The sequence below is a fragment of the Ylistrum balloti genome, unplaced genomic scaffold, assembly GCF_031769215.1.
Source record: "Ylistrum balloti isolate Yb309-2 unplaced genomic scaffold, AGI_CSIRO_Ybal_v1 Utg369888, whole genome shotgun sequence".
Classification (NCBI taxonomy): Eukaryota; Metazoa; Mollusca; class Bivalvia; order Pectinida; family Pectinidae; genus Ylistrum; species Ylistrum balloti.
The window spans coordinates 1110169-1170024 of NW_026782022.1; the positions used below are offsets into that span (position 1 = coordinate 1110169).

General features: G+C 34.1%; 1 protein-coding gene across 1 annotated transcript; it reads left to right on the plus strand.

Annotated features, from left to right (window-relative positions):
• The first annotated feature begins 1163 nt into the window (after positions 1-1163).
• LOC132546417 (integrin alpha-9-like) lies at positions 1164-47146 on the plus strand. The gene is made up of 22 exons (XM_060210130.1): positions 1164-1345; positions 15499-15633; positions 17385-17439; positions 18591-18785; positions 19649-19706; positions 20996-21168; positions 21505-21567; positions 21951-22115; positions 22561-22666; positions 24596-24781; positions 27273-27458; positions 28374-28528; positions 31686-31838; positions 32229-32689; positions 33023-33200; positions 35621-35641; positions 40164-40328; positions 42800-42919; positions 43310-43420; positions 45745-45864; positions 46374-47063; positions 47120-47146. The coding sequence occupies exons 1-21, from the start codon at positions 1164-1166 to the stop codon at positions 46581-46583; spliced, it is 3198 nt and encodes a 1065-aa protein (XP_060066113.1). The 3' UTR covers positions 46584-47063; positions 47120-47146.
• Positions 47147-59856: the final 12710 nt, after the last annotated feature.

The window sequence follows — 59856 nt, forward strand, 5'->3', positions numbered from 1 at the left end:
GTACATATAATACAGAGATGCCAACTTTTAGTAGGTGCCTTGTCTTATATACATTTAGAGGTGTCCACTATAACAGGTACCTGTATTATAAAGAGGTGTCCACTATAACAGGTGTCCTGTATTATATAGAGGTGTCCACTATAACAGGTGTCCTGTATTATATAGAGGTGTCCACTATAACAGGTGTCCTGTATTATATAGAGGTGTCCACTATAACAGGTACCTGTATTATATAGAGGTGTCCACTATAACAGGTGTCCTGTATATAGAGATGTCAGACAGGGATTGATTGCCAGATAAATATGATATTATATATTGTTACCTGAAGTAAATAGCTTAATACTGACAATTTTATCATTTAATACACCTGAAGTGCTATCCTGCCTGTGCAATGATAGTACATGGGAAGGTCAAGCTGTTGTAGGAGAATGTGAAGATATAACACTAAAACAAAACGTTGCTGTCTTATTAGGTCACTACCGCAATCCAACACTGTAAATTTAAATAGAAAAAATGCCTTTGTCATTGTTCATTTCAGTGCTGATATGACTTCAGAAGGGAACGGCTATTGTACAATTCACTTCAGTTTAGGAAAAAATGTTCAGGATAAAAAGTGTCCTTATGCCCCAGTTATGAAATGAATACAGGTGTGAGTTGGCTTATGCAAACAGGCAGAAAGAAGGAATGCAAATTTGGTGTATGGGGGGAAAAAAACTAATATCAAATACCTTACTATGAAAATTTTATGTACATGATTCATAAAAGTTCTTCAGCTATTACAAGTGTTAAAATAAAATTCACAAGAACATTAAACTCTCTGTCCTAGCCAGCGTTAAGACATTGAAATAATAACAGAACAGACAGGTTTTGTATGTAGAGCTGTAAGAGAGATTGAATGTTTCAAGATTATTCTCTCTAAAATCATTATCAGGTAAGAAGTACACAACAACTTATGTCCATTTTTTGGTTTTAGTATTTATTTCCTAAAGATATAAATCAGTATTAGTACAAATTTGGTAATTTGTAATATGTTGGGTATTGATGTAGTCATTATCAAATAATTTCTGTTTTTATATTTTTCCAGGTTTACACCATTGATTCGTGAATTTTACAAAAACCTGACTGTGCTATAGAAGGGACAGCAGATAGTGTGCGATATAAACATGATATTCCACAGCATTCTCATCATGATTTTATCTACAGTTTTTATATTATTTGTGGTTAAAGTTACTAAAACCAACAGTTTAAATTTGGATGTTGGAAAAGCACATATATTTTCTGGACCAAAGGACAGTTTCTTTGGATATTCTGTGGCCTTTGTTAAGAATGGAGAAAATGAGAAATGGTGAGTAAAATTTATCATTCTAGTGTTGTATACCCTGGTCCTTCTGTCATGTTTTGATTTATTTAAAAATTGTAAAATTTATTATTTTACAATAAATGTGAAACTGTTTATAGATGTATAAATATTGATTACTATTGTTGAACCTTTTCAAGTCCAATTGGGATTGGAATTGGTCCCTGGTCTGATCTAGGTGAGGAATACATTAGATCTACACTACTTGACCATGCATCCACATATGTATAAAACTTAGCATTGGTGGTAGAATTGTAAGCAGACATTTAATTGCGCTTTTTAGCTTGAAGTTAACTTGACACAAAGGTCAAAATGAGCTTATGGCAAAGTGCAAAGTCGATCATCCATTAATTTATTTCCTGTAAGTCTTTATAAGTCACAAACAAACCTTGTGAATTTTGACCAATTCTGTCAGAACCATCCTTGAGGAAAGGGAAGTCCGTTTGACTTTTTGCTGTGGACTGGGTCTTAAAGGGCCTGAAGGGTTGGGCTCAAAAGGGAAAATTCAGCAAATTCTTTAAAACCTTCTTCAGTAGGAATGACTTCATTTTTTTACCAAATTAGGTCTGAGGCATACAGAAACAGAGAATGCAAATCCCTTTCCTTTTAGAATAAAAGTATTGTGACTAAATTTGGTCAGAAACATCAATAGATCAATTGGTTAACAGGATTCAGTTTTGATGGAACCAAATGTCTGAACCCCTTAGGAAAGAGAGGTAAACTTTCTGTTTGGGTTTAAAGCAATTCTAACGAAACCAAACCAGGCGAGCAATACATGCCCTAATGGCCTTTTGTTATGAAAATCACAGATATAGAACTGCATTGACATATAACATAAGATACCCTTAATTTGTGAATATCACATGTTTTGTAGTATAACAGGCTGTCTTGAGTCAGTTTCATACACCATTTAGATATAGAATACCCTGTCAATTGTGTAAACATGGATCTTCCTGTTAATGATTGGTCATTATCAGATGGCAATATCCAGCAGAGATAAGGACTTACGAGTCGAGGGCTGAAGCAACAACTGGATACAGGAAAATGTCAATCCAGCTAGGGTGCCATTCAGCTTGTCATTCTAGAATCAGCCAAGTGATGGCTGAGTCATCTCAAGTGTCCTAGTCATTGATGCTGTTTTGTGTGAAGTCATCAAACAATTAGATGTCAATATCATCATTTTCTAAGTTATTTTCACAAATTGAATGTTTTGTACATTATATTACATTGGTCACAGCAGCTTGGGGTTGTCACTCTTAAATTGCAGAATAGGTGTGGCAGTTACACATGTTGGTGTTGAAAATATCATAGTCTTTATGATGTCATCAGTATGTATGTGTAACATAAGATATCTACAATAATGCATTGATAGTCTTCTAATCTTTACAATGATCAGCTTTATAACATTAACATCAATCTGATATATTGTTGTATATTTGTTTTTATTTTACATGTAGTTTTATAATTTGATAAGCTTCTAAGTAAAAATATTTTCCTGGATTTCTATGCATATGAAATTCAGTATATGAGGAAAAATGAGCTTTAATCTTCCTTATGACATTTATCTATAAAAATCGTTTTCACTATGCACTCATCAAAACAATTATGTTTATCATATTTACTGTAATAAAACTCCTCATTTGACATACCACTAGTTTTTATATTCATAGTAGTTTGGGTTACTATAGAAAGAGTGGTTCCCAGCAAAATAGGTGACTGGGAGACTGTACCTAAACAGGTGGGGAGACTGATGATCTGTACCTAAACAGGTGGGGAGACTGGTGATCTATACCTAAACAGGTGGGGAGACTGATGATCTGTACCTAAACAGGTGGGGAGACTGATGATCTGTACCTAAACAGGTGGGGAGACTGATGATCTGTACCTAAACAGGTGGGGAGACTGATGATCTGTACCTAAACAGGTAAACAGGTGGGGAGACTGATGATCTGTACCTAAACAGGTGGGGAGACTGATGATCTGTACCTAAACAGGTGGGGAGACTGATGGTCTGTACCTAAACAGGTGGGGAGACTGATGATCTGTACCTAAACAGGTGGGGAGACTGATGATCTGTACCTAAACAGGTGGGGAGACTGATGATCTGTACCTAAACAGGTGGGGAGACTGATGATCTGTACCTAAACAGGTGGGGAGACTGATGATCTGTACCTAAACAGGTGGGGAGACTGATGATCTGTACCTAAACAGGTGGGGAGACTGATGATAAACTGGGGAGTACCTAAACAGGTGGGGAGACTGATGATCTGTACCTAAACAGGTGGGGAGACTGATGATCTGTACCTAAACAGGTGGGGAGGAGTACCTAAACAGGTGGGGAGACTGATGATCTGTACCTAAACAGGTGGGGAGACTGATGATCTGTACCTAAACAGGTGGGGAGACTGATGATCTGTACCTAAACAGGTGGGGAGACTGATGATCTGTACCTAAACAGGTGGGGAGACTGATGGTCTGTACCTAAACAGGTGGGGAGACTGATGGTCTGTACCTAAACAGGTGGGGAGACTGATGGTCTGTACCTAAACAGGTGGGGAGACTGATGATCTGTACCTAAACAGGTGGGGAGACTGATGATCTGTACCTAAACAGGTGGGGAGAGGAGTACCTAAACAGGTGGGGAGACTGATGATGTACCTAAACAGGTACCTACCTAAACAGGTGGGGAGACTGATGATCTGTACCTAAACAGGTGGGGAGGGAGTACCTAAACAGGTGGGGAGACTGATGATCTGTACCTAAACAGGTGGGGAGACTGATGTACCTAAACTCTGTACCTAAACAGGTGGGGAGAGATGATCTGTACCTAAACAGGTGGGGAGACTGATGATCTGTACCTAAACAGGTGGGGAGACTGATGATCTGTACCTAAACAGGTGGGGAGACTGATGATCTGTACCTAAACAGGTGGGGAGACTGATGGTCTGTACCTAAACAGGTGGGGAGACTGATGATCTGTACCTAAACAGGTGGGGAGACTGATGATCTGTACCTAAACAGGTGGGGAGACCTAATCTCACAATGGGACCAGTAGTCTGAACCTAAACATCCTGCGAGACTTACTATCCACCTTTTTATTAATGCAGTGTATGCCCCACTACTATATATCTTTATTAACACAATCTATGCACCACTGTTTTCTGTACTTGGCGTTTGCCTCTTTGACTAACATGAACATATATAAATGCTCAACAAAGTAGATAGACAGCATTAAAAAAATACAATGTCTATCTGAAGACAAAATAATAAAAAAAAGGCAGAGGTTATTCTGATAACTTGATACCAAATAAACTGATGATATCTAAATATCACATTAGATAAAACATGTTGGTATTTCTTTTTGTGAAATTATCTTATCATTTTACATTCTTTTATCCGTCTTAGCCGTTTGGTTACCCTGGTGACCACTGAGGGTGAATATCAGTTTGATCAGAATCAGAAAAAGTTACGATATATTGTAAGCTGTGATCTAGCAATGCACCTATATATTTATAGTACTTTCCCCGGTAGGTGGTGTCTGGAAATGTTCAAAGGCTGTGAGTTCTTTATCTGCTTCATACAAACCTCTGTCAGCTTAACTATTCTTCAGTTAATTTCTAAGTTAGTATACTTAAAATATGTCCGTATTCTTACATCGCAGGGTTTCTTTTATTTTCTTAGAAGACAGAAACACATTTTTTGAATTTTGAATCAAATAATGTTTTTGGTTAGTGTATTTCCTCGATATATATAACAATGTAAGTTGACTTTACTGTTGGTTTGGAACTCTTATCCTCCCATTCATCCGATAACCTGTAATTATTTCCAGTAAGTATTGTCAATTGCCCCATGAAGTATTCCAGTGTACCTGTCTCTGGTTACCACCCTCTCAAGCCAACTAGAGGATGCAGGTCGTTCCTGCTAAATACAATCCATTATATCATTTATTACAGCTATCCTATCTCTGACTGAATTTACAAATAATATACTATATTTAGCCATAGCTGGTGTACTTTTATCTTTCAAAGAATTTATACTTTTGATAAAAGGTTTGTAAAATTAGCAATTAAGCTGACAAATAGACACAAATGTACACAATACATTTTAATGGATTTATCACCCACTTGCTATTAGTCTACATTTAACCTAGGCTGGTTCTGTCTGTAACTTGATGCTTCATATTTATAGGCGTTGTTGTAACTCTGTCTGTGACAATAGATGGAGGATAAGGGGAGTAAGTAGGCAGGTAAAGGGACGACTACAGTGGATGGGGTCTTTCTGTTGAGGGTAGGAATTTTTTGTGTGGGATATCGTTTTAAGGGATGGAAACTTGCCATACAAGTCCCACCACACACACCTCTTTGCTAACTTCCGTCCAACTTCCACACAGCACCATTTAATACTTTCAAGTCATAGGTCATGCTAGAGAAGTCCAATCTGGGATACAAGACTGTGATCTCCTCATATTTTTTTGCAGACTGTTAACTCCTCAGTCATTCAATCCAGACACTCTTTTGTATGGCTGTCTAACTTATATACATGTATATCCCAGTCATAGCAGTGTGCTGGTTTAATCAATATACCAGTCTATAAAATTCCAATCTTTAAATGAAATAAAGGATTAGAAATTGTTTTGTAAGTAAAAATGATAATGGTGGATGTGTCTCGTAAATAAAAAAAAACTGTTGATCTCTTAAAGGTTTTAAGCCCTTTTCTATAACCGTCACGAAAAGTTTCCACAGATTATAACTTTGTCACTTTCATCGCCTGAAGTTATTTTCTAACTTAATGTATCAGAGTTAAATCCCCAGAAAACTTCAATTGTTCTGCTGTATTAAGAATTCGGTCTTATTGATCTTACTTCTCAGGTAGTTCACACCTGGACATGGTTGAGTGACTCTGACTAGATGTCATTGTTTCTCCTACATTACGTTACTAATTCAGAATTTTTTTATTTATGGAAGGAAAAACATACATTGGTCTACGGTCATATGCCCTCCAGCCTTAGCTTTGTTACAGACTGTTGGGTTGTTTTTTGCCCAAAGGAATGTGATTGTGAGACAATTTTAGTACCTTGGAATTGATACATGCAGTACCATTTTACCCCTGGGTGGTGATAGAAACTTTTTTAACCTGGAATTAAAACAGAAATCAATTGAGATAATTGGTCTATTCTTCAAATAAATCGTTGATAAGCTCTATTTGCCTATATTTCTTCTGAAAGCAAAAACTAGAACAAAGAAAGGTTTATTGGTTTATCAGGTCAGAGATTTTGTTGAAGCTGGAAGGAATTTAGTGGGATCCTGGAGGACTGGGTGAACAGTGCACACACATAAACTTTTCTGTAGTGGAATGTTAACTTTCTTAGTGTTGGTAGTTCTCAGGTCTGGGGTCTTTTAACTCCACTACCTGACAGAATGTTTACAAGTGCCATTACATAATATTACTCTCACCAGCCACCACAAAATTTTGAACTGTAAGTCAGGCGTACTGAACATATTAGTGCAGTAGAATTTTGATATCAATGAGATATTTGGAGACTTTACAATTTCATAGAATTGTTAATAAATATATACATGGTAAAACGAGTGAAAATTTGGGTTGCTCCAGGCAAAAAATGCCTCATTTTAAAGGCAAAATTTGAATGTATACCCAATTATAATGTGTATAATTTTTTCCCTAAAGCCAAAGAATATTTTTCTTCCAATTTGAAAAAAAAAATAAAATTAATTTTTCTGCAGGCTGATAGGAAACACACTTGGTTTGAAAATGTACATGTATATCTTGATATCAGAATTATCTAGTTATTTTATATTTGAATTTCACATTGTTATTCAAGCAAAGTGAAATGAAAAGTGTCATTTTTCCACAGATACATGGTATGAGATAAGCAAGTTTAAATTACATTAGCCAGTCTGTCATGTCTAGTTAAGAGTTTGTTTACCCTTGTAATGATGGGAAGCTTAAGGTTAACCCATTCCAAATTAAACCATCATTCAAAACAATGAAACGAGTATGCATTACTTGACGAAATGTAATCCTACAACAGGGCACAGTAATAAGGTAATGTCTGATATGACCATTGCTGTACAAAATAATTACCATCAAATGCTTTTTGTAATTTAAAAATGTTGACTCTGAGTTAAGTGGAGTATGTTGACCCAAGAGCAGTACTGTTGTTAATTTCTTCAGTCTATCTGTAAATCTACAATCTTAAAAGTCATTTTACATTTTAATTTGAATCTTATTGTAATTTGAGAATTGGCATTAAAAATAAGCGATGTGCAAAAAGTGTTTTAATTAGTATTCAAAGTAACAGGTGAAAAGTTTTCAAATGAATTATTTTTGATTTATTAACAGTGTGCTATTTTTTGTTTATATAATTGATATCAGGGAATACATTTTACTATTTACTGTTTTCAGCTTTTTTTTACCTTATTTTATTAAATAATTAAATGTGTGCTGTGTCCTAGAATTTTCTATATTCACAAGTTCAGTAGAACAGGAATCAGAACCCAGTATACTGACATTTTATAATTAGTTGTGCTGCCCTAATTAAACATACATATGCATGCATACATTTCAAGGAATGCTAGTAGAATGGCTGCTGAAGGTGATACAAGTAATCAGTTTAAGCTCTATCTGTACAAACTAGCATCCCAAACTTCTGTTAAAAAAAAACATGGAAGGCGAAATGTGTTCTTAGATAGTAAAGGTTGCTTCAAATGAACATGTAATTCTGTTATATGCCATGTATAACCTAATGAATGTATCGTCTCTCCTAGGAAAAGGTTGGAGTGCATGTTTGATTATGAGCAGATGTGCTTAACAGATTTATATGGCAATAAGACCATGCAAGGCAGTTAGCCAAACCCATATCACTATGTATTATAAAACCATTTATTAACAATACCAATACTGTTCCTTTCTCCAGTAATATTTGCCTGCCCCTTACCTTGTGTAAGGTGCTCAGATTAACTAGCTTTTTACAGGGTAAATATGGTATAAGGTTGAAAATAATATTCTTGTCAATGTCGTGTTGGCTAGACATTTTTCAGTTTTTAATAATTGCCCAGTCATAACTGTATGGAGTCCCACCCTATCCTCCCCTTGCCTTCTCTGCCTGGCTGCCCCTCTTTTGAACTTCATATAGGTTTTCAAGGAAGGGAGATCATTCTTTGTTTCTGTTGTAATGGCTCATGGGACTGTAGGGAGGGCAGGATTTTTTTAATCTTTTGTTTTTGGAAAACAGAAAAAGGGTACAGGCACTGTACTTGCATACTAAAGTTATGGTAATTGTTACTGAAATGAAAAATTGTTTTAACAAATATGTGGACGAGAACTTAATTTTGTGATTTGTCATTGCTGTTATCTTGTTTTTCAGTTATCTCTAAATTTTAATGACTGTGGAGAAACAGGTCCTTATTCTGACTGTATTAATGTTTTTTGTAAACAATAGCCATTATTGAGGAAACAAATAAACCCTCTGTTGTATATGTGAGTTCCTACCGTTTAGGTAATCTAGTGAAAGTACACAGGCCTCGATAAACTAAATATAATTATCTTTAGCAATTTTGAAAAATTCATGCTTCCAGAAATATTATCATTTTGTGCTGCAAGGAATTTAATAGAGGATCATTTAATTCCAAACGTGAATAATAATTAAAGCAGTTTTAGTTCAGTATGAAACACTACATAACTGATGAATCTGGATACAGGTCCTTGTTAAGTGTAATTGGAATGTCTACAATGTGCACTTCTTAAGACTCCAGGATGCGGGTGATGGAAGTACACACTTGCACAGTTTCCTGCCATGCACACATAAAAGATTTGAAACTAATTGAAAATTTTGAAAAGCAGACATGTATTTTTTTACAAAATGCATGAAACTTAAGAAATGTATCTACTTTCATAATTCATTCAGAAGAAAAAATGTTCTGCACTGTTAAGTTATTACCTCATATTGATTCAAAGGCCCTGGGAACCAATACTTCACAGTATGTTAAAAATCGAAGGGACAGGCTTATCACAGGACAACGAAATACTGTAGTAGTGATTTGAAATTTTATTGAATAGCATTTCATTGAAGCCACACAACTTACGGTTAGATAAATATGGTATTTGTTATATGATAATTTACTCTTACATGGAATGAATGTATCAGTGTAGTTAGTTTTCAGAGGAGGTGCTGAAATGGAAAAGCACATGGGTCTTGTCAGGTTGGCCAGTTTGTGAGGAGTAGAAAGATTCATATATTTCATTCCAGTTTTTATCACACTGTATAGGGTGTGGTGCTCAAGGATATATCTTACAGAAGGGCTAGTTTATTCCTGGGACAAGAATTATTAATGTTAGATCCTCCTCCAGAGATGAATGTCCCTGATACAACGATTTTAGATTTACTTTCCATCAAGGACATACAGTTTGCAGGAATGGAGGAAAACTTCGTAGTAACAGAGTATTTGATTTACATGAGTTTGAATGCTTGGTGTGAGATTTAGAGTAGACTGACTGATTGCTTTGATGAATGGGATCTTCAGTTATATGAGCTCAAGATAAGATTCAACTCTAATACTGTTTCTAGGAGACAATCTCTGATACATGTGTATCTCTACTGGTACATATGTATCTCTTCTGGTACATGTGTATCTCTACTGATACATATGTATCTCTTCTGGTACATATGTATCTCTTCTGGTACATATGTATCTCTTCTGGTACATGTGTATCTCTACTGATACATATGTATCTCTTCTGGTACATATGTATCTCTTCTGGTACATGTGTATCTCTACTGATACATATGTATCTCTTCTGGTACATATGTATCTCTTCTGGTACATATGTATCTCTTCTGGTACATGTGTATCTCTACTGATACATGTGTATCTCTTCTGGTACATATGTATCTCTTCTGGTACATGTGTATCTCTACTGATACATGTGTATCTCTTCTGATACATGTGTATCTCTACTGATACATGTGTATTTCTTCTGATACATGTGTATCTCTACTGATACATGTGTATCTCTTCTGATACATGTGTATCTCTTCTGGTACATGTGTATCTCTTCTGATACATGTGTATCTCTTCTGATACATGTGTGTCCCTATTGATACATATGTATCTCTACTGATACATATGTATCTCTTCTGGTACATATGTATCTCTTCTGGTACATGTGTATCTCTACTGATACATGTGTATCTCTTCTGGTACATGTGTATCTCTACTGATACATATGTATCTCTACTGATACATGTGTATCTCTTCTGGTACATGTGTATCTCTACTGATACATGTGTATTTCTTCTGATACATGTGTATCTCTTCTGGTACATGTGTATCTCTACTGATACATGTGTATCTCTTCTGATACATGTGTATCTCTATTGATACATATGTATCTCTTCTGGTACATGTGTATCTCTTCTGGTACATGTGTATCTCTTCTGGTACATGTGTATCTCTACTGATACATGTGTATCTTTTTCTGGTACATGTGTATCTCTTCTGATACATCAAGTATCAAGCACCTGTCTATACAGGTCACCTATACAAAAATATTAAATACCTAGCTGTAAAGGCTACCTACTTATCAAATACCTGTCTATACAGGTCACCTATACAAAATTATCAAATACCTAGCTATAAAGGTCAACTGTTTATAATACTTATCTATAAAGACCACCTCTGTATCAGATATATATCTATAAAGACCACCTCTGTATCAGATATCTATCTATAAAGGTCACCTCTGTATCAGATATCTATCAATAAAGACCACCTCTGTATCAGATGTCTATCTATAAAGGTCACGTCTGCATCAGATATCTATCTATAAAGGTCACCTCTGTATCGGATATCTATCTATAAAGGTCACCTCTGTATCAGATATCTATCTATAAAGGTCACCTCTGTATCAGATTCCATCTATAAAGACCACCTCTGTATCAGATATCTATCTATAAAGGTCACCTCTGTATCAGATATCTATCTATAAAGGTCACCTCTGTATCAGATATCTATCTATAAAGACCACCTCTGTATCGGATATCTATCTATAAAGACCACCTCTGTATCAGATATCTATCTATAAAGACCACCTCTGTATCAGATATCTATCTATAAAGACCACCTCTGTATCAGATATCTATCTATAAAGACCACCTCTGTATCACATACCTATCTATAAAGACCACCTCTGTATCAGATACTTTTCTATAAAGACCACCTCTGTATCAGATATCTATCTATAAAGGTCACGTCTGTATCAGATATCTATCTATAAAGACCACCTCTGTATCAGATGCCTGTCTATAAAGACCACCTCTGTATCAGATACCTATCTATAAAGACCACCTCTGTATCAGATATCTATCTATAAAGACCACCTGTTTTTGTCAGTTATGGTTGTTGACAGCTGTTATACCAGGATTTCTAATCCTGAGTGTGGATTTCCTTTCACCATAGTGCAGTATAAACTTCCGTAGTCATCATTTAGTGTCTCTCCTTTGTGCATTATAAAATATAACTGACTGAACTACAGGTCATTTTACTATTATCATCTAAAGTAATACTGGGGTCATAACTATAAAGTAATACTGGGGTCATAACTATAAAGTAATACTGGGGTCATAACTATAAAGTAATACTGAGCAGGGGTTGAAATTAATTGTTTTAGGCACTAGCAAACCATTGCTAGTGCCTAAAATTTCCACTAGCAAAAATGATGAACAAACTGGCAATTTTTTGGTGAATAGGTTTGACTTTTATTTACTGTTATATTGAGTTTTTCAGGAACTGAGTGATATTGGAAAAGTTATCCAAGACATTGGATAAGAATGGCTGATTGCTACCTGTATCAACATTTTAAATCTATATAATTTTGAATTTATCAGTTTTCTTTTTTTCATGTATGAGCTACATCTAATCTGACTGTCATATGATCAGATCCATTTATAAATGTAACTGTACCCAAATTTATATTATTTAAAAAATTGTTCACATTAACGATCATTTCAATAAATTATTATCAAGACAACTATCTTCCATGTTCTCGCCAGTCATTGCGCCATACTGTATTAACAACATCGTTCCTAGATGATTTGTTGTATCCTAGAATAATATTCAATTCTTTTTCTCATTTCCGTACCGTTTTTAACGTGGCTGTATGTGCACGTTGTTGTGGCGGTGATTTTATATCAGCAGCGTCAGGAGAAAATAGTGATTAGGTATAGTTCATTTCCACTCGCAAAATTTTGCTAGTTCATTATTTTCCAGCTAGCAATTACCAGATTTTAGCTGGAATTTTGCTAGTTGCATATAGTTAATTTCGAACCCTGCTGAGGTCATAACCCTAAAGTAATACTGAGGTCATAACCCTAAAGTAATACTGAGGTCATAACTATAAAGTAATACTGGGATCATAACCCTAAAGTAATACTGAGGTCATAACTATAAAGTAATACTGGGATCATAACCCTAAAGTAATACTGAGGTCATAACTATAAAGTAATACTGAGGTCATCACTATAAAGTAATACTGAGGTCATAACTATAAAGTAATACTGAGGTCATAACTATAAAGTAATACTGAGGTCATAACCCTAAAGTAATACTGAGGTCATAACTATAAAGTAATACTGGGATCATAACCCTAAAGTAATACTGAGGTCATAACTATAAAGTAATACTGAGGTCATAACCCTAAAGTAATACTGAGGTCATAACTATAAAGTAATACTGAGGTCATCACTATAAAGTAATACTGAGGTCATAACTATAAAGTAATACTGGGGTCATAACCCTAAAGTAATACTGAGGTCATAACTATAAAGTAATACTGAGGTCATAACTATAAAGTAATACTGAGGTCATAACCCTAAAGAAATATTGAGGTCATAACCCTAAAGTAATACTGAGGTCATAACCCTAAAGTAATACTGAGGTCATAACCCTAAAGTAATACTGGGTCATAACTATAAAGTAATACTGGGGTCACAATTACAAAGTAATACTGAGGTCATAGCTATAAAGTAATACTGGGGTCATAACTATAAAGTAATACTTAGGTCATTACTATAAAGTAATATCGGGGTCATAATTACAAAGTAATACTGAGGTCATAACCCTAAAGTAATACTGGGGTCATAACTATAAAGTAATACTGAGGTCATAACTTTAAAGTAATACTGGGTCATAACTATAAAGTAATACTGGGGTCATAACTATAAAGTAATACTGAGGTCATAACTATAAAGTAATACTGGGGTCATAACTATAAAGTAATACTGAGGTCATAACCCTAAAGTAATACTGGGGTCATAACTATAAAGTAATACTGAGGTCATAATTACAAAGTAATACTGAGGTCATAACCCTAAAGTAATACTGGGGTCATAACCCTAAAGTAATACTGAGGTCATAATTACAAAGTAATACTGAGGTCATAACCCTAAAGTAATACTGAGGTCATAATTACAAAGTAATACTGAGGTCATAACTATAAAGTAAAAGGTGGGTAATAACTATAAAGTAATACTGAGGTCATAACTTTAAAGTAATAGGTGGGTCATAACTATAAAGTAATACTGGGGTCATAACTATAAAGTAATACTGAGGTCATAACTATAAAGTAATACTGAGGTCATAACTACAAAGTAATACTGGGGTCATAACCCTAAAGTAATACTGAGGTCATAATTACAAAGTAATACTGAGGTCATAATAACAAAGTAATACTGAGGTCATAACTATAAAGTAATACTGAGGTCATAACTATAAAGTAATACTGAGGTCATAACTATAAAGTAATACTGAGGTCATAATAACAAAGTAATACTGAGGTCATAACTATAAAGTAATACTGAGGTCATAACTACAAAGTAATACTGAGGTCATAACTATAAAGTAATACTGGGGTCATAACTATAAAGTAATACTGAGGTCATAACCCTAAAGTAATACTGGGGTCATAACTATAAAGTAATACTGAGGTCATAACTATAAAGTAATACTGAGGTCATAACCCTAAAGTAATACTGGGGTCATAACTCTGTAGTAAAACTGGTGTATTCCTTTAATCATCAGACCACCTTAAGCAGTCTGAAAACTGCTGCAAAAGACATTTTTCTTGGATTACAGTGTTCTTATTGTACAGTAGCTGAGCTGCAGTAATTATTCAATATATATTTAATAGTATTTTTCTGTGTGTCATTAACTTTTCATGCTTTTTGTGCCCCCAAATAAAAAAATCTGGGACATACTGTTATTGTGCTGTTTCTTTGTCTTTCTGCTTGTCTGTTATCACCTTTCACATTGCCCATAACTAGTTCACTGTTAAGAGTTAGGGCTTCCATATTTGGCTTGCATGTTCCTTGTGAGAACAGCTTTCCTGTGGTACCATAATTTTTTACCATATGATCTTGAAGGAGACCTTTGATCTACATTTGTAATGAATTAAAACAAATCATTACCAGAACGACGACATCAATGTTCCACAAGGTGTCCACGCAGTTAGCCCATGCCTTACACAGTACGGTTTTTATGTCCCATAATTTCATTGAAACCGGGTCATAGTGTTTCATAACCACATGTTGTTCAAGAGTTTTTTCTGTGAAACTGTCCTGGAATATTATTGCATCAATTATTTTCAGCAGGTTACTGCCATTTATGTAAGTGTAGTGAGACAGAACTAATCTTCCATAAATATTACATACATATAAAGGCTTATGATTCTTGATGGGTAAACTAAATCTCCATGGGACATCAGCAAATTATGTCAGCATTATGTAGCACTACTCTTCATATACTCCAAGACTTCTGTGAGTGAACAATTCAAGTCTATTTCAAAGTCAAGGTCTCCTTGTAGAAGCTAGTGGCTACCTCTCTGAACAACATACAGGAGGCCCGCGGACATACACTCCAGGGTAAAGCATCTTACACAAGTACACAACCACAACAGCAGTACATTGATCTACTTCTTAGCTTTCAGAGAAACACAAACCATCACTGGTAACAGCATTGAACGTTGCACTCTAGTACCCAATTATGTTGATCTGGCCCAAGTTAATATCCAGTGGAAAATATTCTTAACACAGGCATGCTAGTTACTGAAACACTTTGCCTACTTTGCAGGATTTTGATTGGTGCCCCTCGAGCCAATGATTCGTCATACCCTGGGTTATCGAAGCCTGGAGGACTATACAAATGTCAGAAGGATCTACAGCCATCCTGTGAAATGATTTCTAATATCAACATAGGTATGTACGAGTGTCAATAGATACAAACACTATCATACAAATTATAGTACTTTAATGATCTTTACAGAGGTTCTTAACAGGTTTCTCATGAAACAGGTCTAAGAAATTTTCATTTTTTTAAGCCATGGCAAACAAAAGTCAAAAGTTCAGGATATAAAATGTCATATGAAATAAAAACCAGTTTGAGATAGTTTTTATCACACAACTCCCAAATTACATTTTGAAAAGTTAAAGTGGAGGACAAAATCAGATTGAAGCAGCCATTTTGTTGCACATTTTAAAGTCATCTGAACAGAATGGTCAAGAGGACCTAAGCCATCATGCTTCATCTGTCATGCGCCATCCGCCGTGCATCATGCATTAACTTTTTCTTTAGAACCCTACTCCTCCTTTATACTTTTAGGCCCATTTTGCCTCTTTCATAAACAGGTCTCTATATTCAGATGACCCTTAAGACCCATGGGCCTCTTGTTTATTTATGGTGTAATGTCACTGTTCATATTATGACATCACAATTGATTTCAGACTGGTGTTCCAGATTATATTAAACTAGTGACATATACACAACATTATTTCATGGAGGAATTCATTTTATAACTGGCAGATAGTGATACTTTTTTTTTTTTACAAATTATTCATTCAATCCAGAAAGTTGATTCCACCCCTAAAGACCTGAGGGTGGGGCCCCACAAGAGAATTGACCAATACTTTGCTTAATGCTTGAATGGATTTCTTTCAAATTTTCTCTGTAACGTCAGTAGGGGTTGGCAAATAATTCTCAAATTCAGATAGTTGATTTGACCCGTGGGGACTTGGGGATGGGGCCCCAAAGGGGTTTCCAGAAGCTTCTCTTTCTTAATGCATGGGTAGATTTCATCCCAGTTTCACCTGAAATATTATTGCAGGTGTGTTATCATTTCTTGGGATTCAAAAAGTTGATTCGACCCCTAGGGACCAGGGGCTGGGCAGGTCCCTAAATGGGAAAGTTGGTCAAAATTTTACTGCTTCTTAATGCCTAGGTAGATTTCAACCAGATTTGGCCCAAGATATTATTATGGTGTGGCAATGATATCAAACATGCTTGAAGTGATCCTGATATTGTCCTGATCAACTTTTTATTTTTGCGCTTTGGTCAAAAATCCAACATAACTCATCTAGAACAAATAGTCTGAACTACTTTTCTAGTTTTATTCACACCATTGAGGAAATGAGTTTGATCTTTTAAAGAAAGGAAAGTGATGATTTGTTGTTACTTTTCAATCTGATCAAAACTTCAACATGGTAACCACAAGAGTTATTTTGTAACATGGTGGTTCAACTGTTTTTCATTCACAGAACTTACCATTTATGAGTTTCCAATACTTTTAAGGAATGTTCAAAATTTGAATTCATCAGATTTGTCAGACAACTATCTGCAAATTCTGTGGTTTGTCCATCCATTCGTCAAATGTCAGTTGACAGTTAAGGCTCATGGCCGTCTTGTTTACATTCATCAAGTAATAAGCCCATGCCTGTTTACAACCATATATTACTGCCTAGAAAAAAGATACTGTGACTCTGTAATAAGCCCATCCCTTGAGTTTGAGTCAGTAAGAAGCAATATGTTGTCCCTCTGTACTTATTGTACTTGTTGTTTTATAACAACTAATGCTTTACTATAATAATCACATAATGTTTTAATATTTTTATCTTAAATGTATGATTTTTATAGAAGTAAAAACTTAATATATAATGCAAATATTTTCTTTTCTTTTCAGAAAGCGTATCTGATAACTGGATGGGCGGGTCACTGGATGTTGGACAACAATTTATACTGGTAGGTCTTCAGGTCTCAAGATCTGTTGTGTTTTATTAGTTTTTCATTAGGTCCCTGTGTCTGTCATGTTTTATCTATTTTTCATCAGATCCCTCTGTCTGTCATGTTTTATCTATTTTTCATCAGGTCCCTGTGTCTGTCATGTTTTATCTGTTTTTCATCAGATCCCTGTGTCTGTCATGTTTTATCTATTTTTCATCAGGTCCCTCTGTCTGTCATGTTTTATCTATTTTTCATCAGGTCCCTCTGTCTGTCATGTTTTATCTATTTTTCATCAGGTCCCTGTGTCTGTCATGTTTTATCTGTTTTTCATCAGGTCCCTGTGTCTGTCATGTTTTATCTATTTTTCATCAGGTCGCTGTGTCTGTCATGTTTTATCTATTTTTCATCAGGTCCCTCTGTCTGTTGTGTTTTATCTGTTTTTCATCAGGTCCCTCTGTCTGTCATGTTTTATCTATTTTTCATCAGGTCCCTGTGTCTGTCATGTTTTATCTATTTTTCATCAGGTCCCTGTGTCTGTCATGTTTTATCTATTTTTCATCAGGTCCCTGTGTCTGTCATGTTTTATCTGTTTTTCATCAGGTCCCTGTGTCTGTCATGTTTTATCTATTTTTCATCAGGTCCCTGTGTCTGTCATGTTTTATCTGTTTTTCATCAGGTCCCTGTGTCTGTCATGTTTTATCTATTTTTCATCAGGTCCCTGTGTCTGTCATGTTTTATCTGTTTTTCATCAGGTCCCTGTGTCTGTCATGTTTTATCTGTTTTTCATCAGGTCCCTGTGTCTGTCATGTTTTATCTATTTTTCATCAGGTCCCTCTATTTTTCATCAGGTCCCTGTGTCTGTCATGTTTTATCTATTTTTCATCAGATCCCTCTGTCTGTTGTGTTTGATCTATTTTTCATCGGGTCTCTGTGTCTAGTGTTTAGAGGTCATCGCCCATACCAAACTTTCACAATTGTATCCTTGACAGGCCATCTGCATATTGTTCAATGAGGCAGCAACCAATTACTGCAAGGGGATACATATATAACATAACACATAGTCCACTACTACAACCTCAGGTCAAATATTTCTATAACATCATATTTATTATAAAACTGGAACATTTTATGTGACAAAATATTCAGAATTTCTGAATACTTGTTTACAGGTGTGTGGTCACCGATGGACGAGATCATATGATGAAAATTTTAGCATGAATGGAATTTGTGTTGAAATGGGACGAGATTTTGATGAGTCAAGGACTCGAAAATACCTAGATGATCCTGATAAGCAAGTTGATGTCAACGATAAACTTATTTATCGTATTGGGGCTATGGGCATGTCCTGTGCGTACGCACCCACGGTAAGTCTGTAGAATCAAACAGAAAAGCATGTCAGTATCTGTATCCTGTCTTACTTGGTGACAGTCACAAATTTATCAGTTCAATTACCATGCCACACCATGACTCAAGGATTAGGGAGACAGGTTTATATGTGAACAAAACCATATCATTTATTGGCCTTTCTAATGCCACTTCAAGAAGAGCCCATGAAAAGAGTTACAACCATATTTTGGTATATTCATATTTCTACTTTGTCTCCATGATGATAGTAAAATCACAATTAATTAATTTTCTGATGAAGATATAATTATGGTGCAACTTTTTGTAACATTGCAGTACATCGTGTCTAGTGTACACATGTAGCACTGGTAAAATACAAGCCGCAGTATACCGCTCGGCTAGAGAGAAAATCTCTTTAGCTCGATTGTCGGAACGTCAGACTAGTAAGCTAGGGGTTCGGGGTTTGAATCCTAGTGAATCCATTTAAATAAGAATGACTTCTGTTACATTGGCACTCACATACAGACTCAGGAATGATACTTATATGATGAGTGTTCTTTGTTTTTAGAGATGTTAACATCCTGTATTTATCTTTGTTATTTACAAGTAGTTTTTTCTGAAATGAAATGTTTTAATGTGTTTGGAGACTTAAAGGCACCTTAAATGTTTTACACATTTATATCTTCATAAATTACAATCATTAAAATTTATAAATAATGAAATGAAAATACTAGTAACCTTTTTCACAAAATCATAGGCCACAAAAATATCAGCTGTCCAGAACAATACAATAATGGACAATTATGTAACATACGTTTATTGGTATTTCCATTAGAAATGCAACCATCAATCATCTTAATCAATCCTTGCTGTATTTTGTCAGGGTAAGTCACGGTTAGTTGAGAAGGCTATGGGAGCTCCTGGAATATATGAAAGTACAGGTAAGTTGAAGTGACTCTTGTGTTGTAAAAGTAGGTTCAATGGTTACATATGTCATACAGGCCACATTTATCATACAGCCCACATATGTCATACAGGCCACATTTATCATACAGCCCACATATGTCATACAGGCCACATTTATCATACAGCCCACATATGTCATACAGGCCACATTTATCATACAGCCCACATATGTCATACAGGCCACATTTATCATACAGGCAACATATGTCATACAGGCCACATTTGTCATACAGGTCACATATGTCATACAGGCCACATTTGTCATACAGGTCACATATGTCATACAGGCCATATTTGTCATACAGGTTACATATGTCATACAGGCCACATTTGTCATACAGGTCACATGTCATACAGGCCACATTTGTCATACAGGCCACATATGTCATAAAGGCCACATTTGTCATACAGGCCACATTTGTCATACAGGCAACATTTGTCATACAGGTCACATATGTCATACAGGCCACATTTGTCATACAGGCCACATATGTCATAAAGGTCACATTTGTCATACAGGCCACATTTGTCATACAGGCAACATTTGTCATACAGGCCACATATGTTATACAATATAATAATATAGAACTTGCAGTCTGTATTCTGAATCCTAAATACTGAATTTTGTGGATTATGATATTCTAAATTCTGTGAATCGTATTTTAAATTTTTGAATTACTGTTTATTCTAAATTCTATCTGTAAATTGTATCTTACATTTGTGAATTATACTTTAAATTCTGTGACTTATATTCTGTTGTTTTTTTTTAAATTATATTTGGAAATTTTGTGACTGATATCACCGGTATCCTAATTTTTTTAGCTTTCCTTTGCCTTTTGTAATTGATATCCTCATGCTGCACATGCTCAGTTTTAAATCTTACCAATACAGTTTTCAGACTTCAGAGTGATTGTGTTGGTTCAGGTGTGAAGCAGGTCGACATTGTTATACAGTAACACAGAATCCTGTTATTGTAAAATATTATGAAAATTTGATTGATTGGTCATAACTATTGACAGGGGAGTGGTCAAACACACATGGTATAATGAAATTTGACTGACCGGTCATTCCTATTGACAGGGGAGTGGTCAAACACAATAGTTACAATGAAATTTGACTGACCGGTCATTCCTATTGACAGGGGAGTTGTCAAACACAATGGCTGCTATAAAATTTCACTGATTTGTCATTATTATTTACAGGGGGAGTGGTCAAACACACAGGTAATAATAAAATTTCACTGATTAGTCATTCCTGTTGGCAGGGGGAGTGGTCAAACGCACTGACTATGACCAATCCACTGATGTAGTACACTTCAGTGACCTGAGCCAGACCGAGGGTCAGCTGTACGGGTATTCGTTGACGTTCGGGAAGCTATACGGAGGTGAAGCTTTCAATTTGATTATAGGTGGACCTCGTGATGGAATGACTGGTCAGGTAAAACACCTTGTAAATCTTTTTGACACCATAGGTCTCATTTTTCATTGATGTTATTATTTTATGTTTTGTTAGGAAATAACAAAATAACTTTAGTAATATTTTAAGTCATGGAGGAATTCATTTTTAGTGTATTGTCATATTGCTGATACATAGTTCATCTTGTCCAAAGGAATGACTTCATTCTTCAATTTGTCAACCTTTTTTTATTTGTTAGAGTGCCATGTCAAGGACAGGTAAATGATGCTTTTGTCTATAATCATTGATGCACTAGGTTACTGTTAAAGCTGTTGATCGTACCATACAATTCTAAAAATTTCTGGGTTTTTTTCTCAGGTTAAAATTCTGAAGGATAAGACAAACAACTTTGATCTGATACAACAGCTGCCTGGTGAACAGGTAAGAGGATCAGATTCACTCTGATCTGTGTCTACTCTAAAGTTGTATATGTGTATATGTTTTCATGATATTTTGTTGGGGAGAGGGGATTGAACTTCAAGTATAGGGTTATTTATTTTATGTTTTACAGTTACCAAACATAAATTAAAGGATGGTTATTTATGTATGTGCATCAAAGTGGATTTAAATTGGGGTTACTACTTATCTTTTTTGTAGCATGTTAGCTAAGTTTATGCTCTAAGTAAAATATGTAGTTTCCACAATTGAAATTCACATCAGCGCAGGCAAAGTAAAAAATAACAATGAGCTGCATTGTAAATGTATTGTTTGCATCTTGAATGAATGAGAATTTGTATTTAATGATAATAATGTACTGCTCACAGGTAGGGAGCTACTTTGGGTCAGCTCTTGCGACCACGCCTCTAAAAGCTGGTGAGCCAGAGTACTTACTGGTGGGAGCCCCTATGTATTCTGCTTACAACAGAAATAACTGGAACATTAACGGAGAGATCGGCAAAGTTTACATCTACAGATATGACCCTGATGCTGTAAGCCTATTTGTAATTCAGATTATATAACAACAAATTCTCAGATTTAATTATGTATATAGTTCTTATTTCATGAGAGATAATATGGAGAGAAATTGTGGATATTTTACAGTGAATCCTAAGATTCCATTAGAACACATCTTCTTTGTAAACTGTTTCATCCTGTCATTACGCAATAGCATTTAGTTTTAATATTTTACGTTTTTGTTTAGTTCCTTTTCAAATTAAAACTACATATTTTTTACATGCTTTCACTATTCTATAGCAGATCAAGTAGTGTTTAGAACAGTCCTATTTTTCATATCTCTCATTTCTGCGAGAAGAATTTTTTAAGTTTCAATTTTGTTTTTGATTTGACCATCCTTTCTTGATTTGTACACTATGATATACATGTGACAAGATACTATGTAGCACACCTACATTACTGTTATCCTCCTTAATTCAGGGAAAGATGTTGCTCACCCAAACATTTAACGGAAGTCAATCAGATGGAGCCCGATATGGAACGGCTGTTTCTAGTCTTAATGATATAAATGGAGACACTTACTACGGTAAAAATTCTTATCAGTTAGACACAAGTTTATTATACTTGTAATCAGTTAGACACAGGTTTATTATACTTGTAATCAGTTAGACACAGGTTTATTATACTTGTAATCAGTTAGACACAGGTTTATTATACTTGTAATCAGTTAGACACAGGTTTATTATACTTGTAATCAGTTAGACACAGGTTTATTATACTTGTAATCAGTTAGACACAGGTTTATTATACTTGTAATCAGTTAGACAGGTTTATTATACTTGTAATCAGTTAGACACAGGTTTATTATACTTGTTGTCAGTTAGACAGGTTTATTATACTTGTAATCAGTTAGACACAGGTTTATTATACTTGTAATCAGTTAGACAGGTTTATTATACTTGTAATCAGTTAGACACAGGTTTATTATACTTGTAATCAGTTAGACACAGGTTTATTATACTTGTAATCAGTTAGACAGGTTTATTATACTTGTAATCAGTTAGACACAGGTTTATTATACTTGTTGTCAGTTAGACAGGTTTATTATACTTGTAATCAGTTAGACACAGGTTTATTATACTTGTAATCAGTTAGACACAAGTTTATTATACTTGTAATCAGTTAGACACAGGTTTATTATACTTGTTGTCAGTTAGACAGGTTTATTATACTTGTAATCAGTTAGACACAGGTTTATTATACTTGTTGTTAGTTAGACAGGTTTATTATACTTGTAATCAGTTAGACACAGGTTTATTATACTTGTTGTCAGTTAGACACAGGTTTATTATACTTGTAATCAGTTAGACACAGGTTTATTATACTTGTAATCAGTTAGACAGGTTTATTATACTTGTTGTCAGTTAGACAGGTTTATTATACTTGTTGTCAGTTAGACACAGGTTTATTATACTTGTAATCAGTTAGACAGGTTTATTATACTTGTTGTCAGTTAGACACAGGTTTATTATACTTGTAATCAGTTAGACACAGGTTTATTATACTTGTAATCAGTTAGACACAGGTTTATTATACTTGTAATCAGTTAGACAGGTTTATTATACTTGTTGTCAGTTAGACACAGGTTTATTATACTTGTAATCAGTTAGACACAGGTTTATTATACTTGTAATCAGTTAGACACAGGTTTATTATACTTGTAATCAGTTAGACAAAGGTTTATGATACTCATTATCAGTTAGATAGAGGTTAAATATACTCATTATCAGTTAGACTGTATAAACCTACATTATCATGTTTATTACTTTCAGAAGAATAACTTATAAATTCAAACTTTCCCTTACTTTAACCCTTTCGGCGCCGTAGGCGACTTTGGTCGACAATTTTTATATCTTTATTATTAGCGAAGATATGCTTGTTTCAGTAATGCTGCCATTGTTTTCGGATATTTTCTGGAAAATATTTGGAGCTGAGCTGTACATTGTAAGAGATAATTGGCGCCAAAAGGGTTAAATTCAAACTTCCCCTTACTTTAAGTATGTATTGATGTACTTGTCTCTCCCAATCCTGTTATTAGTCCACCCCTGACTGTGAGTAAGGTATATTGTGCTGGCCTCTCCCGGTGCTGTAATTAGCCCACCCCTGACTGTGAGTAAGGTATATTGTGCTGGCCTCTCCCAGTACTGTAATTAGCCCATCCCCTGACTGTGAGTAAGGTATATTGTGCTGGCCTCTCCCGGTGCTGTTATTAGCCCACCCCTGACTGTGAGTAAGGTATATTGTGTTTTTTTCCAGGACTTACTGCAAACATTTATGAACTTTTTTAGATTACATACAGAGGATCTCTTTATGATTATATTAGTAATCAAATTGACATCAAATTTTAATCATAATAAACCTGCCAAGTGTGAAAAGTCCTCTTTGTATTAATTACTAGTGAAATGAAGTTGTAATGGAACAATGTTTTCTAAGTTGATAATATTACATTCTGCAGACATTGCTATTGGTGCTCCATACGAGGATGAAGGACGTGGTGTTGTGTACGTATACAATGGATATCACGGTGGATTCTGGCCCAAAGAGACACAAAAGTTACGAGGAAGGGACATAAATCCAAGTCTAAGGACTTTCGGAGCAGCCATCTCAAAGCCCTTTCTGTACAACGATGATGCCTTTTATGGTAAGTTGTGCATTGTACCTTTTTTTGGACTGATTCGAATTCAAGATGGCCGACAGGCAGCCATCTTGGATTTTGGAAGTAAAAGTCTGTTACTGCTATTTCTTGGAAAGTACTGGATGGATCTTTCTCAAATTCCATATGCAGTTTCCCCTTAGTCCCTAGTTGTGCATTGTACCTTTTTTGGACTGATTCAAGATGGCCGACAGGTGGCCATCTTGGATTTTGGATGTAAAAGTTTGTTACCGCTATTTCTTGGAAAGTACTGGATGGATCTTTCTCAAATTTCATATGCAGGTTCCCTTTGGTTCCAAGTTGTGCATTATACCTTTTTGGACTGATCCGAAATCAAGATGGCTGACAGGTGGCCATCTTGGATTTTGGATGTAAAAGTTTGTTACCGCTATATCTGAGGAAGTACTGGATGGATCCTTCTGATATTTCATAGATATTGGTTTCCCTTGGTCCCTAGTTGTGCATTGTACCTTTTTTGGACTGATTTGAAATCAAGGTGGCCCACAGGCAGCCATCTTGGATGTCAACAGTAATACAGCACAAGCATATTGTCCATTATCCACCTGTAACTGACTGCTATCTAATAATACTTTTGGATCTTTTTCAAATGATATTTGCTAATAGGTGCTTAATAAAAATATCTTGTGCCATCATTGAGTACATTCAATGAAGACCAGTTCATGAACATTTACAACACCTGTAACAAACAAAAAAAATAAACAAATCTTCAAGAACTGAATACAGATCCTCAAATAGTGGGCACCAAGATCCCTCTGGGATCTCTTGTTATTGTAGGTTAAACTCTTGTTGTATGATGTCCATTCACACTAGTTTGGATGTTATTATTGTATGTTAAACACTCTTGTTGTATGATGTCCATTCACACTAGTTTGGATGTTATTATTGTATGTTAAACACTTTGTTGTATGATGTCCATTCACACTAGTTTGGATGTTATTATTGTATGTTAAACACTCTTGTTGTATGATGTCCATTCACACTAGTTTGGATGTTATTATTGTAGGTTAAACACTCTTGTTGTATGATGTCCATTCACACTAGTTTGGATGTTATTATTGTATGTTAAACACTCTTGTTGTATGATGTCCATTCACACTAGTTTGGATGTTATTATTGTATGTTAAACACTCTTGTTGTATGATGTCCATTCACACTAGTTTGGATGTTATTATTGTATGTTAAACACTCTTGTTGTATGATGTCCATTCACACTAGTTTGGATGTTATTATTGTATGTTAAACACTCTTGTTGTATGATGTCCATTCACACTAGTTTTGATGTTAATTGGTATGACTTTGTTACTCCCACTTCTGTATTGTGACAGTACTTACATGTGTTGTTCATGATGTATTTCTCTAGTTTGAGTTTTTTTTTTAATGTAAATACTTGTCTGAGATGCAAATACTTAAAACATGTTTCAACATGTTTTAGATATAAAGAAAAAAACACATCATGGTTGAGAAATGATAATAGTTGAATTGTAATAACACTAAGACTTCATTTGTATAGTGTGTTTGTATAGATACTTAACATGTATCAACATATTTGCCACATAGCCAGGATCTCTAGTGAATACCACGTTGTATCTAACCAGAAATGTTGGCTCTCTCAATGTATTATATTCTAGCTGCATAGTTATAAAAATGTTTGATGTTGAAACATGTTCAGAGAACAGATTTATCAGATAAGACATGTTTTGAATGTGTTGAATTGTACATAAACATGATCGACCCTGAGAACATGTTTAGTATTTTGCAGGAGTATATTCTTTTTGTATATTTCTCAGTTGTTTTGTTTAATTTATTTTTAATTTGGAATCTATGGTCATTGTCCAGTAATATTTCAGGTTACCATGGAATCTATGGTCATTGTCCAGTAATATTTCAGGTTACCATGGAATCTATGGTCATTGTCCAGTAATATTTCAGGTTACCATGGAATCTATGGTCATTGTCCAGTAATATTTCAGGTTACCATGGAATCTATGGTCATTGTCCAGTAATATTTCAGGTTACCATGGAATCTATGGTCATTGTCCAGTAATATTTCAGGTTACCATGGAATCTATGGTCATTGTCCGGTAATATTATATGTTACTATGCAATCTATGGTCATTGTCCAGTAATATTGTCTATGGTCATTGTCTGGTAATATTATATGTTACTATGCAATCTATGGTCATTGTCCAGTAATATTTCAGGTTACCATGGAATCTATGGTCATTGTCCAGTAATATTTCAGGTTACCATGGAATCTATGGTCATTGTCCAGTAATATTTCAGGTTACCATGGAATCTATGGTCATTGTCCAGTAATATTGTAATATTGCAAGTTACTATGGAATCTATGGTCATTGTCCAGTAATATTGCCTCATGATTTTATTTCATCTTTAAACAGAATGATCTCTTTGAAAACAAAAACATTTCTGTGTAATTTACTATTTTATTTGTTTTCAGATACTCTGATTGGAGCATTTATGTCTGACAAGGCAGTGTTAATGTTTTCCCAACCAACCATAAACATGCAGGTTACTATGATGATAGGTGACACAATAACTAACGACATTATAATGGAGGACACAGAAAAGTTCACAGTGAAACTCTGCTTTTCATATGGGGGAAAAGGCCTCCCCAGTGAAGCAGGTAAAATTTGCACTCTATATTCAGGATACCGTTTCATCCCATAGAAATTTGGCTTCATGATCATGACCCCTAGCCATTTCTGTAAAATCAGATCTATCATTATAATACATGTTTAAAATCTGCCATCATTTTACATACAGTATCAATAACCTATAATAGTAAAACCAGGATTTTTATATGCCCATCAGAAAAATAGATGGGATGTATTTTGGAATGGTGTTGCAAGCTGGCCGTCCTAAACTTTTATTTGTGCGGAGGTTTTCTCCGACAGTTTTCAGCCAATATTTGTCTTACTCGGTAGGCTTAATCATTGTGACCTGATATCATTTTTTCCTGAATGGCAGATTGATTTGACTGTATCCAGAAGAATTATTGCCACTTGTTTTTATAATGTTAATATTGTCTTTCTTTCCAACTTTTAAACTTTATAACCGAAAAGAAATGCTATTTTCTTGCACAGTGGGTTGATTCAACAATTTTTTATTAAGTCATTTTCCTTTGTTTTTGTAGCATTTCAATTTTGTGCAGAAAGATCCTTCCTCAGTTTTTGAGATTATGATTTAACACTATATGTTATAATCCAGAGATTTCTCTTGTTTTTAACTAACCTCTTTAAAACTTTTATGTTCTTTAATTAATCATTAATCCATATAACACTGTATTCACTATATCGAAGACATTGTGACTTATTATTTTGTTATTTGTGTTCATTTCGAGACATTAAATCATAAATATTCCTTTGGTATGGGATGGGTATATATTGCATCGCCTATTTTCTATGCTGTCCATGCAGTGGAAACTTAAGGTAAAATTTGACTCTGTTTTCTATATAAAATTAAGCTGTGTTTTGTCTACACTGTCCATGCTATAGAGACTTAAGGTTAAATGTAAGTGTGTTTTGTACCTTGCTTTCAGATGTGGAGTTTATGGTAGATGTTGATACCAACGCGATCGGAAAACACAGAAGAGTCGTTTTAGAGAGTGGTGGTTACAACATCAATGGAAGTAAGACCGTACAAGGATCATTAACGCAAACCTGTGTCCTACCTCCGTATACTGTCATAGTACAGGTGTGTGGTATTAAGTTCATAGCACTAGTTACCCAACTCTCATAGCACTAGTTACCAAATCTCTCCTATAACTAGTTACTATAACTCTCCTATCACTTGTTACTATAACTCTCCTATCACTAGTTACCCAACTCTCATAGCACTAGTTACCCAACTCTCCTATCACTAGTTACTATAACTCTCCTATCACTAGTTACTATAACTCTCCTATCACTAGTTACCCAACTCTCCTATCACTAGTTACCCAACTCTCCTATCACTAGTTACTATAACTCTCCTATCACTAGTTACTATAACTCTCCTATCACTAGTTACCCTACTCTCCTATCACTAGTTACCCAACTCTCCTATCACTAGTTACTATAACTCTCCTATCACTAGTTACTATAACTCTCCTATCACTAGTTACCCAACTCTCCTATCACTAGTTACTATAACTCTCCTATCACTAGTTACTATAACTCTCCTATCACTAGTTACTATAACTCTCCTATCACTAGTTACCCGACTCTCCTATCACTAGTTACTATAACTCTCCTATCACTAGTTACTATAACTCTCCTATCACTAGTTACTATAACTCTCCTATCACTAGTTACTATAACTCTCCTATCACTAGTTACACAACTCAAGTTAATAAAATATCACTAGTTAGTATAACTCTCCTATCACTAGTTACTATAACTCTCCTATCACTAGTTACTCTAACTAGTTACTATAACTCTCCTCGTATCACTAGTTACTATAACTCTCCTATCACTAGTTACTATAACTCTCCTATCACTAGTTACTATAACTCTCCTATCACTAGTTACCCAACTCTCCTATCACTAGTTACTATAACTCTCCTATCACTAGTTACTATAACTCTCCTATCACTAGTTACTATAACTCTCCTATCACTAGTTACTATAACTCTCCTATCACTAGTTACTATAACTCTCCTATCACAAGTTACCCAACTCTCCTATCTCTAGTTACTATAACTCTCCTATCACTAGTTACTATAACTCTCCTATCACTAGTTACTATAACTCTCCTATCACTAGTTACTATAACTCTCCTATCACTAGTTACTATAACTCTCCTATCACTTGTTACTATAACTCTCCTATCACTAGTTACTATAACTCTCCTATCACTAGTTACTATAACTCTCCTATCACTAGTTACTATAACTCTCCTATCACTAGTTACTCTCCTATCACTAGTTACTCTCCTATCACTAGTTACTATAACTCTCCTATCACTAGTTACTATAACTCTCCTATCACTAGTTACTATAACTCTCCTATCACTAGTTACCCACTCTCCTCTCACTAGTTACTATAACTCTCCTATCATTAGTTACTATAACTCTCCTATCACTAGTTACCCAACTCTCCTATCACTAGTTACTATAACTCTCCTATCACTAGTTACTATAACTCTCCTATCACTAGTTACTATAACTCTCCTATCACTAGTTACTATAACTCTCCTATCACTAGTTACTATAACTCTCCTATCACTAGTTACCCAACTCTCCTATCACTAGTTACTATAACTCTCCTATCACTAGTTACTATAACTCTCCTATCACTAGTTACTATAACTCTCCTATCACTAGTTACTATAACTCTCCTATCACTAGTTACTCTCCTCACTAGTTAACTCTCCTATCACTAGTTACTATAACTCTCCTATCACTAGTTACTATAACTCTCCTATCACTCCTATCACTAGTTACTATAACTCTCCTATCACTAGTTACTATAACTCTCCTATCACTAGTTACTATAACTCTCCTATCACTAGTTACTATAACTCTCCTATCACTAGTTACTATAACTCTCCTGTCACTAGTTACTATAACTCTCCTATCACTAGTTACTTTAACCCTCCTATCACTAGTTACTATAACTCTCCTATCACTAGTTACCCGACTCTCCTATCACTAGTTACTATAACTCTCCTATCACTAGTTACTATAACTCTCCTATCACTAGTTACTATAACTCTCCTATCTCTAGTTACTATAACTCTCCTGTCACTAGTTACTATAACTCTCCTGTCACTAGTTACTATTACTCTCCTATCACTAGTTACTATAACTCTCCTATCACTAGTTACTATAACTCTCCTATCACTAGTTACAACTCTCCTAAACTCTCCTATCACTAGTTACTATAACTCTCCTATCACTAGTTACCCAACTCTCCTATCACTAGTTACTATAACTCTCCTATCACTAGTTACCCTACTCTCCTATCACTAGTTACTATAACCCTCATATCACTAGTTATTATAACTCTCCTATCACTAGTTACCCAACTCTCCTATCACTAGTTACCCAACTCTCCTATCACAGTTACTATCACTCACCTATCACTATTTACCAAAACTCTCATAGCACTAGTAACCTTCAATCTTGTAGCACTAGTTACCTAAATTTTTGTAATACTATTTCCTCGAATTCAAGCATGTGTATTAAAAAATCAGATCTTTCTTTACACACTTGTCGAACTTCCAGGTCAAAAACTGAAATATATCACCCTCTGAATCCTAAGATATGCTAATGGGATCAGGCATCATATCATGTCATATATTGTGTGGGTGTTTTACTATCTATTTAACAGTGAATTAAACATTGTGGATGAAAAAGAAAATTTTTTTTAGTTAAAGTAACAAAATAACACTTCCCTGTATACATAATTATAGAAAAGATCCAGAGCAGTAGACATATAATATTGTTATTACCAAGTAATCTTTAGATTGAATATGATGTAGCGTACTTAAAACCATAAAGTAGATAAATCTTTATAAGAGATTCTTGTCACAGTATTATGGAAGTTTTTAAGATGCCTAAGGAAATAGATAGGAAAGCATGGCTGGGGTCAAGGGTCTATAAAGTAAAGTCTGACCCAACTTGTCCCATTCTGAATCAATTTCATTGCTATAGTAACTTCATTTCTCATGGCAATTCAGGGTTCAAAGATCAATGTCACCATTACTGTTTATAGAAAGTCAAATATCAATAATGTATATGTGTGGGAGGAAGGGATTTCATGTCTTATAGTCATTTTCTTGCTTTTTATTAAGATTGGGAAGGGAAATGTCTTAAGATGTGAATAAGTATAAGAATAGAAATGTATGTTATTTATTGTCATGTTTACAGTCACATACAGACCTGTTTGTGCCAGTAGTATTTTCCACTACCTACAACATCAGGAATGATATTGTGAGCAGATGTAAAAATAATGTGTGTCCAACAGTGAACACATTCAATGGTGCACAGGCGAACCCAACCATTCAAGGATTCAATAAAGAGGTAGGTCAGGCATGTATATATACTAGCGGCATTCATAGTGCTGTGAACGACAAGGTAAGCAGGTGTATAAGCAACATCTGTCCAACAGCAAACACATTTAATGGAGCAAAGTTTAAGAGACAATCATCACAGAGTTCTTCTATCAGAAACAATGTAATAGGCAGATGTTTTAATAACTTTTGTCCAACCATGAGCTCATCCAATGGAACACAAAACCCAAACATATCTTACAGGATTCAGTAGGGAGGTAGTTAGGTATTTATATAGTTAATAATATCCGATGGCATTCATAGCACTGTAATCGTTACTGGAGATGAGACATCAACCAATGTTTATTTTCTAAAGATTGGATTCTGTGAAGCAAGATTGAATGTTTTTCTGACATTATAGTTGGCGCTACAGAGACCAGGATGTGGAGAAGATAATGTCTGCCAAGTCGATATAAATGTCAACGCCAAAGCTAAATTCACACATCCAGATACAGACCTAATTGTCGGAGAAGACGCCAAGTTTGAGTTAGATGTTCAGATGGAGAATAAAGGTGCAGACTGGGCATATTCACCGTTTGCCGAGATTGAGGTTCCAGAATACATTGACTTTGTTATGTCAGAGCCAGCAGATGTCGCATGTTACACAAGTTCATCCAAACAGCTGGTGTGTCAAATTCCTGAAGTGTTGAAAGCTAATGGAGGCAAATATTTTAATTTGAAATTTGAGGCCTCTAAAGCTCCAGTAAAGGACTTTGTAATTAAAGTTGAAGGGCACACTATTAGCACAGATACTAATCCTGGAAACAACCAACAAATCATCTCTGTCAGTGTGAGGTCAAAGGTCTACGAGGAGTTCAGAGGGTAAAAGAACAATCATTTTTTTCGTTGATCAGGAACTGTAATGGTATATGTAAACATTTTATCAGGAACTGTAATGGTATATGTAAACATTTTAAAAATTATGATCTTATTTTTAAACAAACTTACAACCAAACCATTACAGCTCATGTGATATTTAGATAAGTTTGCCCAGGTGGAAATCTTCCTTTACTTGGAAATATTTCACGAAGGAAATATTTATATTTAGAAACTCTTAAATTTCAACACATGCCTATTTCTGGAGAAGTGTTTTGTTTTTGTAGACTATTATGACATGTTAAGTACTGTATTGATTATTTTTGCATTCATCTTCAGCAATTCCATTCCCGAGATCTACGTTACCAAAGAGGAAACTGATGTGAAGCTTGTCACACACAAATTTGACTTTGAGAACAATGGGCCCAGTGCTTTAACATCAGAAACCGAATTCAAGGCCAGATTTCCATTCCTGAGAATTGACAACCAAGACCTATTTGTCCTTCAGCAATTCATTGTAAGTGAAATGACTGATTCCTTTGGTTGTATTTGCTATCAGCTCTTGCTATTAAAGCTAACCTATATCTGTGCTGTTAAATATCAGTACCATATAGGAGGGAACTTTTGTGCAGCTTTAATTTAGCAGGTCGTCATTTATATCACCAAAATTTAAATTGTAAAATTTTAACATAACTTAATTAAAAGATACCACCAATATACACCTTGCGTTTTCCATTTCCAGTGAGCTTCTCTTTAACCCAAGATTACTCCGAGAGCATCAAGTAGTTGTATGCATTGAAACAGTTAGGCCACAATAGTGGTAAAAACAATATCACCATTGACAAAATAGTTCTGGTAAAGTGTTCATGTTTGATCATTTTGAAATTCAACTGTTATGTAAAAATCAGTAGCCTATTCCAGGAATTTTAGAATTACTTTTACAATTGCATGTAAAACCAACACTTACTGTCTGGTCACCAGCTGAATCTGTTTTAACAAAACATAAATCTTTGAAACAGATACACTTTTACTTTGAATGTAATATTTGAAGTTACATCTTTCATGTTACCTTATTTGGTAATGGACTAATCAATTAGCTTAAGGTCTATTAGCACACAAGAAAAGCCTGAGATATTTTTATCAGCTTTGACTGCCACCAGTAGTTAACCAGCCTGTAAGAAGTTTGCTTGTTTACCTGTAGCTTCAAATTTCAGTCACAATTATATTTCAATGCCAAAAAAACTACAGTGGAACTTGACAATTCTGACATCTGACAAATCTGACACACTTATCTTACATATTGTTTGCCTCCCAAACATTTTCCTTCACTAAATATAAGTCAGTTATCGGGGACTGTTAAGTTGGATCACTGTCACTTCAAGATTTACATAATTTTCCTATTTAAATATGCAAATAGGCTTTACAAATTACCTGAAATATCGAACATGCATCATTGCTGCAGTTGTGTAAACTGTAGTATGTCAGCTAATCTCTCCTCAACTGTGAAAGCTACACAAGTGTTACCTGCATGAAATACAAAGCACTGAAGTATTTATGAATGACAGTTCCAATACAATTGTTTACTAACACACCTGGACTTTCTGAAAACATGAGACAAGATCAGAAAGCTTGCAGAGTGCAAAGGCGATCCCAACCTGAAAAAGTGGGAGTGTTACATGACACCAGTTTTCTATAATAGTTATAAAAAAACCATCTTAGAAAAAACAATCAACTCTTCATAGGATCTTTGTTAAGTAAACTTGACCATTTACAGTAAATGTGAACTTCACATGTATATGGCCAAGTATTGACCAAATTAATGTAAAGATCATGGCATCCTCCATTTAAGGATGAAAAAGACTTTGTGAAAAATAAAGACTTAATTGTTTGTGTTCACCGTTTATTGATGCTGACTGTGTCAGTGTTGTCTGGTTTCACTGTATTGAATTTTTATTGATAAATCATTATTATTTATTATTATTATTATTATTATTATTATATTATTTTAGTTAATATATTATTTAATTTATTATTAATAATTTTGGAATTACAACAAACAAAAAAAAATTGAAAAACCAGCTTGAAACATCTTGAGAATAATAGTGTACAAGGTCTGTGTTCTTGTCTGTCACGGATAATGACATTTCTGATTGGTCTGAAAAATTCTGATTTAGGTTTGCTACAATTTATTGTGACTCTGTATACCAAAAACAGAACACTTAAAAATATCCAGCGTTAAAAAAAGTGTGATATCATTACCTATACTTTTGTATTATGAAAGAAGAGAAAGCAGAAGTACAGGAACATTATTAAAGGGATATTCCGTACAAGTTAGGATTCATGGGATGGTTTTGAACAAATGTTACACCTTAATTTACCATTTAAACAAACAAACGGTTTAATTTGCGGAAATTCCTTATGGGTCTAGCTAGAACAAACGTTCACTTGACCCAGATTGTGTCATGATAGGTTGGCGTTGTTATAAGCCATGACGTTATAAAATTACAACCAGAGCAGAATTTTTAGTGAACAGCATACACACTTGTTTATTTACCCAATACTCTGTGTAAAATCTATGATCCAGTAACCTTTTAGTTTTGGATTTTCTGGTGGGCTATATTTAGACGGTTTTGGCTGGAAGTGTTCCTACCAATTTTGCCTGTCCAAACTGACCACAGGAGAGTTATTTTGATTCTAAATTGATTTAATGTCATAAGAATGAGTTCTTGAAGGATAGAGAACAGTCAGAAATTTAGCAACTTGTGCAGAATATCCCTTTAAGATCTATCAGTGATTGATATGAGACAAGTATTTCGGTAATGACATATAAGTAGAGTTTTTTCTATTATGAAATAGATATATTCTCTCACTGAATATACAGGTAAGTAAACCAGTGTCCATTCAGATAAAATGTCTGTCCTGTGAAATTTTTTACAGGTGACCACTCAACTGGACAAGGTAACTTTGGTGTAGTGACCTCCCCTGCCTTTGTCTAACCTCTGTTGCACTGATGATTGTAGTGGCATATTCAACCTATATATGAATTGTGTCTAGACATGAAAATGGTAGCAGAAAACAAAACGCTATGAATTTAAAGTTGAGAAAACATTTTAAGTTTGAACAACTATGAATAACTTGGTGACTAAGTATATCGGAGGCAAAGCTTAAGATAAATATCAGCTGTTAAATCAGTGAAGTGTGCAATGTTTTTTTTTTATATGTCCTTGATTTTAGCATACCTATTTACTTCTCAAGAAAAAAAATGCGGTGCTTTACTTACAAGAGAGAAACCTTATCTATGTGGATTGTATAACAAAAATTCCAAGGGAAAAAAACAGGAATGACATGGGTTACATAATACATGAAACTTATATATAATACAGATGGTGCCAGTAACATAAGCCGGAAAAATTCTGATACTAAAATATATTAAAACTGTATGTTATTTTCGCATATAAAAAAACATTCATGCATTTAATGTATCCCTAGTAAGTGCTGAATACTCACAATTTAACAATTGACTTATGCAAACTTCTTTTTAACTTAATCAATTTAGTATGTGATTAGTAAACCAGAGGTCCTGGGTTCAAATTCTTGTGGAGGCATTGAAACAAATATATATAAATATAAATCTGTTATATTGGTGTTAACTTAGCCATGCTTGATGAACATCAGAGTAACCCCTGGAAACTCAAGTAAAATACTAGCAGCAATATACTTCTACAGATCACTTCACTTTAGCTTGATTGGTTGATCAAAATCCAAGTGTAGGCATTGAAATATTAAAGGATGACCTCTGTTATGTTCATGTGAAGGTTAAATTAAATTAAGTATACAGATAATACCTGGTGCATGTACCACAGAATATAATGAAAAGAATAGGATTTAGGTGATGTTAGCCTTATTTAACATATGATATTGATAAACATTTAAGATAATGTCACCGGTAGAATTTCTTTATTCTTCCATGGAATATTCTCAAGTTGAATATGAAACAGCATATCACTATACAGTTGTCAAAGACTGATGAGCAAACAATGCTTTAGACCAACACCTTTGCACAATACAAATTCAAATTCCTTGCAATTTTATCTTGTTTTTTTCTATCATTCTGATACTACATTGTACTGTATAGTTGATGTATGATCTCAATTGGTCAATATTTTGAAGAATTTTTTTTTTTTTAGATTTTCTAGCAATTTGTTTTTCTTCTATTGGTAATTATCACAAAGTAAGTAAATTTTAATACAGTCAAAACTCGTTATCTCGAAATTCAAGGGACCGTGAAAAATATGTTGATTATCCATATTTTGACAGTGAATAAATATGGTTGATAATATTAGTTTCCTGGTGTTGATAACAGTTGAACAAAGTAGGGCTACGATAGCACACAAACAGCGTAGTTTAATCTGATATTAGAAATGACAGTAGATAAACAAATGAATTTATTCAGCTTTCTCCTTTTATTGTTTATTCATCTAAATAACAAAATATGTAATAACAACTCCAATCAAATGCAGTTGTACTCAGGTCATTCCTTCCAGCACAGTGCACGATAGTCAAACCATTACTGAACAAACATGTATACATCATATATTTTATGGAATTACATAAAACGAAATTAGAATTTGCTTTTGATATGCTACAAGAAAGGATGTCAATATGACTTTATTACAAATAAATAAATATGTGAAAAACGCGGCACTAGAAAGGTTTTACTTATTACAGAAACTTTGATACAGATATAGACTTGACAGATATAGAAGTGGCCGATCTTAGTCCTTTAGATAACAAGGTCAAAATTAGTTTCGTTCAGAAGGAGGATGTAGGGGTTTGATTTCATCAAAAAGTTCGTACTGGCTTGACGGTTTTGTTTTTATTGTTCCTGAAGATGCACACAACCAAGCTAAATGTTTGCAAGTTTCGTGTAAACGCACTACTTTTTTAACGTACATGTAAGTCTTTTCTACTGAATGGTGACACTAATTAAGAAGCCAACCTTTAATTGGATAATTAAACACTTAATTAATCGCCAATGACCAAGTGTTGTGTGAACGATGGCCTGATACGCAGTAATTAGCCATCTGTTATGCACAGGTGACTTTCTACTCTGTGTATGTATTGACCAATTTTGTCTGAAGACGTGCCAATGTTTTGACAAAATGTAATTTCGATACAACTGATGACTTTTCCCATGCTTTACAATTGGAGGGACTGAAAAATCGCTTAGACTCAACCAAACTTTCGACTCCATGAAATTTGAACCATCCGAATTAAAATTACAAAGATGTTGCAGAGACTTGAAAAATATTTCAACTCAAGCGATTTCGAGACGAGTTTCAACTGTATTACAATATTACCATACAATATAAAGACTGAATTTCTTTTGGTGAAAATGATATTAAAGTGCCTTCTACACAGATAGTAGAATAGTGTGATCAATATAGACAGTTGTATATATCAACTATGACTATATTATATCACTGGTCAAGCAAGCACAACTAGGTTGGTTGGATGGCGCAGTGGTAATGCTCTCACCTTTCATCTGACAATGTGGGTTTCATCCGAGCCAACAAGAGTGATTAATATAAACAGAACACTTGTTTCACAATTGTTGTAAGAAAAATAAAGTTAATCTTTGATATCGAAGATTTGTTTGTAAAAGATCTTTTATCAGTTTATAGCAAAATGAATCATTATACTTGTTCTAGTTAGCATAAGTGATGATGTATGTTGTTTAGTGAGATATCCACCTCGGAGGCCTTAAAATGACCCAGACTGTTCATGGGCCAATAAATCAAGCAACAAAACAATCTGCGTTACTGTGTAGCTGGTTATTTTGGTGGGGATATTTTCACTATTTCGCTGTATATTCATTTAATCGTGAAAATTTAATCCATAAAATAATTATACGGGTCTGCACTAGATGTTGTTTTACATACACAGCACAAAAATCCTAATACATCACAATATAATTTGATAGATCAGAAAGAAAAAAGCGAAAATTTTGACACACGAAAATTACTGGCTGTACAGTATGTAAAAAATTTCTAGTGGTTGTATTAATTTCTATTTCACACCAGGTTCGAAACTCGTAAAATTGTCAATTTGTTAGCTTAGTTATATAACAGTTGTCAGTCTAAGTGCCATTTAAACACTGTTTGTCCAGTTTCTGAACAAATTTCAATTTTCTTTTAATGGCTTATATATCCAGTAGCTGAGATTCAGGTAATCTAAAAATAGAAAAATATTTCATGTCAAATTATTGAAAGAACATTTTATTATGATATGCTTATAAAAGATATAGCTGTGTAATGCTTTTTGCATGCTTCCAAGTTAACAGAGTAGAAATATTAGTACAGATTATTGTGAACTCTTTTTAACCATTAACAATGTTGTATAATGAATTTGTAATTTCAGTTTTTTAACAAAATTGTGGTTTTTTTTAATTCATCTAGTTTAGAGGAGTAGTCGCCATCAAACCATAGTGGATTGTCTATGTTGTCTCTCTGTCCTTCACCATTTCTTACATGTTCATGTTAATCTAGGGGTGGATTTTAATAACAGATGTTATTTAGTACAATGACTCCAGTATTGTATAAATATAGGGTATCTCCCTTAGTGTGGAGCCTTGGAGCACAAAACAAAAGATTAAAGTGAATCTTTGAAACTTTTCCCTTCCCTTTTTTTATAAAGAGATTTTGACATTTGCTCTTAAGAAAAGAAGGTTGAAGGGAAGTTGTCCTGATGGGAGTAGAAGGCAGGGTCTAATAGGGTAAATAAAAATTGGATGTTAAATTTTGTGTTTTTCAACAAATCATTTTTGGAACCAGATATACAATTGTCAAATATTCTAGAAATATTCTCCATTGCTCCGTTAGTGAAAATTCCAGTTGGAAAATTAAGTTTAAGTTACCGGTCAACATGATCGGGGTATATGTAACTTGTTTATACCATGATTGCAGAAATACCCAGGAGAGCCATATCACATTATTTGGCCTTTTGTTAATTTTCTTTTTCATATTTCACATTGATCTGCCTAACAAATCTATTGTAGGTGTGTTTTAAGTTCATTGAATACAGTTATTAACTAATTTGTTATATTTTTATTTTTTGAACAGCACAAATCACTATTATCAAACGTAAATTGTAAACTTAATTTCACTTGGAAAATGGTTTTAAGAATTAAAATAACATTGTATTATTAAAGTAATTTTATCAATTTATATAAACATCTTGTTTCTAATTTGTCAAAAAGTTCTCTTGTATCTTACCTTTTTAAAAATATTTTTCATGTGGTTTCCTAAAGCCAAATGGAATTATATAGACTAAGCATTAAATTTTGACACATGATGTTGAATATTCACATGAGCAAATCTTTATAGTGTTTTCTATCACGTTAGAATATTTTTACAGTATTTCTATCACGTTAGAATGCTTATTTGAAAATGCAAGTTAGCATTGATGATCTTACCTTTAGGTTGTGAATGTGTCAAGTTCTGAAACTACTTCTGTCCGGTGTTGGGTAAACAGAGATAACTCTCGGAACTACATGGCTGTTACTACTGAGGATGGAGAGGGCGTGGTCAGCCACAAGTTCAGCATCCAAGATTTCTTCAACTTTGAGGTCAATGCAGTGAAAAAGGTAAGAAATGGGGGAAACTTTACAATGTACATCTAGATTAGACATATGTTATATTAGTAACATTGTATATTGAACTTTGAGACATTCAGGAACAAAATAGTTTCTAATCAATTTTTAGCACATTGTCATTGAGAGGAAGGTAGGATTTTCAAGTTTCTCTACATTGGTGATCTGTCCTTCTGTACATAATTCTTGTTTACTATTTCTTGAGAAGCACTCAATGGATTGATTGTTTTCAAACTTCATGTGTAGGTGCCTTTGGTCCCTTATTGTGCCTTATTGATTTTGGGACTGATCAGAAATACAAAAATGGCAGACAAGTGGCCATCTTGGATTTTGATTATAAGAGATGATCATCCCTATTTCTTTAGAAGTACTGGATGGATCTTTCTTAAATTTTACATCTATGTTTCCCTTGGTCTTAAATTGTTCCCATCTGATTTGAGGCTGATCTCAAGAAATTTTCAAATTGCATATAGTTAAGAGCAAAAATCAAAAGATAGAAGAAAAAAATGTCCATCTTAAAGATCAAACAATGGTGGGAGTTAGAATTCCTATGGGATCTCTTGTAAGATCATAGAAATGATCAGAAGTAAAAAAAAAAAAACAAGACAAAACTTGCCATATTTTTTTAACCTTTAATGACATTCTCACTTTGAAAGTAAAATCTTTAAAAAAAAAAAACAGATAGATATTATCAGGATTCATGTACAAAATATCTACCATGATCTTCAACAGAACGAAATCTAGATTCAATAAAAAGAACATGAAAATGTATATTTATCCCACAATAAAGCCAGGGCACCTCACACATAAGCTCTAACCTGAAGTAGGGAGAGACTTACACATAAAGTCTGGCTCAAACTTGAGGGATGCTACACATAAAGTCTGACTCAAACAGGGGAGAGAGCCTACACATAAAGTCTGACTCAAACAAGGGATAGGGGCTACACATAAAGTCTGACTCAAACAGGGGAGAGAGCCTACACATAAAGTCTGACTCAAACAGGGGAGAGAGCCTACACATAAAGTCTGACTCAAACAAGGGAGAGGGGTCTACACATAAAGTCTGACTCAAACTAGGGAGAGGGCCTACTCATAAAGTCTGACTCAAACAAGGGAGAGGGGCTACTCATAAAGTCTGACTCAAACAGGAGAGAGAGCCTACACATAAAGTCTGACTCAAACTAGGGAGAGGGCCTACTCATAAAGTCTGACTCAAACAAGGGATAGGGGCTACACATAAAGTCTGACTCAAACAAGGGAGAGGGGCTACACATAAAGTCTGACTCAAACAAGGGAGAGGGGTCTACACATAAAGTCTGACTCAAACAAGGGATAGGGGCTACACATAAAGTCTGACTCAAACAGGGGAGAGAGCCTACACATAAAGTCTTAATCAAACTTGAGAGGGGAACCTACACATAAAGTCTGACTCAAACAAGGGAGAGGGGCCTACAGGTAAAGTCTGACTCCGACAAGGGAGAAGGGCCTATACGTAAAGCCTGACACAGACAAGGGAGAGGGCCTACACGTTAAGTCTGACTCAGACAAGGGAGAGGACTACACGTAAAGCCTGGTTCAAACTAGGGAGAGGACCTACACGTAAAGTCTGACTCAGACAAGGGAGAGGACCTACACGTAAAGTCTTACTCTGACAAGGGAGAAGGGCCTATACGTAAAGCCTGACACAGACAAGGGAGAAGGCCTACACGTTAAGTCTGACTCAGACAAGGGAGAGGACCTACACATAAAGCCTGGTTCAAACAAGGGAGAGGGCCTACACGTAAAGTCTGACTCAGACAAGGGAGAGAACCTACACGTAAAGCCTGGTTCAAACTAGGGAGAGGGGCCTACACGTAAAGTCAGACTCAGACAAGGGAGAGGACCTACACGTAAAGTCTTACTCTGACAAGGGAGAAGGGCCTATACGTAAAGCCTGACACAGACAAGGGAGAGGGCCTACACGTAAAGTCAGACTCAGACAAGGGAGAGGGGTCTACTCATAAAGTCTGACTCAAACAAGGGAGAGGGCCTACTCATAAAGTCTGACTCAGACAAGGGAGAGGGCCTATACGTAAAGCCTGACACAGACAAGGGAGAGGGGCCTACACATAAAGTCAGACTCAGACAAGGGAGAGGGGTCTACACATAAAGTCTGACTCAGACAAGGGAGAGGGCCTACATATAAACCTGACTCAAACAAAGGAGAATGCCTACACATTAAGTCTTACTGCAACCAGAAAGTGGACTTTTTGCTGGACAACGATATAACATTCATTGTTATATCTGCAGAAAGTGTGATAGAAATGACCAGGCTAATTACCAGACATAGGTTATTGCTTCATAAATACAGCACATTGATGAGTATCAAGACACTGTTGGGATCTCTTGTCAAGTCAGTGGAATCAACATACTATGTGAGCCAAATCAAATGATGATTTCAGCATTGTTTATTGATATCCTCACAGGATTGTCAGACGGATGAATGTGACTCATTTACTTGTGGCATGGTTCCCATACCTGCTGGATTCGCTGTCTCCATAACAATGAACTTTACCCTCAGTCCTAAAACACTCGATAAGGTTAAGGTAAGTAGTGTTGTCCCCTACCATAGATGGTCAGACTTTCTGTCTGTATCTTTATGTGAGGTGGTCACTTGTATCACAAATATCGGTATAACTTGATTTGTATTTAGTGAAGTTAATTTCAGGAAAATTGTTAGAAATGAAAAAATAGAAACACAAAAAAGCACATGGTACTGTAAACTGGTTAAATTGAACAACAGGTCATTCTAGCCTTAGTTTAGAAAACAGAATTATTTTTCAGTGAAAAAAGTAAAGGAAAAAAAATATTAAACGGTAACATTGTTCACTTTTGTTTCTAATGTGAAATACGTAAGAGATGTTATATAGAAAATATTCAGTGAAGTAACTTTCTAAACTGTAAAAGCACTAAAAGTTTTTCAACTGACTTTACAGGCAAGTGTTAATGATGAGCTGAAGGAAGTGAAGATCTTGTCTGTAATGACCATTGATTATCCAGACGATATCTCTTTGATAGAGCAGGAGGCGGAAGCAAACACACAAACGGTAAAACAACTGATACAATCTAAACTGGCTTCAGCTTGCTGGTTCAACATAGGACTACAATTGTTGATGTAACAGAATGATAACTGAAACTACCAGATGTATGACAGATACTTTATAAGATGTAGCTTAGCTCTGATTAAACCTTGCTTTCATTGGCTGATCACTGATTAAACCTTGCTTTCATTGGCTGATCACTGATTAAACCTTGCTCTGATTGACTGGTCACTGATTAAACCTTGCTCTGATCGGCTGGTCACTGATAAGACTTCGCTCTCAAAAGCTAATCATTGATAAAGCTTTGCTCTGATTGGCTGGTCACTGACAAGACTTCTGTCTACTGATTGGCTGATCATTGAAAATGTTTTGATCTGATTGGCAGGTCATTTATATGACTATGCCTTTATCTGCTTGTCATTAATGAAACCCTGCTGTGTTTGATCAATGAATAGGATTTTGGACTTGTCCATTGCTTGTTGTGTTTGTCTGATCGTCTGAGTAACAAAACAGGTAGTTGTGTTGATTTTCCTTAATCACATTTCTGTCAGGTTTACAGCTACAAAGTGTTGAACAGTAATGATGGAAAAAATGTCTACATTCCCTAACTAAAAACACAATGTGTCATAATTTTTTTATTATAATACCCTCTGCGACAAAGTTGGTATGTTGGGATGCTTGTTGTCTGTAAATAGTGTCCGAAGAACTCCTCCTAAATTGGTGAACCAATTCAAATGAAAATTCATATTAATATAAAGGACCATGTGTAGTTGTGCATGTAACTTTTTATTCCATAAAATTTTGGTTGCCATGGTGAAAAGTAAATGAAACCTATTTTACTGTAAATTGCCATTACTCCTTGATCATTTAAATGATTTTATAATTTGACTATGGTCAAATGGTATAACTAATTGTGTCAGAAACAGTTACTATGACAACACAATCCTGGCCTCTGGTCGTTGAATATTTATATATTATCTGATTTTGACCAAATTTGATATATAGGGAATGTGTTTCATTGCCATGACATCATTGCTAAGGAAACGATGGCCTCTGATTGGTTGAAATTTTGATATTGGGGATGCCAAACTTTATAGGTTTTATTGTCATGATAAATATGCTGAGGCAAATTGTGGAGCTAGTAGGGAATGCAAAAATTAATGTTTTTTTACTTTTTATGGAGCTTTAACCAAATTTGAAATAGAGGATATTGAATTGTGTCTTCAGCAATGACAAATATATTTTACAAGTGTTTCTAATGATTTTGTATTTATTCAAAAATATTTGACTGAAGATGTTATTAGATTTTCTATCTATTAAATGTACTGGCATATTTAGGAAAGAAATAAAAGCACATACCAGGGTAAATGACTTAATGCTTTTCACAGACATTACTCACTCATTATAACTTTGCAGTATGCAACAAAATTTAGTCTGATTGTTTTTAAATCAGTAAAAATATATATACACAAAAATAAATTTGTGTTTAAATCCATTTTTATCTTCACATAGAAAATGTTTCTTATTCATATCACCACTAGACAAAATTTGTTGTAAAATGTTCAGAGAGTTTGATAATCATGGTCTGTGACAAGTTACCCTGTGACTGAAATTATGGCAGCAACCAAGGTAGCAATTGTTGCTGTAGATGAATGAATCTCCTTGAAGTTTCTAGCTCCACTTTCAAGACATTCGGTTAGGGATTGCTTATCTGTTAAGGTCATAAGGGTGACTAATTTGCATTGTTTGCTGACTTCGATTGAAATGAAAGTTTACCATGGAAGGTTGTGTTGCTAGTAAACATCCCCCTCCCCTTCAGCAGTCTGGTGTTGTAGTTTATCGTACCACACTTTACAAGATGATCTGTGTTATCTCTTGTAATTGCTGTAAATCTACAAAAGTTTTTTTTATCAACAAAAACAACAAAAATGTTTTATCAATTTATCTTTTATCAAAGTGATATTTCTCTATATTTCATCGGCAAATATGTAAAAGACTGGAGTTTTTACCTTTGATTTTGGCCTGAGGTTCATATTGAATGACCAGGCATATTGTTTTATTAATATGGTTTTGTCTGATCAATGATCAATGTTGTATGGTTATAAAAGCTCTGTGTTACTCAGACTCTGTGTGATATAGGATATACAGTGGATGTTTTCTGTTTAGACCACATACATTGGGTGATTTGATAACAGTTTGAGTTATTGCTATAAGTTAGTGAATGATGTTGATGGACTAGGTTATATTGTTGGAATGGTTTTATATTAGAGTGGGTACACTGAATATACAATAGATAATCAACTGAGGGTTTTTAATAATTCTGCTCACAGGCAGCCATCGTGGTCCTGCCAAACAAGCCAGTAGACGAGAGTATTGCATGGTGGATCATCCCCGTAAGTGTCCTTGGTGCTATCGTTCTCTGTGTCGCCATTGCCTGGATTTTAAGGAAGGTAAGACACATTGTTCTCATCACCCAGTGATGCTTGAAGGTAAGACATATTGTTCTCATCACCCAGTGATGCTTGAAGGTAAGACACATTGTTCTCATCACCCAGTGATGCTTGAAGGTAAGACACATTGTTCTCATCACTCAGTGATGCTTGAAGGTAAGACACATTGTTCTCATCACTCAGTGATGCTTGAAGGTAAGACACATTGTTCTCATCACTCAGTGATGCTTGAAGGTAAGACACATTGTTCTCATCACTCAGTGATGCTTGAAGGTAAGATACATTGTTCTCATCACCCAGTGATGCTTGAAGGTAAGACACATTGTTCTCATCACCCAGTGATGCTTGAAGGTAAGATGCATGGTTCTACAAAAAATTCTTTTTAAAGTGTACAAATCATGAATGAACAAGCTACCTGCAAAATACCAGAACAACAGTCTTTCCTGTATCTCTTACTAGTGATGAAGTTCTAGCTAATTAATTACACTTATTACTAATTTTTTGACCAGTTTGGATTCTTCAAGAGAATGAAAATGCCGGAAGGAGACCAAGTGCTTATGCAGCCTGTTACAACAAATGGGAATCATGATGGAGACGCCCCAGTAGACAACGAGGCTACTAACGGAACTGTAAACAATGACAATGAGCAGTTTGTTGAAAAAGTAGATGAAACTGAAAAACTTATGGATCCTGTTGATTTAACGGAGGAGAATAATTAATCTTAAATTTACATAAACAGGAATGTTACCTGTTTTAATGTATATGAAACCCACTATAAACATGCTGAACTGATTTCCAAGTTCTGGGTTTTAATATCATTGTCATTCTCTACATCATACCAAAACATTTGATAATGTTAATTACTCTATACCTTATCTGAAGGAGAACAATACCCGGCAATACATCGTAAGACAATTAAATATAATTGGATTAATGACGGATTTAAGATAAGGAAAGTAAGATGACAGGTTTAAGATGATAGTGTAAGATGACAAGTTTAAGATGACAGATTTAAGATGATAGTGCAAGATGACGGGTTTAAGATGATGGGTTTAAGATAAAAGTGTAAGAGGACAGATCTTTGATGACAGGTCTAAGATGATAGTGTAAGATGACAGGTTTAAGATGATAATGTAAGATGATGGGTTTAAGATGATAATGTAAGATGACAGGTTTAAGATGATAATGTAAGATGACAGGTTTAAGATGACAGGTCTAAGATGATGGGTTTAAGATGATGGGTTTAAGATGACAGGTTTAAGATGATAATGTAAGATGACAGGTTTAAGATGACAGGTCTAAGATGATGGGTTTAAGATGATAATGTAGGATGACAGGTCTAAGATGATAATGTAAGATGACAGGTTTAAAATGATAATGTAAGATGACAGGTTTAAGATGATAATGTAAGATGACAGGTCTTAGATCATGGGTTTAAGATGATAATGTAAGATGACAGGTTTAAGATGACAGGTCTAAGATGATGGGTTTAAGATGATAATGTAGGATGACAGGTCTAAGATGATAATGTAAGATGACAGGTCTAAGATGATAATGTAAGATGACAGGTCTAAGATGATAATGTAAGATGACAGGTTTAAGATGATAATGTAAGATGACAGGTTTAAGATGATAATGTAGGATGACAGGTCTAAGATGATAATGTAAGATGACAGGTTTAAGATGACAGGTCTAAGATGACAGGTTTAAGATGATAATGTAAGATGACAGGTCTAAGATGATAATGTAAGATGACAGGTCTAAGATGATAATGTAAGATGACAGGTCTAAGATGATAATGTAAGATGACAGGTTTAAGATGATAATGTAGGATGACAGGTCTAAGATGATAATGTAAGATGACAGGTCTAAGATGATAATGTAAGATGATAGGTTTAAGATGATAGTGTAAGATGACAGGTTTAAGATGATAGTGTAAGATGACAGGTTTAAGATGATAGTGTAAGATGATAGGTTTAAGATGATAATGTAAGATAATAGTTTAAGATGCTAGTGTAAGATGACAGGTTTAAGATGATAGTGTAATGATCCTATGGAAATCTCCTCATAGCCTTTTTTTAATTATGATAATCATATTTCATAACAGCTGACCTGGAATAAACTCCAGATGGTGAAATTCAATGCGATGGTTTCTGACCATGACATCGGAGGACAATCAGGCACTTGTCTGAATATTCTTTTCAAATTTATAGATTTTTTTCAATTATATGTGTATGCATGTTGACTCATGTAACACATTATTTTATATGTATACACAAAAATGTACACTATGTTTTTAATTGGTGTTTTGTTGAACATAAAATATATATTCACTATTTATTGTAATGCTCCTTGAAATAGTTTCAACAGTAATATAGAAAATGATTTGTAGACGGTTGAAAAGATTCAGTTATTTTTGGTTTAAAGTTTTAAAAATGTAGACATTTCTCTCAATCCTTTTCCTCAAAAATAAATACATAGTCCTAATTTTTAAAATTCAGTTGTGTTCATATTTGTGTAAAATTCAACATTGAAAGTGTACAGTATTTAATCATTGTATTGAACTCCCTAGTTCATTAGACTGTGAATGTTCAGAGTTATGTAATATATATTGCTTGTAAGACTGTTTTGTGTCTAGATATATAATATATCCATAAATGTTAATCAATGATTCTAAATCTGTGTATTCAAATATATGAAAATGTTTTTTTTTTCTTATTGTGTAAAATTTAATTGGTAAAACACTACACTTTGATACCTTACAGCTTGTTAGTTTTTGATAAAATATGAACAAAAGAAAAGAAACAAAATGAGATTTTTTAATGTGCAGTTGATGGTCTAATAACCCACTCTTTTATGCATTCTTGTGTCTTCTGTCTTTCCCACAATGATCATATTATATAGCATAACCTTGTTAAAATTTTTGACATCATCAACTTCAGCACATATTTCATCACCAGTTGATAATAGTGTTATGCTTACAGCTTAAAACAACTTTTTAGGTCATCTGACCCAAAGGGTCACCATGACCTATAGCTGTTGTGCTTCGTCCGTCCTCCGCGGTGCTCTGTCCACCTTGCTTAAACTTTTGATATTTTAAACTTCTCAAGTTCAATCAGTGGGATTGAGCTCAAACTTGCTGAAATGATCCTGTGATGATCCTGACCAAGTGTTGTTATTTTTCAGGTATGTCTGAAATTCAAGATGGCGGCTATGGCTGCCATCTTGAAAAACATATTTTAAATTTCTTTTCCGGTTCCACTGGTGCTATTGAGCTAAAAATTTGAAAAAATAAGCCTTCTCCCTACTGAAAGTTTTTGTAGTCAGTTGAACGTTAAGGCCTGTGTTTATTTTATGATTGAAAAGTGAGGGAGAAAAACAATTAGATGTTAAATATAAGACTCCGGATGATATTATTCTGTTTCACATCACCCAGAGGATTATATCAGTGCCTCTCCGTCTAGACATCATGCCTTCTATAATACAGTATTCTCCTTGTTCTTGATATTGTTTGCGTCTTATAATTCACTTAGTATTGGGTAAATCAATATTTCTGTATCAAGAATGTAGTGCCATCAAGTCTTGTTAAATTACTGACTATAGGGTTTGAAATACTGTATTGTTTTGTTATGTATTGCTATTGTTATAAATACATATGATTATCATGAAAATCTTCTTTCTTCATTAATTATCATATTTATGTCCCATTGTTTCTATTTTTACATTTCATTACATCATTTATTTACCTTTTTGATACTTCTAAAATCCATAGTCCAGATATGTACTCTTTATTGTAAGTCTTTAAATGTCTTAATCATTGTTTGTGTTTACAGGTTGTTGTAAACATGATTAATGTTTTTATATAATTATCATATTACGGATTATTGTACGATTCTATAAGTAATCACTTTTGTAGTTTTATAATGCATTGTTATTGAACTTTGATGAATATCTTCAGGTGTATGTATACAGAATGTCATTTTGTGTAACTTTGTAATCCTCAGTCAGTGACATATTTATAGCAAAAACCTGAATTCATTATTCTGTATCAGAACTCTCTATTCAAGAACAAGCTCTCACCTAGGATCAATGATGCACTCATTTTAATGGTAAGATCACAATATTTTAGATTGCAGAATTTTCAGGAAAGAAAATGTTTCCTAATTTGCAAAATTAACAAAATTTTCCCTAAGCCTTGGTAGGAATGGGTCTGTGACCAATACATTTCATTGTCAGGAAAACTCAAGAAATATTAAAAAATCTTAAAAGTTCATTGGTTATACTTACAATACAATATATCCAGTTGCTTGTCACTGATATTGGAGGTCTGATGTCCAGTCATACACATTTAGCATAATAAAGATTTATCGTTTTTGTTATCTGTGTAAAAATTTCAAGTCAATTATAGGTATACATATTCCTTAAGTAATAAGTAAATGTACATAGGTAAGCTTGATGTATTGTTGTCTATCAGCTAACATTGTGTATATCTATAGTAACTTTGTATGATTGTCAGTAAATGTTGACTGTGTATGAGAAAGAAACCAACTTTTCTGTAAATTTTTTATCATAAATAATATCCTGTCCACTCTTGCCTTCTGTCCTTCATACACCTTTACCCTCATTTCATCTACTTCATTGGTCCACACCAAGGTATTGAAGGCTGTGTGGTCACCAACCTGTACATAGGACACAAGGGTTATTGGTTTGGTGAAAGACAGTGACATCATCCTCATCTTAAAGGATACAAGAGTCAGTCCTGCTGGGCCAAAATTGGACAACTTGTTTCACAATTTGTGTAAAATCAATAAAGTTTATGTACTACATATTTAGACCTCCAGGTAGAGTTAGGATATCTTGAGATCATATGGGATAATGCAATTGGTTCTAACGCTAAATTTTCAGAAAATCAAACTTTCCATTCTTCACTTTTATACAAGAATTGTTTATTTTACTTTCAGGTGAGGAAGAAAGTTAAAATATTTTCATTTTTTACTTACAACAATACATTAATGTGTATCAAATATTTTATATTTTTTGAACTTGTGAAGAACCTCAAGGACCCCTCAACCTTATGGGCCACCGTTTTCAGGGCTTATTTTTGTATAAACATGTTTTAACCTTACCAAGACACAAAGAAAATGAGGCTTGTCTGACATAAATCATGGTTCTTCTGTGAATATTTTTTATGACCATTAATTTATATCTTATTGTGTGAATGTATATTAAGTACAACTAAAACTATTGTTACAAATTAATTTTTTTCTCACTCTAAATTTAGGAAGTTTGATTTCTTTTCTAGAAATGGCCAGTAAACTTAAAATTCCCTTGTATCTTGTACATCTGTAGATGAAGTTGCATGCATTTCTTTTTGATAATGAAAAATCTTGAGAGGCAATTTATGATTAAATATCTGCTTGTAATGTACCTATAAACGTATTTCAAATAGCATGTTATCATTGATAAGTAAAGCTGACCTGATTAGTAATAGTTTTAAGAAGCATTCTTTCAGGTACTCTTTCCATTAATAGAAGTAATTGGTAATATATGAACAAAGTTCCTTTGGAAGATGATGTTGAAAATTACTATGAAAAATGTTTGTATTTTCTCTCTGAATTACATATCCTTTGAGCTCTGCAGCATGTTTGTTAAAACATTTTAACAACAACTTTCCCTCAAGCTTTTAGTTTCACTTTTTACATATCTGCTTTTTAGAACTCAAGCGTGGGGACAGATGAATGAACTACAAAAGGAGAATGATGCAGGTGAATGAAAAGAGAAACCGAATTCATAAATCCTGTTAAGTGTAATATATATGGGGGGGAAAATGAAATATTTTTCATTGTTTTCAGTAATACATCATATGTATAGATTTTTTTAGTCTCAGGTCATATGTTGGTGTGATCACAATTTTGAAAATGACATTATGAGATGATACTGGTTATTTGCTCATTTCAAAACCACATATAGTCTTACAATGTGTTAAGTTTAGAAATAGTTTATATAAACTTTTTTAATTTCTCTATACAATTAGTGATGAAAATTTCACATTCTGTTTTGTTCTTTGTTTTATATTCACTTTTGTCTGCATTATTGAAAGATTTTCTGTAAGATCAGAAGGAAGTGCATGCCGGAACAACATTAAATTTATATTTCAAATCATTTTTTTTTTCATTGAGTTTGATTTATTAAAATCTGTTTAACTTTTGTTATGAAGTTTGATACATAAAACTATCAGTAAATGATAAAATAGTTTTTCCACAAAAATCACTTATTCAAACTAATTGCTGGTTTGAATTGATCTGAGGTTTACTGCAAATCAAAGTCTGTGACTCTATGTTTTTAAAATAAAATTACAATTTATTTCTTTTTTTTTTAAATAAATCTGTCTAATATTTGGCTACAAAAGAATTTGTGTATTCTTGTAGACTTAAATCTTTAAATCAAAACTTATAGCTGATATCCATAAGATTAAAAGAATTTGATGAGAGACGATAGTATTGTCATGTCTGCAGAATATATTATAAATTCCAGAATTCTCAAATTTATTCTGTATTATCTTTACAAAAGAATAAACATTTTAAGCCTACTCTGAATAGCAAAACATTAAAATTACAAAAAATGATATATCTTTACTTCCTCATATCTGTTAATTGTTATGAAGACTTAGGTTTTGTTAAGTTTTAATTGAGAAATATTTTATTTTTCTTGTTTCCTCGTCATGTATTGTTCAATTTATTCAAATTTCATTGTTATACACAGTTAATTTTTACAACGAAATCCTTGAAATATCACTCATTATGGAATACAACCCGGTCAATTTTAACAATTATTTGCATCACTGAAGGATGTATAGGTGACCCTGCATCACTAAATAACTAATTAAACGAATTCTGTTAATAAAATAACTCACAAAGCAAATAGGCTAAATATCTCCTCAATTAGAAATGTTTCCATTGTTCAATTTTAAAAGGAGAGAGAAATGAACATTCATGTGGAACTCTAGTCAAGACTCTACAAGCCTTCAAAAGACGAGTATCATATTGAAACCCCTTACGTTTTGGCTTGTGAAGTTGCAGTAATCACGGAACTGATCACTAACATGGTATTTCCTGATGTAAGCAAGTAAATTATACTATTGGGCAAAAGAGAGGGAAGAGAGCCCTTATACACATAGGCTATATAGAGGATATAACTGTGATGTTGATATTGACAAAAATGTACAAGAAATCTTGTTAATTTCTGTATATTATTGAAAAACTAAACAAACCAAATTTTAAATAACATTTTGAAACCCTTAATTGATTGTTAAATGTATTGAGGCCTGTACACACGATTTTCAGAGATCTAAACTCATTGTTGTATATGTCATAGCTTTATACATAGTACAATTGTATGAAAGTGTCGTACGAGTCGGAATAGCTTTTAATATAATGCATTGTTTACATACCAGTCAGTGCCATACATAGCAAGGATATTAAACAATGTAAAATTAAGTCATGATTTTGTTATCATTTCTATCATGTGTGAAAAAAGATTAAAACAATTTGTGATATGTGTGTTTTTAGCCCACCATCATCAAATGGTGGGCTATTCAAATCTCCGTACGTCTGTGGTCCATGGTCTAAAAGTAAACAATTTTTGTTATCGCTATTTCTTGAGAAGTACAGGATGAACCTTTCTCAAATTCTATATGTAGGTTCACTTTGGTCCCTAGTTGTGCCCATTTGATTTTGGGACTTATCAGAAAAGCAAAATGGCTGACAGGCAGCCATCTTGGATTTTTTCAATGAAGTTTGTTATTGCTATTTCATGAAAAGTACTAGATAGATATCTGAAATTTCATATGTAGGTTTCCTTTGGTCGCTAGTTGTGCCCATCTCATTTTGGGAAAAATAAAATGGCCGACAGGTGGCCATCTCGGATTCTGACTTTGAAAGTTTGTTAACACTCTTTCTTGAGAACAAAAGTATAGATCTTTCTCAAATTTTATTTATAGGTGCCTCTTGGTTCCTAGTGGTGCCTGTTTGATTTTGGGATTGATCCTAAAATAAAAAGGCTGACAGGAAGCTATCTTGGATTTTGCCCAGTTAAGCTTTTTATCCATGTTTCTTAAGAAATGCTGAATGGATCTCTCTCAAATTTCATATGTATGTCTTCTTTGGTCTCTACTTGTGCTCGTTTGATTTTGCGACTGGTAAAAAAAACCAAAATGGCTTCTAAGCAATCATCTTGGATTTGACTGTTAAAGATTATCATCGCTATTTCTATAACCATTAAGAATGAAAACAAGAGAAATGAGGGAAAAGATCCAACTTTCAAAGAGCAAATAAAGATCAAACAATTGTGGGTGCCAAGATCCTTCTGGGCGTTCGTGTTTTGTTCGCCTGATGTCGGGTTGCTCAGACACCCAATAAACATAGAGAAGTTCTAGCCTTTCTGAAAACAACTAAGAAAATAACAATACATCGACATTATCACAACTCAAACTAGATTCAATAAAACTAATGCAAAGTAAGAAACAAAAGAGAGATTTACACAGAAACTATGAGAATAAGACCCGGTGTTCCGAAATTCAGAATTTAAAAAACAAATTGCTTTGTCAATTTATGTGGAATAAATATATAAAATTTAATAATAACTGAGGGATTTTTGTTTTCCTACACTGGGGTATCAAAATGTAAATGAAGTTATCGGAACCCACCATGTAGCAACAGCATGACAAAGTTTTAGTGACTTTAGATGCTGGGGTGATGTGTCATACTTTCTTTATTACTTTGCTATTAATTGACTATGTATATATACACACACTAAAACCTTTGGTATATTTCAGGTAAGTACAAAATACATTCACCAGTGGTGGATGTTTACTTAGTTTGTTATTGTTTTACGTCCTCTTGATAGCCAAGGTCATTTAAGGACGGGCAAGGTTTGGGTGGTGGAGGAAAACCGAAGTTCCCGGGTAAAAAGCCAATACCTGGCGACTGCCCAATGTAGGCCTCGAACCGGTGACCCAGAGGTGAAGGTCGCGTAATAAAAGCCGTCATCAGGCCCCTTGGCAAATGTCGGATGGGGTAAAATTGAAACGTCCGGGTGAGAAATGAAGATTTACAATTCAAAAAGGGAAGTAGAACTAATAGAAGAGAGATAGGGGTCACATTAGAATATATCTAGTCTGCCGTCTGAGCCATGCAGATAATGAGATTGTGTAATACGTTGATTCGAGATCATATAGGTACCTGTATAAATCTGGCGGTAATTCATTCATTAATAGATCAACAGTCCCGAAAAACGCACATGTTGTGTCCAGTACTGCACCTGGAAGTTAAAATATGGATGCTTAACTTTTTGCGTGTGCATGGGCAGTGGTGTGTGTGGAAGTAGATACCATTGCGATGCCAATTGCACGTGTAAAATTTATGTTTCTGTCTTGAACCTCTTATCTAACTGTAAATGTTTGTAAAATGTATATATAACGTACCCTTGTCTAAAATAAAGGGTATCGATGAACCAGAGAACAATGTACAATTTCCGGTTCCAGAAACCATATTTATCGTAGTACTGTAAAGAAAGTAAGGCATACCACATCATCTCAGACTCAGAATTTGTTTTATGGATCATGTTAGAAATAGGAAACTTTAGTTCTTTATTGGGTTGTGTTTATATTCCCCCTGAGGGATCTGCATACTCATCAGATGACTGTTTTACTGAAATTGAAAATGAATTACTTATCTTTCCTCCGTTAATGATAACATATTGTTAGTGGGAGACTTCAACGCCCGCACAAGTACATTGGTAGACTATGTCGTACCTGAAAATAGACTTCTAAATATTCTTAATTTAGATCTCAAGTGTAGACAATGTCCACGCCTATCATAAACTTATGTCCCATAACATTCCACTTGAGAGGGCAAATAAGGATGTAGGCCGCAGTAATAAGTTTGGCACTTAACTTATTGATATGTGTAAGAGGTGTTCATTATTTATAGGTAATGGCAGACTTCATACAGACAAAAGTGATGGAGCACCTACCTGTAAAGGGGTGAGTGTGGTAGACTATTTACTATTTAGTACTGAGTTATTAAATTTTATTACAAACTTTGAAATATGTAACTTTAACCCAATGTTCTCCGATGTCCATTGTCGATTAACTTTTTCCATTGTTTATAAAAATGAATATCCTGAAAGCGGTAATATGGTAACCGAATCAAATACTGTTGAATTTGTAAAATGGGACCAAAACAAGAAAGAGGAATATACTTATAAACTTAATATTGAAGAAATAACAAAAATTGGGGAACAAATAGACATGTTGAGTGTTCCTAACACTAGTGTTGACAAAAGTTGTATTGATAAAGTTGTGTCAGATTTTTGTGATATATTACTGGATACAGCACGGAAGACTATGGGTGTTAAAAGGTACACAAACAACAATAAACTAACAACACACAAAACTAATACTAAAAAGAAACCTTGGTTTGACAAAGAGTGTGAGACTGGACGAGTAACATTTAACAAAAGTAAAGTAAAATATAACAGAACAAAAAGCAATGACTGTAAATCTAACATGAATTTATGTGCCAAACAATATCGTAAACAGCTAGATAAAAGTTTTAACAAATATATTTCCAACTGTGCGCGTGATTTGCGTGTATCATCCACCTGTAACCCAAAGGAATTTTGGAAAATTATAAAAAAAGAATTCCTCATCAAATACTGTTAAAAATAATGAAGACAGTGCAATTACACTTGACGTACTATTTAATTTTTTCAAAGATATAAATTCTGACCATGATGATGATGATGATGAAGATGATGATGTTAATGATGATGATGATGATGATGATGATGATGATGATGACGACGACGACGATGACGATGATGATATGATGACGATGATGATGATGATGATGATGATGATGATGATGATGATGATGATGATGATGATGATGATCTTAATAAGGAGATAATACTTGATGAATTGAAAAAGTGTACTAGAGAGTTAAAAACAGGCAAGGCACCAGGCATTGATAAAATTTTGAATGAACATATAAAATACTTACCCGAGGAAGCCTTGATAACTATTTGTAAACTATTTAACCTTATATTTGACTCCGGAGTAATTCCCAAGTCTTGGACTATAGGAATGATAAAACCTATATATAAAAATAAAGGTGACACGAAAGGTCCAGACAATTACCGGGGAATAACTTTAATAAGTTGTCTTGGTAAGTTATTTACACGTATCTTAAATAACCGGCTTACTGTTTACTCCAATACCCATCAAATAATTTCCCATAGTCAGGCAGGATTTCGTGACAGGCATTCCACTATTGATAATATTTTTATACTTCATTCGCTTATCACACTATACTTATCTAAAAATAAAAAAATTATACACAACATTCGTTGATTTTCGAAAAGCATTTGACACGGTATGGAGGGTAGGATTATGGAAAAAACTAAAACTAAAAACTAAATAAAATAAAAGGAAAATGTTACGATATAATAATGAATATGTATGATAATATTAAATCATGTGTGGAGTTGAAAAATACCCGATCTGAACTATTTGACTGTTTAATAGGTGTGCGACAAGGCGAAAACCTGTCCCCGTTTTTATTTGCGATCTTTTTGAATGATATTGAAGATTTCTTTCGTAAAAACAATAGTGTTCCTTTGAGACATTTAAAGGAGAACTTTCAAAATGAACTTAACATATTTCTGGATATTTTTGTCTTGCTTTATGCTGATGATACTATTTTTCTCTCAGACTCTGTTGAAGGTTTACAGAAGGCGCTGGATATCTTTCATTTGTATTGTACCAAGTGGAAACTTAATGTTAATGTCAAGAAAACCAAGGTCATGATATTTTGTAAGAAAAGGTTAAAAAATGGTGAAGGTTTTAAGATTAATGGTCTTATAATTGAAGAAGTAGATAGCTTTAATTACTTGGGTGTAACATTTAATTTTAATGGTAACTTTTATAAGTGCAAGCAAAAGTTGCGTGAACAATCACAAACGGCTCTTTTCTCTGTGTACAGGAGTATTAAAAATCAACATCTTCCAATTGATTTACAGCTGAATTATTTGACATCTTAGTTAAGCCTATATTACTTTATGGATCAGAAATATGGGGCTTTGAAAATATTAAAATTGTCGAGCAAGTCCACTTGCAATTTTGTAAAAGAACTTTAGGCGTAAGAAACACGACACCAAATTTTATGGTATATGGCGAACTTGGTCGTTACCCTCTGGAAATAGATATTAAACTCAGAATGGTTAACTCGTTAATAATGCATGAGTCAAAGTTAAGTAGTCTTATGTACAGACTGATATACAAACTTCATGTCAACAATTTGTGTAAGTTTAAATGGGTAGATTTTATTAAATCTTGCTTTGATGATGTAGGACAGAGTGCTGTTTTCCAGAATAAAAACCAGTATTAAAAAAACTTTAATAGATCAATCTATACAGAAATGGAGAAACGAAACGGAAAATTCATCTAGAGGCTTATTCTATAGTAGTTTTAAAAATTCTTTACTGCTTGAGCCATACCTGACTCAACCCTCTGTTAAAAACAGAGACGGATTTTATGCAAAATTAGATGTTGTAGTATGAAATTTCCCATTGAAACTGGAAGATGGCGCAATGTTCAGAGACAGGATAGGAAATGTTCTCTATTAATACCTCAGTATGTGACGAATTCCATTACTTATTACAATGCACTGATATAAGATTGATTGAACTGAGACAGAAATTCTTACCTTCATATTACTGGAGAAATCCAAACGTGTTCAAAATGTACGGATTGCTCTCAGTTTGTTATAAAAAAGTTCTAAATGCCTTTTGTTTATTTTTAAACAGTCTTGACAAAATATTGTAAGAAAGATAATGTTTTCATTATATAAGTGATTTTATGAAACCCAAGTATATCAGCTTTATTAAAAAAAACTACCAGAAGCTATGCATTTACTTTAAAACAATCTTAATCAAATATTGTGAAGAAACACTACGTTATCATTATATAATATCGAAGGGTATTTAGATGTACTAATTGATATCAGTCTTTTACATATACGCCTGATGCCCTCTGTTTATTTTAAACAGCGTGGTGTTATAATAGCAAAGTGTATATAATGTGCAAATTGCTATCAATTTGATATAAATACTTAATACCCCATTTTATTTCAAAGTCTAAACAAAATACTATGTTATCCTTAAATAATGTGGTTTAATGAAACCAATTTGATATACAAAAGTACATAATGCCCTTTGGTTATCTTGAACAGCTGTAACAAAATATTGTGAAGCAATACTGTGTTGTTATCATTATATAATGTGGTGTTATATTAAAGTGTATTTGAATGTACTAATTGCAATCAATATGAAAATTGAAAGTACTAAATGCATCCTGTTTATTTTAAAGTCTTAACAAAATATTTTGAAGTAACACTATGGTATCCTTATACAGCGTGATGTTATGCTACCATTTTTATTTATATAAGTAAATCGTATTGTTCTAGTTGTTATCAGTCTGATCTATGAAAGTACTGTGTACTTTGAATAGTCCTAACAAAATACAGTGAAGCATTACGACTTTCAGTTACCATCCATTTTGTCACGTATCTATTGATATAGTGTTGTTTTACCTCATGTTATACATTTTCATGTATCTGAGGATCCAATAAACTTGAAACTTGAAACTAGAAAGTCATAACTGTATATCATTGTCTCGCGAGAGGGAAGGAGGTTACTTTGACCTTGAGAAAGAGAATAGCGGACTTAACTTATTGTTAAGACGTTAAAGCCCACATGACTTATCAAGGAATTCAAGTCTTTAATATCAAATATATTTCAATACCCAAATATATACATGTAACCAAGAGAACAAGTCTTACCTACATAACTACAAATATATTAATATTGAAATTGATTAATTAAACTGTTTTTTTATCAATTAAGTTTTGTTCTACATGCATTTGAAAATCG

Coding starts and splice junctions, on each gene's coding strand:
- LOC132546417 (XM_060210130.1), top strand. CDS start 1,164: ATGATATTCCACAGCATTCTCATCATGATTTTATCTACAGTTTTTATA. Junction 17,440..18,590: donor TTGGACAACAATTTATACTG/GTAGGTCTTCAG, acceptor ACTTGTTTACAG/GTGTGTGGTCACCGATGGAC. Junction 42,920..43,309: donor AAACACTCGATAAGGTTAAG/GTAAGTAGTGTT, acceptor CTGACTTTACAG/GCAAGTGTTAATGATGAGCT.